Source organism: Jaculus jaculus, chromosome 13 (assembly GCF_020740685.1).
Source record: "Jaculus jaculus isolate mJacJac1 chromosome 13, mJacJac1.mat.Y.cur, whole genome shotgun sequence".
Taxonomy (NCBI): domain Eukaryota; kingdom Metazoa; phylum Chordata; class Mammalia; order Rodentia; family Dipodidae; genus Jaculus; species Jaculus jaculus.
In genome coordinates, this window is record NC_059114.1 from 67,058,123 (window position 1) to 67,130,211 (window position 72,089).

Genomic DNA, 72,089 nt, shown 5'->3' on the forward strand with positions numbered 1-72,089 from the left:
ACTTAATTCAAAGTAAGCATGAAGATGGGCATGGTGACGTATGCCTCTAATCCCAGCACTTGGTAGGCAGAAGTAGGATGGCTATGAGTTTGAGGCCAGCCTGATGCTATAGAGCTAGAGTGACACCTTACCTTGAAAAATAAAGCAAAACAAAACAAAAATCAAAGGAAGCATGTGATTAAATATCAAATGCATGGATTCTTTTCTAATATTTTCTTTTTCTTAATATGTGGATATTTTGTTGAAAATGAATAATATATGCAGGGCAACATATGTTCACAATGTTTAACAGGTCTTCTGACTTAGAATAGGAATAAACTATAATCTTTGGAAGGACGGTATGTGAAACAAGTTATGATACTCTCTTCCTGCCTCATCAACTTTTTCTTTTTTTTTTTTTTTTTTTTGATGTAGGGTCTCACTGTAGCTCAGATTGACCTGGAATTCACTATCAGGGTGGAACTTCCTTAAATGAATATATTTCGAATGTAGTAACACACGTTCTCTTTATTTTTTTTTTTTTGGTTTTTCAAGGTAGGGTCTCTTTCTAGCCCAGGCTGACCTGGAATTTGCTATGTAGTCCTAGGCTGGCCTCAAACTCACAGTGATCCTCCTACCTTTGCCTCCCAAGTGCTGGGATTAAAGGCATGTGTCACCATGCCTGGCTAACATACATTCACTTTAAATTACAGTTTGAAAAATGTCGACAGTTGTGTGAATGTCTGCTTAACTGCCACTACCTTTAGGATGTAGTCCTATGTCAACGACCCAAGAGGTCTCTAAAGCTCTTGCACTGTAATATCCAGCCCTAGCAACATGCTTTCTGTGAGTATAAATTAGATTTGACTTCTCTAGCATTTCAAATAAATAGATCCTACATGTATGTTTGTGTCTGACAGATTTTGCTTAGCACATTGCATTTGAAATGCATATCGAGATTCATCCATTTTACTATGTATATCAGTAATCCGTTCCTATTTATTGCTTACTGTTCTGTTGCGAAAATGTACTGCAGTTGCTCAGCTATTCCTAAATGATAAACATTGAGGTTACGTTTTTGTTCTGTTGTTAATAAAGCTGCTATGCACAAAGCCGGCGTTCTGTGTTTGGACATGTTTTCAGTTGTCTTGGGTATATGATAAGCATATGTGAAACTTAAAGCAGTCTTCCAGATTTTTTTCCTAGGGTATTAAAACATTTTTTGGCATTCATCAGCAATGGGTTAACGAAGTTTCAGACTTTCCATTACAATGGCAGAATAGGAGCCTTGCCAAAGAAACCTGGGGATAAGAGGCAAAACAACACACAGTACCTTCTTCTAAGAAGTGAAGGGGTGTAAGGAATTACTAACCCAGGTGAGACCTCTGCAGAGAAGCAGGAGGAGCTTCCAGCAATCACATAATTAGTAAAGGACTAGAGTCTAGTCAGTGGCCATAGGGAAGACCTTCTACTTACTAGGTCCTGCCTGAACCAGGAAGAGCAGAACTACTAGGGAGGGATTCTCTAGTCACACTGGCCCTGCAAAATCAAAAATCTGAAGAAGACAACAGTGACCAGCTAAGCAGCTCCAGAACAATTTCAGTTGTCCACACCCTCCCCTCTCCTATCCACCAGCAACCCACTAGATAGCTCAGGTCTCCAAGGGATCAGAGCCACTCCTTCCCCACATAGCATCCATCACAGCTGATCTGAAGTAGACCAACATAAACTGCTGAGCCAAGCCCACAGTGTATGAAAGACAGTGTCAGTTCACATAATGGAGGGAGGGGAGATAGAAAGTCACCCTAAAAGATAACTGGGCTGTGTTACACTGGGGCAATATATATCCTCAAAGCAGGCATATAGGCTTGCACTAGAAGTGCTTACTGCACCTTTCGTATGATGGCGGGTTGCTAAAGAAAGGAATCCTAGGGATGGAAAGAGCTTGAAACATCCCACAAGGAAAAAGGTGCTGATTAGTTGGATCTGATGTGCATTTGGTCTACGTTGCAGTTCTGAAATGAGCAGCTCTCTCTCCATGAGCTCTGCCAGAATGGTTCTTACTCAGGAAAAGAATTAGCCAAGAGACAGTCTACAAGGTCGTAGAGAAATGTAATTGGCTTTAATCAACAGGATTCAAAGATGCAGTAAAGGCAGAAACAGCAGATTTTCTTTAAAGCAGGAAAGCATCCATTAACATGGATGGGGAACCTGAACCGGGAACTTAACTGAGGGCTGAACTTGGGTGTTAAATATGTTTGGGCCATTTCTATTTATAATTAAAGGTGCTCTAGATTGATTTTTTTATTGAAAAGTTTAGCAATGTTGAAATGGAAGAACAAGGTGAGCTGCTCAGGAGGGACACAATCATTCAAAACTGCCTTCAGCCAACTGGAGGGTTTCTTGATAAACTCCCAGAACCCCAACCCATCAACTGTGCAGCTTCTCAGTTGCTAAGTTAACCATGTAATTCCCAGAAGTGGGGGATTTCTTCCTCATTCTTGAATGGATTGTGTGCTAGGGTGGGTTTTGTCACTTTAATGCTTCTTGGCTTATAGTGTTGTTTTTCTTTGTTCTTTTTCTCCTTCATCGAGGGTTGTGTTGACTCAGGATGGCTTAGAACTCACTGCAGCCCAGGAATTGCAGCTTCCCAATTGACTAGATTAAGGGTATGAGTCACCACTTCTGCCTGCTTTAGGACCTTTGATTTTATTAGTTTGTATGTTTTAATTCCCACTCATGCAAAATGTTCTATGCTAGTTTTTTTTTTTTTTTTAATGTGTGTGTGTTTGTGTGTATGTTTCTATATTGCTCAGTTGGATTCTAGGCATGTTCTATTTTTTTCTCCAGCCTACTACTGGAATTTCTCTACTACTTTTTCCACATACAACTTGTTTACTTTTCCTCCCTTTCCAATTAGTCTTCCATATTTTCTTTTCTTTTTTTTTTTTCTATAGTCTTCCATATTTTCTTGTTATCCCTCCTCTTTCTTCTCCGTAACTACAATTTTCCATAGGTCTACAATCTCTAAAATCTGTTGAAACTAACAGTACCCCACATTCCCTCTCCCATATGTTTGGGCCACCTCCATCTTTTTCAAAGTTAATACTAATACTCATATTAACTACATTGCTCCCATTTCTAAGTAACTATACCATAGCCTACTTAATGCCACCCTTATTCATTTGCCCGCTAGCAATTATTGAAATTAAAATATTGTTATTAATTCCCTACTATGTCATTTGCATATCTACCAGCTTGAGGTACTCCTGCCATCACTCTGGGAGTAAGACATTGGCCACATTAGGCACCTTGAGATCCTACTTGAAGATCTACACTTCTGATCTACACTTCTAAGAATGTAGCAGATAACTAGAAAACCCAATCATTGAAATCAAAAATTTCTGAAATAATACAGGAACCAAGAAAGCAACACAAGTTCTCCAAAAATTATAAATAAAAAATAATGATATTCATCAAGATTGAATTAGATGAAACATTATAGAGATAATTCAAAAGAATGATTGTAAATACAAAGAAATTAAAGGAGGAAAACAAAGGACTAAAACAAACTGAATGAGAAACAGGAAATCAGCTTAATGAAATAAGATTGATATAAGATATCAGTAAGGCAATAGAACTACTGAATCTGAATAGAATTTCAGAATCTGAAATTCTGAAAATTAAAAACACAGTAAGTACAATATTCTGTAGAAACTGTACACATGCGGAAGAACAGACGAAGCTCACAGAGAACACTGATCAAGAAACCCTTCAGCATATTGGCATAGGCAATGACTTTCTGAATATAACCCCAGTTGCTCAGGAAATAAAACCACTAATCAACCACTGGGATCTCATGAAGTTACAAAACTTTTGTACAGCAAAGGACACTGTGAATAGGGGAAAGAGACAATGTACAGAATGGGAGAAAATCTTTGCCAGTTACACAGCTGGCAGAGGATTAATATCCAGAATATACAAAGAATTCACAAAATAAGATAATAAGAAATCAAACAACCCAATTAAAAAATGGGCTATGCAATTAACTTTTATTTTATTTTTTCCGAGGTAGAGTCTCACTCTGGCCTAGACTGACCAGGAATTAACTGTGTAGTCTCAGGTTGGTTTCTAACTCATGGCAATCCTCCTACCTCTGCCTCCCGAGTGCTGGGATTAAAGGCATGCGCCACCATGCCCAGCTGGACTATGGAATTAAATAAAGGGTTCTCAAAGGAATAAAAAGATGGCATATAACCAACTAAAAAAGTGTTCTACATCATTATCCATCATGGAAATGCAAATTAAAAGTACTTTGAGATTTCATCTCACTCCTGTCAGAATGGCTACCATCAAGAAAACAAATGACAATAAATGTTGGTGAGGATTCAGGAAAAGGGGAACCTTTCTACACTGTTGGCAGGAATGTAATCAGGTACAGCCATTGTGGAAATCAGTGTGGAGTTTCTTGAGACAGCTAAAAATAGATTTACCATATGATCCATCTATAGTACTCCTAGACATATATCCTTATGACTCTTCTCACTACCTTAGAAATACTTGCACAACCATGTTTATTGCTACTCTATTCACAATAGCTAAGAAGTAGAACCAGCCTAAGATGTCCCTCAGTAGATGAATAGGTAATTAAGATGTGGTACATTTACACAATGGAGTTCTATTCAGCAGTAAGAAAAATGAAATTATGAAATCTTCAAGGAAATGGATGGCTCTGGAAAGGATTATACTAAGTGAGGTAAACCAGGCCCAGAAAGCCAAACGTTGCATGTTCTCTCTCATATGTGGTTCCTAGGCTACAAATATTTAGACTTGTGTGTGAGCTGGAGCCAAATATCAGTAGCAGAGGCCCGTAAGCTAGAAAAAGGCTATAAGGGGTGGAGGAGAAGGATGGACTTTAGGGGATGGTATCGTGTATATATAAATAGAACATATTACAGGGAGTGGAATGACCTAAGTGAGGCCACAGGAAGAGATTGAGTAAGAGAAGGGTGGGGGAAGGTCAATAAAAATTCAAGATATCCTGAACAAGACATATGAAAGCCTATTTCTTTGGACAAAGGCACATCCAGAAGCCATAGACTGCTACGAGAAAATTTTCAGTGCCAAGGATGGGATACCCTTCAGTGAGCTGTTGGCTTGGGAGATTCCTGTTGCTTCCAAAACATTACAGGCTATTGCCAAGGCCCTTGGTTTCCCATGAGTAAGACTCTATTGCTGAATACTTCACATGCATGGGCAGCAAGGTCACTGAAAATCAGCTGGTTCTGAGCAGAAAGCCTTCTCCCTGTAGACCAGCCAACTGAAATCTGGAAAAAGCTGTACTGCATACAGCCCTATGTGAGACAGAAGTCATCAGCAGTGAAAACAGTGGGGGCTGGAAGCCTCAAGTTTGGCCAGACAGGCCAAATGACTGAACAAGTGCAATAGTGGCATATCTGCTCTGGGGGAAACCAGCTGCTCCCTATTTTGACTTTAGGCCTGGTCTATGTGAGGAAATACATGCATGGTACTGAAAACCTAATCAAAATCCCATGGCAGGGGAGGTCATGAGCCTTAGTGGTATAAAGCCTTCTCTTGTCTAACTAAACACATATATTATTCTCACCAAACTGTCCTGAAAGCACTACACTTAATGTTCATATTCATATATTTATGCTACTCTCACTTTTGGTTAGAGAAGCTTCTCTTTTCAGTTGGTGGTGACCACTCAGATGACCCAAAACGCAACATGGTGCTGAGAAGAAGTGACAGAGGAGTGATGAGCACTGAGACATCTCTATCACACCGTCCAAGGCTCAGGGTTCACTGCAGAAGAGGTGGCAGAAAGAATGTAGGAGCCAAAGGAAGAGTACCACTGCTTACAATGCAACCGTCCATATAGAAATTGGCTTTGATATCCATGACCTCACAGTGCCCAGCAATAACTTCACAAGACCCTCATAATAGGAGAAAAAGACAATGACATCAAAATAGAAGAGAGACTAATGGGGGGGGGATATGATGGAAAGTGGAGTTGTGAAAGGGAAAGTGGGGGAGGGGAGGGAAATATCATGGTTTACTGTCTTTAAGTATGGAAATTGTCAATAAAATAAATAAATGAATAACTCTCCTCCTCAAATATATATATATTGAAATCAGTAAGAGACAAGTATCAAGCCACATACAAAAGCATGCCCATTAGTATAATAGGAGATAATACAACATAAACTTTCCAATGGACTTCAAACCAACATTAGTTAGGGAAGATAAAGAAGGTCACTTCATATTGATTACAGGAACAACTCAACAGGAGGACATTATAATTCTAAACATATATGCACCTTACATGGGGGCTCCTAATTTCATCAGACAAACACTATTAGAACTAAGGTCACAGATAACACCAAACACAGTTGTAATGGGTGACTTCAACACCCCACTCTCATCAATTGACAGGTCATCCCACCAAAAAAATAAACACTGAAGCATCTGGATTAAACAATGTCATAACACAAATGGACCTAACAGATTTTGACTGAACATTCCACCCAAATGCTGCAGAATACACGTTCTTTTTAGGAGCACATGTAACACAGAGCATATATACCCAAGCATGGTTGTGCATGCTTGGTTTGATTCAGGTGTCCCCCATAAACCTAGGTGCTCTGAATGCTAGGTTCCCAGCTGATGGAGATTTGGGAATTAATGCCTCCTGGAGGGAGTGGATTGGTGGGGGCGGGCTTAGGGGAGTTATAGCCAGGCTCCCCTTGCCAGTGTTTGGCACACTCTCCTGTTGCTATTGTCCATTTTATGTTGGCCAGGGGATGATGTCCACCCTATGCTCACACCATCATTTTCCCTGTCATCATGGAGCTTCCCCCTCAAGCCTGTAAGCCAAAATAAACCTTATTTTTCCCACAAGCTGCTCTTGGTTGGGTGACTTCTATCAGCAATGCCATCCTGACTGCAACACATGCCTTTAATTCCAGCACTCAAGGCAGAGGTAGGAGGATTGCCATGAATTCGTGGCCAGCCTGAGACTACATAGTGAATTCTAACACAGCCTGGGCCAGATAGAGACCCTACCTTGAAAAACAAACCACCAAACCAAACAAAAAGAGATCATATATTAGGACACAAAGCAAATCTTAACAAACACAGGAAAATTGAAATAATTTCTTAAACTGTAGAGCATACACAAACTCATGGAGACTAAACAGTATGCTACTGAATGATAAATGAGTCATTGAAGAAATCAAAAAAAGAAATAAAAAATTCATAGAGTCAAATGATAATGAGAACACAACATACCAAAACCTTTGGGACGTATTGGTGCCTATATTAGGAAATTAAATGCCTATATTAAGAAATTAGAAAGGTCACAAGTAAACAACCTAACGCTGCACCATAAGACCTTGGAAAAAGAAGTACAAGGCAAACCCAAAATCAGTAGATGGGAAGAAATATTAAAGATTAGGGCAGAAATTAATAAAATAAAGGCAAAACCAATCCAAAGAATCAATGAAACAAAGAGTTGATAAACCCTTAGCAAATCTGACCAAACAAAAGAGAGAGTAGGCACAAATTAATAAAATTAGAAATGAAAAGGCACCATTACAACAGATACTAATGAAATTCATAAAATCATAAGGACATAGTTTTATTTTTATTTTATTTGTTTGATTTTTTTTTCATTAATTTTTTAGTTAGCATACAAAAATAATGGGTTACACAATACTATTTTCATCATGTGCATCACTGTATTTTGCTCATATTTATTCCCCTACTATGGAACTTCTTTGTTCTGTGTCTGTGATTATTCAAAAGGTAATTCCTGCACTGGGATGGCTGAGGTAGGAGGATCACTGTGAGTTCAAGGCCACCCTGGGCTTCACAGTAAATTCCAGGTCCATCTGAGCAAAAGTGGGACCCTGCTTCAAGTTTCTTTTTTAACTTTGAAGTAAGCATCATCTGAAACAACCACATGCCTAGGAGCTCCACAGCAAGGTGTCTCTAGGGCTGATCAATCCAGGGTGTTGGCACGATCACTGCTGTTCTGCTCCAGGTTCTTAGCAGACTGGTCTTTGTCCTGTGGCTTGTTCCCATGTGGTCCTCAAGCTGACTGCAGCAGTTTGTAGTGTTCCCCTGGCCCGCACACTCTGGCATCTGGGGGCTGGCAGAGGATACCTGCCTTCTGACACCTCTGTCAAAGCGCAATCATCCTGCAGGCATCCTGCAGGCTTCGGATATTACCTAACTGGTAGCAACTGTGTCCTGTGCCTTGCAGATTCTGGAGTTTGTCCCTGGTCATGGGGTACACCAGCTGCCCAGTGCCCAGGGTAGTGGAGAATGTCTTACTCCTCCAGGTGGACCAGAGCCTGAGGCCTTCCTGATTCTTTCAGCTGTGGTGCACTGTCAGCCTGGCAGACTTAGAATCACCCGAATCATCACCAGCACTGCTGGGTGCAGATGAAATGTCCCAGAGAGGTGCTGGACTATGTGGCCATGCCATTTCTAGAACCTTAGCAACGAGTATCCCGGGCCCCAAGTCGTGGGGCTGGGGCATGGGGGGGGGGGCAAAGTTGCAGCGCTGTGCAGCTGGTGCTGACGCAGCAGCGTGTCACTGGGAGGAGCTGCAACTGTCTCCGGACCCCGAGGTTCCCAAGCAGAAGGCCAAGTGCTGCCGGTCCAGTTCCTCGTCCAGCAGTATGAACTTGTTCTATGCAGCTGCACAAAACCAACTTCACTCTGCCCACCAAGGCTACCAAAGCAGCCTGAATAGGCAACACCTGAACAGCACGAACAGGTGGCAAACAGCCATCACTAGAAAGGGTGAAGTCTTTCTCCTCCACTGCCTGATCCTGTGTGATCTCTGCTTCCAAGAAGCTGACTTGAAGAAGCAACAGAGAACGGGGCTTTTGGTTGGTCAGCATCCGATTTGGGAACAGAAAGGGAAGGGGACAGCCAGGGAGTATCCTTCAGCAGGTCCTCAAGGTCACTGTGGTAATGTCTTCACCGCACTGAGGAGATCTGTAGCCCCAAGTTCGGGAGGCCACTAGACAGCCACTCAGACCGGGAACTCCAAGCCACATCCGCTTAGGATCCTGGGCTTATGACCTTAATTAAGCTGCTGGAGACCCACGGCCGGACCCGGCAAGGCCCAACCCCAGAAAGTCTGCTGCTTCCCATCCCAGGACAACACGGCTACCCCGGGCACCACGTGGGCCCCAACTCTTCCCACCGAGGTAGCCACAGATTTGCAAGGCGCGGGAGAAACCGAGCTGGGAGCGGCGACCCATGCTGGGATACGTAGTCCAGGAAGCTTCTTGAACCAAGACGCCTTTCAGGATCCGGTAGAGGCCCGAGAACAAAGTCCCGCCAGTGTTCGGGACTGCCTCTTTGCTGGGGCGGCGGTGCACTCATGCCGGCCGGGGCAGAAGTGTTTGATTTTTTGAGGAAGGGTCTCACTGTAGCCCAGGATGACCTGGAATTCACTATGTAGTCTCAGGGTGGCCTTGAACTCACCGCGATCTTCCTACCTCTGCCCTCTAAGTGCAAGGATTTAAGGCGTGCGCCACCACGCCCAGCAGGACATACGTTTAGAATATTAAGTTTGATAATATGAGATAGCTGGATGATTTCCTAGATTAACATGACCTGCCAGAGTTAAATCAAGATGAGATAAACCATTTAAACGGACCTTTGATCATTATGGAGCTCCAAGCAGTTATAAAAAAAAAAAAAAAAAATCTCCCCACTAAAATATGTCCAGGCCCGGATGGATTCACTGGTGGATTTTACCAGTCCCTTCATGGAAGACCTAACACCAATGTTTCTCAAACTTTTCCATAAAATAGAAAAGGAAGGAATACTACCAAACTCCTTCTACGAAGCCAATATCACCCTGACCAAAATCAGACAAAGATAGAACAACAAAGGAAAATTTCAGACCAATCTCCCTCATGAATATAGATGCAATAATTCTCAAAAAATATTAGCAAACAGAATACAGGAACACATCAAAAAGATTATTCACACTGATCTAGTGGCTTTTATCTGAGAGGTGCAGGGATGGTTCAACACATGCACATCGATAAATGTAATACATATGTAAATGGACTGAAGGACAAAAATCACATAATCATCTCAATAGATGCTGAAAAGGCATTTTAACAAAATCCTACATACATCCCTTTGTGATATAAGAAAGTTGATGCATTTCCACTAACATCAGGAAGAAGACAAGGGTGTCCACTTTCTCCATAAGATCCTGGCTTGGTTCCCAGCACCAGACGTGAATTCCTTCCCATTGAGTGGGCCTCTTATCCAATCAGAGAGCCACAGGTTACCTGCCTAGGCCAGAATTCTAGCAGGATTCCTTGCTTCTCCTCAACAGTGGAGGCCATTTCTCCCAGTAGCTTATGTAGCACTTTCCAGCACTATGCGGGCTAGCCATCAGGAAGCTGTGTTTCTTCCAAATTCCAGCATGATCTCTTGATGTTCTGTGTCAGCAGCTTGTGATGTCTTCAGCAATAGGGTCTTACGTTTTTAGCTCAGATGGGTAATGAAGTTCACTGATAGAAGTCTGCCTTGTTCTGGGGACTTCATAGGTCTCTCTGATTAAGAGTGCAGCTATTTTTTTTAAAGAATTTTTTAACTTTATTTTTATTTATGAGAGAGAGAGACGCAGAGAGGGAGAGAGAATGGGCATGCCAGGGTCTCCAGCCTTTGTAAATGAACACCAGACGCATGTGCCCTCTTGTGCATCTGGCTTACATGGGTCCTGGGGAATCGATCTGAGGTCCTTTGGCTTTCCAGGCAAACGCCTTAACCACTAAGCCATCTCTCCAGCCTGCAGCTGTTTTTATTTCTACGGCTTTATAGAATGTCTTCAAATCAGGTATGGTGATGCCACCAGAGGTATTCCTGTTGCTGAAGATATTCTTGGCTATCTGAGGCCTTTTTGCTTCCATATGAAGTTTGAGACTATTTTGTTTTCTGTTGTAAATAATGCTGCTGGAATTTTGATTGGAGTTGCATTGAATCAGTATTATGCTTTAGGTAGGATGGCCATTTTTCACAATATTAATTCTTCTGATCCATGAACATAGGAGGTCTTTCCATGTTTTCATGTCTTTTATTTCTTTCTTCAAAGTTTTTGTGTTTTCACTGTATTAGTCTTTTACTTCCTTTGTTAGGGAAATTCCAAGATATTTAATTGTTTTGGTGGCTACTGTAAACAGGACTGCTTTTCTGATTTCTTTGTCTAGGCATTTGACGTTGGTATATACAAAGGCTACTGGCTTTTTGAGTTCATTTTTTATTGTGCCCCTTTGCTGAGTTTATCACTTCCAGAACTTTTTTAGTGGAGTTTTTATGATCACTTAAGTAAAAAAATCTTGTCTGTAAAAAGGGCTTGTTTGACTTCTTCCTTTACCTTTCATCTCTTTTTCTTAACTTATTACTTGAGCCAAGATTTAAAGTACTAGGTTTGAAAGTGGTAAAAGTGGTGAGAGTGGGCACCCCTGTCTTGTTCATGACCTTAGCAAGAAAGCTTTGAGTCTTTCCTCATTTAGAATAACATGGGCCTTGGGTCTGGTTTATATGGTGCTTATTCTGTTGAGACATGGACCCTCCATTCCTAGTCTTTCAAGTGTTTTAACCATGAAGGGATATTATATTTTGTCAAGGGCCTTTACATCAATTGATATGATTGTGTGACTCCTGTCATTAAGTCTGGTTATGTGACATATTACATTTATAGATTTCCATATTTTGAACCATCCCTGCATCCCTGCCATGAAATCTACTTGATTAAGGTGAATGATATTTTTGATGTGTTCTTGTATTTAGTTTCCAAGAATTTTATTGACAATCTTTGCATCTTAGTTCATCAGGGATATGAATGTATAATTTTCTTTTGTTGTTTGGTCTCTGTCTGATTTAGGTATTAGTGTGATCCTGGCTTCATAGATGGAATCATGGGGTTCCTTCTTTTCAACTGTGTGGAATAATTTGACACAGTGGTTTCAGATCTTCAATGAAGGTTTTCATTGAATTCAGTAGTGAAGCCATCTGGGCCTGGACTTGGTTTGTTGGGAGGTTTTTAATTACATTTTCAATCTCGTTTGATGTTATAGGTTTATTAAAGTGGTTGATCTCTTTTTGGTTTAATTTTACTAGGTGGTAAGAGTCAAGAAAATGATCTATTTCTTCTAGATTTTCTAGTTTTGTGGAAGATAGACTTTTCAAATGTGTCCCCTAATTATACTCCTAACTTTATTGGTATCCATTATAACATTTTCATTTCTTTTTTTTACATTTTATTTTTATTTATTTATTCCAGAGGGAGAAAGAGAGAGAGCGAGAGAGAGAGAGAGAGAGAGAGAGAGAAAGAGATAGAGAGAGAGAATGGTATGCCAGGGCTTCCAGCTGCTGCAAATGAATTCCATATGCATGCATCACCTTGTATATCTTGCTTACATGGATCTTGGGGAATCAAACCTGAGTCCTTTGGCTTTGTAGGCAACTGCCTTAACAGCTAAGCCATCTTTCCAGCCCTCTATTTTCATTTTTAATCTTGATTTTTTTTCTTTTCATCAGTTTGACAAGGGGTTTGTCAATCTTGTGTTTGTTTTGTTTTGTTTTTGAAGAACCAGCTCTTCATTTCATCAATTTTAAAAATTGTTTTCTTAATTTCTAATTCACTGACTTCTGCTTTGATTTTGATTATTTATTTACATCTGGTGTGTTTGGATTTGGATTGTTCTTGTTTTTTTCCATTGCCTTCAGGTGGATAGTTAGGTCCTTAACTTGAGCTCTCACTGACTTTGTAACATAGGCATTGAGTGGTTTATACTTCCCTCTCAGGGCTGCCTTCATTGTGTCCCATAAGTCTTGGTGTATTGTGTTTTCATTGTCTTTAAGTTCTAGAAATTTATGGATTATTCTTTTAATATCTGTGGTGATCCATTCATTGGTTAGTAGTAGTGTTCAGAATTTGGTGTACTTTTTGTTGTTTCTCTGGTTGATTTCTAATTTTATTGCATTGTGGTAAGATATAATGCAAGGAGTAGTGACAATTTTCCTAAATTTGTAGAGACATACTTTATGTTCTAATATGTGATTTATTTTAGAGAAGATTCCATAAGCTGCTGAGAAAAATGTGTATTTTGTGGAGTTAGGGTGGAATGTTCTGTAGATGTTTGTTATGTTCAATTGATCTATGGTAGTGTTTAGCTTTGATACTTCTCTGTTAATATTCTGCTTATATTGTATGTCCATTGATGATAGTGAGGTATGAAAGTCTCCTACTATTATTGTGTAAGGACTTATTTCTGGTTATTTTTCAATAGATTTTGTTTATTCAAAGTCATGATTGTGAGGTTCAAGTCAATGCCTGCCATGTTGGAAGTTTTGTGGAGTTTGCTGTTTTCATGAGCTTTGTATGATTTCATGTCTATTTTAGATTTGGTTGTTGCTTTATCCCCCTCCTGGCCTTGTGAGTGTGTTTGCTTGGAGCATTACCTTCCAACACATGACCATGGGAGGTCTTTCCATCTTCTTATGTTTTCCTCAATTTCTTTTTACAGTGGTGTTTTTTTTTTTTTTTTTTGTCTAGGTCTTTAATTTCCTTAGTGATGTTTCAAAATACTTAGTTTGGGGCTATTGAAAATGCAACAGCTTCATTAATCTCTTTCTCTATATATTTGTTTTTGACTGTTTTTTCTTTATTATTTCTATTTCCTTATTTATGTCTTGTATTGCCTTCTTTATTTCATTAAATTGGTGTCCTGCATCTTCTTTGACTCCTTTGATTTGACTCTAAGTTCCTCTTTGACTCCTTTGATTTGTTCTCTGACTTCTTTGAACATATTTACAATCATTCTTTTGAAATCTTTCTCAGGCATTTCCTCTAACTCGTTCTCACTGGAGGTCATTTCTGATGCATTAATACTTTTAGGTGCATTTATATCGTCTTGCTTTTTAGTGTTTCTTGTGTTATAATGTATATATTTTTACATCTTGGATTAAGTTAATACTTGAATTTTCTAGCTATCTGGGTATTCTTAGCTGTATCAATTGATTTGATGTTATATATTTTCAGGGTAGGAGCTGAAGGTGTTAGGTGTGGCTCTTAAGACTCTCAGAGTATCTACAAAGGTGCTCCTAGGGGTTGAGTTTCCCTGCTATGGGAGTATTCAAGTAGGCTGAGTGGAATAAAATACAGGTAGATTCTAAAAGTTAACTAAGCACTGTACCCATTCAATCAAAAACAGCCCCAAGTATGTATGCCAGAGTAGTTATTATAACAACCAGATCCTCTATCAACAAAGAGGTTAAGATTTATGGTCTGTTGAGGGATCCAAGTCAGTTTGTGACCAAGTGAGACCCTTCCCTGGTGCAATCCCAGTTACCTTGGATGATTTTGGTCTCAGTCAAGTTGCTGCCTGGGTCGTCGGGCTGCTGTTCTGATTTCTGGAGCTGGGCACTTGCTTTTCCTGTGGGGCAAACCGAACCTGGCAAGTGTGGCCCTGCAGATCAGCACCCCCGCTTTTGGAACTGCTGCTGCTAAAGCTGCCTCTGCTGGGTCTCTCAGCAGCTGAAGCTGTTGCTGCTGGACCCACTGCTGCTGCTGCCTCTGCTGCTGCTGCTGGACCCACTGCTGCTGCTGCCTCTGCTGCTGCTGCTGCTGTAGCTGCCACTTCTGGAGGGACTGCTGCTGCAGAAGCTGCTACTGCTGGGTCCACTGCCACTGCTGCCACTGAAGCTGCTGCTGCTGGGTCTGCCGCTGCTGCCGCTACTGGGTCTGCTACTGCTGGGCTGCTGTTACCAGTGCCGGAGCCGCTGATGTTGCTGCCGAACTCTGCTCCTGCTTGGGTCCTGCTGTCGGCCCAAGTTGGCGTGGCCGGGTCCCAGGACCACTGCTCTGTTCGCTGGAGGTGGGCTCAGATGGTGGGGGAGAGGAGGGAGCCACAGCTGCTCTGGTTTTCTTGCTGCTCCACGTGTTCTTCTACCTCATGGTCTGCTCCTCCGTTGCTCACTGCCGCTCTCTCTTCACATTTCCTGAGTTGCGGAGAGCGCGGTGTGAGGGAAAGCTCCCGCACCTGGCTTTTCCTGTGGCTGGAGCCGAGTCTGGCGGCTTTCTGGTGTGCCGCCGCAGCCGCGGTTGGCCGAGCTGCCGGGGCCGCTTTTGCCGGCCTGTATGGGCTCTGGATGCTCTGGATCTCTCCTACTTCTCTGCTGCTGCTTCAATTTCCTATACACCTCACTTTTTAGTAAAAGTGTGTATTTTGCTGAGTTTTTTTGGTCTTCTTTCCCCCCAGGCTGCTTTGGCGTGGTACCTACGCTGCCATCTTCTTGTTTTTGATATATACAAATGCTACTGATTTTTGTGTTGATTTTGCATTCTGTCACTTTGCTGAAAGAATTTATCACCTTTAGAAGTTTTTTTGTTTTTTTGGGGGGTAGTCTTTTGTGTCACTTTTCTTGTCATCTGTGAATGGGGCTAGTTTGACTAGTTTCCTTTCCAAGTTGTATCCCTTTTAGTTTTATTTGTTTTTATCTTTTCTTATTGCTTAGGTTAGGACTTACAGTACTATGTTTGAGAACAGTGGTGATAGTGGGCAGTCCCATCTTGTTCTTGATCTTGATGGAAACACTTCTAGTTTTTCCCTATTTAGTATGATTTTAGCCTTAGGTGCTTTATATATAGCCTTAATTATGTTGAGATATGGTCCTTCCATTCCTAGCGTCCCCAGTATTTTGATCAGGAAGTGATGCTGTATTTTGTTGAAAGCTTTCTCTGCATTATGTGGTTCTTGTATTTAAGTTTATTCTTATGATTACATTTATCAATTTCCATATGTTGAATCATCACTGAATCTGTGAGAGGAAGCATACTTGATTGAAGTGACTAATGCTTTTGATGTGTTTTTGAATTCTGTTTGTGAAAATTTTAATGAGAATTTTTGTGTCTCAGTTCATCAGGGATATTAGTCTATGATTTTCTTTTCTTGCTTTGTCTCTATCTGGTTTTGGTGTTAGTGTAATGCTGGCTTTGTAGAAGGAGTTCACAAGTATTACCTCTTTTTTAAAAAAAATATTTTATTTTTATTTATTTATTTGATAGCAACAGACAGAGAGAGAAAGAGGCAGAGAGAGAGAGAGAGAGAGAGAGAGAGAGAGAGAGAGAGAGAGAGGGAGAGAGAGAGAGGGAGGGAGAGGGAGAGGGAGAATGGGCACACCTGGGCTTCCAGCCACTGCAAACGAACTCCAGACACGTGCACCCCCTTGTGCATCTGGCTAACGTGGGTCCTGGGGAATCAAGCCTCGAACTGGGGTCCTTAGGCTTCCCAGGCAAGCGCTTAATTGCTAAGCCATCTCTCCAGTCCCATTACCTCTTTTCTAATTGTGTGAAGTAACTAGGACTCTAACTCCTGAGTTATCATCTACCCAAGAGCTCAGATTTCCATCACTCTGAAAGACACTTCAATTCCTTTATCACCTTGGTCATGAGTTTATTCTGAAACAGGCTCAACTAGTTTAGGAAAAGCAATCTTATTTTGTTTAATATAGATTTTTCTACCTTTATGTTTGAGGAGAATAGCCATAACTAAGAGTAAGTATTTCCATGCCTGGATTTTTCCATGGCTCTTTCTATTTATGGGCCCTCAAGAAACTTGGCGAGAGGGATAGCTGTCATTTGGGGAAAAAAAAACAAGTGATTAAATGTCACCTGGTCAAGTTTTACTTCAGTGACATTAGCAACTTTGATGCCCTCTCTCCCTGGACTGTACCACCATTGACTATATTGCCAGGGCTTTGGGCAGAAGATATTGGGAGCTGACTGTAAATTGACCCATTATTTCTTTCTAGAGTGATAAAAACATTCTGGAATTAGTAGTGATTGTTGCATACAGTTGAACATACTGTGATGGTCTGAATGTATGGCCCCATAGACTCTGGCTGGCAACTTGGGTCTATGATGGGTGAAGCCCTACTGGGGAAGAGGTAGGTCAGTGGGGGAAGGTCTTTTTGTTTGAGGTAGGACGTTATTCTAGAACAGGCTGCCTGGAACTCACTAATTCACTATGTGTTATCAGGGTAGCCTTGAACTCACAGTGACCCTCCTACCTCTGCCATCCAAGTGCTGGGATTAAAGGCGTGTACCACCACACCTGGAAAAATACAATTTATTTGAGAAGGGTAATGCCAACCAAGAATATAACATTCAAATGTAATACATCATCTTTCCTGGCATGGAAAGAGAGATTAACATTTCCAGGGTATGCCTATGTATCTGGCTTTGTATAATAAGTAGGCCCTGTTACCTTTTGGGATGGCTTCCAGTCTCATCAGTGCTCAGTGACCACCGTGATCTCTTTCTTTTGGTGCTGGGGGGCTGTGGGTGAATGAGTTCTCTGGACATTCACGGCCCTGACAGTTGGGGGATGGGAGACTATGCAGGGTGCCTGGGATTGCACCAGAGCTGCTCAGTTGGTCCTTTTGTGTTCTTCTTCAGCAGATGCTCAGCTGGCCTCTGCTTTCTTCCCCTTCAGGTTTCTTGACTTTTCAAGGAGGCTGACGTGGAAATCCCCTTCACCTTGTTTCTGCTCCTGCCGCTCTGACCTACCAACTGGGTGGGCAGTCTCGCTGGTGCCTTGGCAGGATTCTGGCTGTTTTCCTCCTTTCTGGAAGATCTTGGTCTCTCCTGCTTTTCTGCCGTGGTTGATAATAACTTACATACCTTCACTTTTCAGTAGAAGAGTGTGTTTTGCTGTGTTTCGGATTATTTCCCTCCCTAGGCTGCTTTGGTGTGGCTAGTATGCCGCCATCTTGCTGGGAAGTCCCTGGGGGAAGATCTTAAGGGCAGCTCTAAGGTATGTAGAGAGCAGTTGGCACTCTGGCTGTTTTGTGGTACTGGCTGTTGGTGGCGTCTCTCTGCTTGGATTTATGGAAGTAAGCCAGTTTCTCCCACCATTGAGGGTATTTTCCTGGAATTTGTAAGCCTGAAATAAACAATTTCCTCCTATAAGCTGCCTTTGGTCAGGTGGTCAGGTATTTTTCCCAGCAAGGAGAAGCTAACTGCAACATACACTAAAGCATTTGATTTAATTAATTTATTTTAAAACATATTTTATTTTTGCTTATTTATTTGAGAGAGAGAGCGCGCACATGAGAGAGAGAAAGGTATAGATATAGGAAGAGAGACTGAGACGCTAGGGTCTCTAGCCACTGCAAACAGCTCCAGATGCATGCACCACCTTATGCATCTGGCTTTCTCTTCTATGTGGAGCATTACCTTCCAAAACATGACCATGGGAGGTCTTTCCATCTTCTTATGGCCCAATACTGGCAGCATCAGCATTACCCAGACTTACTGAATCAGAAACTGCCTTGCCTGGCATAGTGCCTAATTTCTGTAGTCACAGCAGTCCTTGGAGGCTGAGGCTGGAGGATTACAAATTAGTATAGGTTACAACAAAGTCCTGTCTCAAAGATAAACAAGGACGAAACAAGGGCTGGAGAGATGGCTTCATGGTTAGACATTTGCCTACAAAGCCTAAGGATGTGGGTTTGATTCCCCAGTGCTCATGTAAGCCAGATGCACAGGGTGGCACATGCACCTGGAGTTCATTTGCAGTGGCTAGAGGCCCTGGTACGTTCATTTCTCTCAATCTTCTTTCTCTCTCTCTCAAATAAATAAATAAATAAATAAAATAAAACATTTAAAACAAAACAGGGGTTTGGGTGATAGATCACAGTTAAAAGTGCTTGCTTGCAATCTCCCTGACCTGAGTTCAAATCCTCCTCACTGCCCGTGTAAAAGCCTGATGCAAAGTGACATAGGCACCTGTAATCCCATGGCATTTACACAATGGTAGGTGGAGCCAGGAGAATGAACAAGTTTACAAACAGCAGTGGCAAGTGAGACACTGTCTTACAAGAAGGAGGAGGAAGAAAAACACTCCATGATTGTCCTCTGACTCCACATGCATGCAATGGCATGCATGTGCCCATAGACACACATGCCCATACACATACACACAAATAAATAATAAAGACAGAAAAGAACAATCAGAAGAGGAAGGGAGGAGAAAAAGAAACCATGTACATTCTGTAGATGATGGAAGCAGGCTAGTGTCATAAACACTGATAGAGAAATTGCAAATAGAAGGGATTGAAAGTTCATGCTAATTGTGATAATTATTTTTGATAATATACATACAACTGGTTTAAAATAACACTAATTGAGATCAGCTTTGTAAGCTGGTGACATTGAGTATACCTACATTTCAGTCATGGTTTCTAAGTAGCATTTTCCACTAAGTAGATCCAAGGTTTCATATTATTCTTAAAACATTTCTTTAATAAAATTATTTAAATAGGAGACTGTAAGAAGTTCATTGTGAATTCAAGAACAGCCAGGGCTAGAGTGAGACTCTGACTCAAAAAATAAATAAAAGGGCTGAAGAGATGGCTTAGCAGTTCAGGTGTTTGCCTGCAAAGCTGATTCAATTCTCCAGTACCCATGTAAGCCAGATATACAAGGTGGCACATGCGTCTGGAGTTTGTTTGCAGTGGCTGGAGGTCCTGGCATGCCCATTATCTCTCCATCTCTCTGTCTGCCTCTTTCCCTCTCTTGCTCTCTCAAATAAATAAATAAATAAAATTAAAAATAAATAAATGGATGAATGACAAAAATGTTGTAGACAAATTTAAAAGCTCAGTTTGAAAACATCTATATGATGACCAGAAACAAACAAAATCCACACAAGTTTCCCCAAATTGAGGATATGGAACTCAGATTGTATGCATTTATTTTATTATAGTCTCCAAAATAATTTCAGTGGGTACCACTACTTCTTAAGACCACATTAATATCGGGCTCAGAATTTAATCACAACCAAGCAGTTCACAACAACACTTCAAGCAACAAAACATGCTTAAAATTTCTTGGAGAAAGCCCCTCAGATATATATCATGGAGCGACACAGGGCACCGCTGGAACCTGACTTTAGGGGCACTGGTTGCGCTCCCTGGCATCGTAAACTCTTCTGACTGAACTTTTCCACCGCATCTGAGATCTCCCCACATTTCAAAACAAAGGTGTCTGTGGAGCTGGTTGCTGCCTCTTCAGCCATAGAGGGTGCTCGGTGACATCCTGGAGGCAAGGAAAACTACACACGTTTTCAGGGGGAAAACAAGTTGCTCAGACTTTTTACATTATATAATTCAATTATGGGTAACTAGAGACATTAACATCACATTAAAAAAATACTAATTAGTGGGGAACAAAGGTAAAAATAATTTACCAGTATGTTTGGTTCTCCTAAAGTCACAGTTTTCTGATAAATAAATGTAATGTCAACATTTTTTGCAATTATTATACATTGTTTGGAAAAACTATATTTTAGAGTGTAATTTTCACATTAAATAATATTTCTTTTTTTCCCTTTAACAATACTAAACTCTTTTTAAAAAATATTTCATAGATATTAGTTTTATTGTGCGTTTTGAACATCAGGTCTGAACTTGCTTATGGAAAAAAAAAAACCCTAACATTTGCAACCTCAGCTGATTATACTGGCAGGAGAGGGCTTATACTTTTATTATACCTTGTATTAACAACAAACCTTCTCACGGAGAAGAACATATTTTAAATACCTTAAATTACATTTACAACAATAAAAATTCACATTTCATGCTTTAGTGAGACACTGAAATCAGCCATCAGGTAGTCCTTCAAAGTTCACGGGAATACAGCACTTCCAGTATCTGCGCCCCTGGTGTGTGTTTGTGTGTCAAATATAAAGTTATTGATAACTACGAAAATAGCTTCTGCCATCTTCCAGTCCAGTAGAAAAACAGGGGGGTAGCTCCTCCCAGGCATCCAGGTGTGACTGCGCTCCTCAGTCCCAGCAACCGGCGGGCAGTCCGTGTGCTTCAGGCCGGGAAGGGGGGTGTGGGGGCTCCTGGAAATCATCTCACAAGCCGGGATTTCTCCGATGAGCCGCAGGACCAAGCCAGCCCTTCTGAGCCCAGAAGAACCCCACTGTGTGTCTATTGCACAGGATTTCATAAGGTTCCCAAGACAGCTGCGTTTTTGTTTTTCTCTTTCCTAAAGTACTATATACATTTTTCAGACAAGTTCAGGGTTTCGCTAGGAAAGGTGACTTGCAGGGAACTCCCCTTGGGGGCAGGCCCATTCCTGCTCGGCCCAGCAGCCTCGTCCCCCAACAAGACACTCTCCTGGCCCTGGGAGGAGTCCGAGGTCTCGGATTCTCTCAAAGTTCTCAGCGAGGTGGTGTCTGTTTGGGTCACGCCCATGCCAGGCACGCCTGGAAGCAAACGCCTGCCCCCAAGGCTGCTTTCACTCAGGTCGGGTAGGTAAAGGAGGGTCTGAGAAGTGCTGCTGACCTCCTTCAGCTCCCGGGAGAGGAAGGAGCGGGAGTGGCTGGACATGGCCGAGGATGTCCTCCGGCTCTCCGAGCAGTGCTGGGCAGAGCGCTCTCGGCCCGACCCGCCGATGCGGCAGAAGAGGCATTTGATCTTCTCTATGGCTTTACTGAGCACCGTCTTCCGCAGAAGGATGTATATCCAGGGGTCCAGGATGGGGTTCACCGAAGCGATGCGGATGGCCTGCAGATCCGGGTTTCTGCTGATATCTTTCACCACACTTGGCTGATACAACTGGTTGATGAATACTCGGACCTGCATAAAAAAAGACAGCCCCATGTTGAGGTTTTATAATAAAGCAGTTTGGAAAAACACTTAGGATGCTGCAATTACCTTAGCAACATGATGTAGCTGATCTTTTCTGGTAATAAGTCCCAAGCAAAGAGCACCTTATACAATTAGCTACTTTATATGTTTTATTTATTTATTGGACAGACAGAGAGAAGGAGGGGGGGAGAGAGGGAGGGGGGATGGGTGTAGGGTCTCCAGTCACTGCAAACCAACTCCAGACACATGTACCACCTTGTGCATCTGGCTTACATGGGCACTGGGAAATTGAACCTGAGCCCTTAGGCTTCGCAGGCAAGCACCTTAACTGCTAAACCATCTCTCCAGCCCTAGTTTTTATATATTTTATTTTCATCTTTTTTTTTTTTTTTTTTGATTTTGGAGGAAGAGCCTCACTCCAGCTCAGGCTGACCTGGAATTCACTATGTAGTCTCAGGGTGGTCTTGAACTCACAGCGATCCTCCTACCTCTCCTTCCTGAGTGCTGGGATTAAAGGCGTGCGCCACCATGTCCAGCTCCTAGTTTATATGTTTTTTTTTTCATCTTGTTTGCCTTTTTTTTTTTAAATTTTTATTAACATTTTCCATGATTATAAAATATATCCCATGGTAATTCCCTCCCTCCCCACCCCCACACTTTCCCATTTGTAATTCCATTCTCCATCATATTACCTCCCCATTACAATCATTGTAATTACATATATACAATATCAACCTATTCAGTATCCTCCTCCCTTCCTTTCTCCACCCTTTATGTCTCCTTTTCAACTTACTGGCTAGTTTATATGTTTTAAATGACAATCATTTTGTAAGTCAACAGACCTTAAGGCTGAGAAGCCTTTGTATTAGAGAGAATATGCTTTGTCTTTTTAATCCAGCATCACTATCTCCTGCCACCCATAATGACCAGGGAATGAATATATGTATATTCACAGCTGTAAAAATGATCTAGCATCATGAGCCCATTACTGAACTTACACTCTTCTTCCACTGGATCCTCACTGGAGAGAGTGTCACAGCAGCCACTGAACTATCATTCCCACACAGATTATTTCCAAGTAAACATCAGATCATGCTGCTCAGTTGGTAAAACCTCCCATAGTTCCTTGCAAACTATAGCCCCGTGCATCTTCAAGGTCATTCAGTGAACACACTCTGAGACTCATCAGGACCAGAGCCTCCTTCTTTAGGTCTGCAGCCAGCCTGTAGCCAAGAGCTCTGAGACCAGTGCAAGAATTTAGCAGGTGGATGGCAGTTCATTCCAGTGCAGCTTGAGGCAAGAGCCATGTCTGCTGGCCCACCACCATGTGCCAGGGGCGGCATGAATGAAGTAAATGCAAGAAGACCCTAGCCACATGCATGACAATGGCTCTCATCACAGTCACTCAACGTTCTACCATAGTTTCCTGCATGTCATCTTTCAGTCAAGATGCTTTAGGCATTACGAGTTTCTGGGAACAAACACCTGTACTAGATGACATAGACAAACACCTCAAAGACGTGCAGAGGGCAAGAATCAGATCTACTGCTACCACAGAGCGATTCAAAGGGGCGAGGTGCATGGTCACAGCACATCCAGGACGGCGGGCACGGGAGCCCCTTTCTGGAGAAGCAGCAGTACTGCATTTCAGAGGACGAGTGGGAGGTCACGGATTACGAGGAGGAAAGTGACATTTCACTATCACCTCCATGTTTGAAGTCGGGGAAGAATGAGCCTCTGTGTGGGCTTGGCCCCCAGGACAGTCAAGTGAGTGAGCATGGGCTAGCGTATGCTCCGTAGAGGAGAAAGCTCCTGCTAGTCAATTACTTTAAATTTTCTTTGTTTTTTTCCTGATTTATTTTTTACTTTTAAAATTTATCAGAGACAGAGGAGAGAGAGAGAAAGAGGGGGGGGGGAGAAAAAAATATATGGGTGCACCAGGGCCTCTAGCCACTGTAAATGAACTTCAGATGCATGCGCTCCTTGTGCATCTGGCTTACATGGGTCCTGCAGAATCAAACCTGGGTCCTTAGGCTTCACAGGCAAATGCCTTAACTGCTAAGCCATCTCTCCAGCCCTAAATTTTCTTCTTTTTAACAAATACTATTTATTTGAGAGAGACACACAGAGAGGCAGACAGAGGAGAGAGAGAGAGAGAGAGAGAGAGAAAGAGAGAGAGAGAGAGAGGGAGGGAGAGAGAGAGGGAGGGAGAGAGAGAGGGAGGAAGAGAGATTATGGGCAAGCCAGATTTCCTGCCACTGCAAATGAACTCCAGATGGATGCACCACCTTGTGCATCTGGCTTATGTGGAATTGAGCCTTGGACTAGGGTCCTTAGGCTTCACAGGCAATCACTTAACCGCTAAGTCATCTCCCCAGCCCCAAATAACTAATTTTTATCCATCTTCAGAATTTAACTTTCTCCTATATGATGCTTAACCCATGACATTATCGCATTTCTGGTTCTTCACTGACTGGAATTTAGATCTTAGTTAGCTGGGCCTCCATCAAGAAATTTTTGGTTTTCATTTGTTAGTTCAGCCTTCTTCATTTGCTTTGGGAATGTTTTTGGTTTTAAAACCTGACCTGAACTAAATCTGAACAGACTATGATGCTATTTGGTTTAAGCAATTCCATCTTTAAGTGAATATTCCCATTTTGCTCTGTGGGTACTGTCCTAGTTTGGGTGGGAATATTGATATATTTTATGGTATATTAATAATTACTTTTCTAAAAGCCTAAAAATTTGGAATTCTAAATATTTTAGATAGGGATTATGGATTTATAAGTCTCACAGTATAAATGTGAGACTTATAAATGGCCTTAACTAAAATGTGACTAGAATCTTGATCTCAGGAAGACAGAGAAGTAAAAGTGAACTGGAGGCCTGGGTGATTATGGGTTTGATTCTCCAGTACCCATGTAAAGACAGATGCATAAAATTGTGCATATGCCTGGAGTGCTGGCACTCTTAAACTCTCTCTCCTTGCAAATAAATAAAAAATTCCTTTTGAAGCCGGGTATGGTGGTGCACGCCTCTAATCCCAGCACCCGGGAGTCAGAGGTAGGAGGATCGCAGTGAGTTCGAGGCCACCCTGAGACTCCACAGTGAATTCCAGGTCAGCCTGGGCTAGAGTGAGACCCAACTTGAAAAACAAAAACAACAACAACAACAACAACAACAAAGTTAGAAACTCTACTGGAATAACTGCTATGATGTTTTATTAGAAAATATTTCCATGCCTGGCGGTGCTCACCTTTAGTCCCAGCCCTTGGAGGCTGAGTTCGTAGGTTAGCTGTGAGTTTGAGCCAACCTGGGGTACAGAGAGGGTTCCAGGTCAGCCTGGGGTAGAGTGAGAGCCTGTCTTAACCCTTCACCACAACCCCTGACAAAAAACCAGTAAAATAAAATATGGGGCTGATGATTTTGCTTCTTAGTCAAGCAGGCATACGGTCCTGGGTTTGGTCCCCGGGGTCACAAATCAAGCATACAAATGACTAGTAAGAACAAGGCAGCGTGGTGTCTTCCTTCCCCACAGTTACTGGGGTCTTCGTGCTATCGAGGAGCTGGGCAAGTTCCCTGTCTGTTCTCAGACAAGGGACTTGTTTGCCAGACCTGGTTTTATTTATTTATTTTTTCATCCCAAGCCAAACTCTATCCAGCTTTATTAAAGATATTTTTCATAAACAATCATGGTATTTCAGGCAGGACATGGGCAGGCACTCAGAAACAGTATACAAGAACTTTCAAACTCCCTTCTTGTATGGGCTACCAAAATCAGAAAGCCACGATAAAGTCCATGAAGCCTTCAGGTGATGCTCGTTTAGAGTGAGGCTTGACATTTCACGTTGAGCATGTTGTTTAACATCTTTTCACCAGTCGACCCTGACCTTCAGGAAATGAGATGAAAATTGAAGAGTTATTAATCTGAAACATCCAAAATCTTGGGGCTGGAGAGATGGCTTAGCAGTTAAGGCACTTGCCTGTGAAGCCAAAGGACCTCGGTTAGATTCCTCAGTACCCTCATAAGCCAGATGCACAAGGTGGTGCATGCATCTGGAGTTCGTTCGCAGTGACTGGAAGCCCTGGTGTGTCCATTCCCTGTCCCCCCCCCCGCCTCTTTCCCTTCTCAAATAAATAAATAAAAATAAAATATTAAAAAAATACCCACAATCTTTTAGAAAAGGTGCCACAGCTCTTGCGAGGAATGCTATCTTCTCAGTGCTGCCACTGCAAAGTCCAGGTCACCTGACACACTGGCAGAGCCAATGTGAAGGGGTCAGTTCCCAATGGGCCTCTGGTTTTAAGGGAGTTAAAAGTCTGTGCTGATGGTGGAGGGAGAGAGCATAAAAATGAACTTTGAGTTTTCTCATGCCACAGGGCATTTGTGCCAAGGTTGACTACTGTGTCAACATCAGGGAGTCCCTTCTCCCAGGAGCCAAGAAGAATCTTTCAAAACTAGCCGGGAGGGCTGGAGAGATGGCTTAGTGGTTAAGGTGCACGCCTGTGAAGCCTAAGGACTCAGGTTCCATTCTCCAGATCACACAAGCCAGATGCACATGGTGGCGCACACATTTGGAGTTCGTTTGCAGTGGCTACAGGCCTTGGCGTGCCCATTCTCACGCTCTCTCTTTCTGTCTCTAGTAAATAAAAATAAAATCTAAAACAAAACAAAACAAAACAAAAACTAGCAGGGAAAGGTATTTTCCCATCACTACAGCTTGGAAGACCTTCTTTTAGGGACACTTGTTCCTCCTGGTCAAAACAATGTTCTGTGTGCTAACAACATAGCTTAAAAAGAAAAAAAAAATGGCCAAACAAAATTCTGCATTTTTTTTTTTTTTTGTTTGTTTGTTTTTCGAGGTAAGGTCTCACTCTAGTCCAGGCTGACCTGGAATTAACTCTGTCATCTCAGGGTAGCCTCGAACTCATGGCGATCCTCCTACCTCTGCCTCCCGAGTGCTGGGATTAAAGGTGTGCGCCACCACGCCCGGCTTAAAATTCTGCATTTTTAAAAGATGTTTAAAAATTTTTTTTGTTCATTTTTATTTATTTATTTGAGAATGACAGAGACAGAAAGAGGGAGAGAGAGAGAATGAATGGGCGCGCCAGGGCTTCCAGCCACTGCAAACAACTCCAGTCGCGTGCGCCCGCCTGTGCATCTGGCTAACGTGGGTCCTGGAGAATCGCGCCTCGAACCGAGGTCCTTAGGCTTCACAGGCAAGCGCTTAACTGCTAAGCTATCTCTCCAGCCCAAATTCTGCATTTTTATAAAACTTGATAAAAATAGTATTTCAAACTGTACAGTCACCAGAAGCAGAGAGTTATCAAAAATGCACACACTTCCCTTGGCATCTCCGGCTTTCTGTGCCTGGTCTGTTTGGGCATCTCTGTTTTCTGCAGGCAATTGCCCTCCTTGCCAGCGTCAGCTTTTCCCTTTTTCCCTTTGGTTACCTTCCCTCCCTTCTCTGCAGGGGTCTTTCTAGGCTTGGGCTCTGGCTTTGGAGGAGCGGGTTGAGCAGACAACCTTGCGGATCTTCTCCGGGGTTGGTCCTTCGCCTTGGCTTTATCTCCTTCAGCCTGTCTTTGGGGCCGGGCGGTGGGCGGGGGGCGGCGATGCAGGCGCTGGACGCCGGGATGCGGCGGCCTGTGGCTTTGGTCGGTCCGGGGCCGTCCTCGCTGCTGCTTCTTCACACTGCTCGGGCTCCGGGGGGCGGTGTGTGTGTATGTGGGTGTTTGTAACGTTTTTATCTGGAGTTTGTTTGAAACAGGGTCTTACTCTGTAGTCCAGGCTGGCCTCAAGCTCTCAGCCACCTCCTTGGCACAGCCGCCAAAGTGCTGGGATTAAAGCGCGGGCCATCACTCCTGAAAGTCTGGCACTTTGCAAGGTCTCCCATCCTGTGCATAAGGAAGTCTTCTGTGGGCTTTAGCTTTTTGTGTTGGCCAGACCAGATTGACATGTAAGATTTACTTCTCAATAATGAAATTATTAGCAAAAAGCACGATGTCTCTATCTTAACAGGCTACATTCCTAAAGGTAAAAGAACTGGATGCAAGCCTCCTGTTTGTGGCTGAGTTTGGGCGAACCTGCGACTCGCAGCCTGTAGGTGGCAGTATTGCTCTACTTGGGTCTCTGGTAACCAGCACCACCCAGGACGCATTTTGCAGCCTGTTGCAGACTCGCTTGGTTAAATTTGAACTGTATTTCCGAGAGGTTTTTTTTTTTTTTTTTTTTTTTTAACATTGACACATTTTGCTGTTGGTTCATTCCATCACAGCTTCAAAAGAAACATGGTTACTAGTGAAAGAAGAAAACTGTTTTTGAACCATTAAAATGAAATGCAATTTGTAGCTATTTTAAGGAAGTTTAAAAAAAAGTTAAGGAAGAGTTAGCATTTTATTTTTAAATTTCTGTGACCTTTTAGAAAAGTCAGGAGAAATACTTAACAAAAGGTTTTTATAATCTAAGGTGACAAGAGGTAAGGAAGAAACCATCTCTGTGTGTACTTTACCATAACCGTAATTAATTTTGACTACTACAGAAGGATAAATGCAAGGAATAACAAATGCTCTACTTAACTGGGCGCGGCGGCACATGTCTTTTAATCCCAGCCCTAGGGAGGCAGAAGGTAGGAGGATCATCGTGAGTTCGAGGCCACCCTGAGACTACAGAGTGAATTGCAGGTCTGCCTGGGCCATGCCTGGGCCAGAGTGAGACACTACCTCGGAAAACCAAGGGGGAAAAAAAAAAAAAAAGCTCTATTTTAAAGTTCCATGGAGTTCCATGGGGTGGAGGAGGAGCTTACAATTAGCATGAGCCACTGAACACCACTACTTGAATGTTATTTTTTAGTAAAGGGGGGTTCAGAGGGTAGCACAGAGATGAGTATAAAACACAAAATTCTGGGCTCTACCACTAGTATGCTCAGTGGAAGAGCCCCTGCCTACAGTGCCCCAAGGCTCAATCAAGGTGAAGAAAGTTAAAACACGCATACAGCAGATTCTAAATTCAGACAAAACAATTCTTGAAAGTCTGTCCCATTATTTGAAAAGAATCGGTATGAATGCGTTTTCTTGTGTATCTTATTCCCAGTGGGGGTTCACCTCAAGTAAACTAAGGAAAAAGGAACAAAACCCCAAAACTCGAGTGTTTGTACTGCTGTAGTAAACCCAGCACCTGCAAGGCTACGTTCTTCCCTCTCCGGGGAGGGGGAGCTGAGAGTAAGACGGAATACCCACAGGAGTAATTCAAGGGCATGCAGGGAGGTGAGAACCTTTCTGGAACTCTCCTCCAGCAGGCCATATAAATCACACACATAAACAAGTTCAGGCAGTTTGCAGTTTTGCAAATGTGTGCTGCTGATAAAGTAGAACCTTTGAGTCAGAGGGGAAATAAATTCTAAAACAGTTCACTGAATGCAAACAAATCTTCCCCATTTTTGAAAGTGAGCCTCTTTGATAGGACAGGAAGAGTTTGTGCATGTGACTTATTGCTCATATCTGCATATGTGACATTATTCTCCACTTCTTGAGACTGACTAGGGTTAGGGTGCAGGAATACTAGACTAGATTGAGGAGAAGAGTAAATCCATTCACTAGAAGTCATAGTGACCGGAAATTACAAGGGAGGAGATGTGTGGTAGTTGATACCCAAGCCTTGTTACCAGTCTGGCTGTGCTCTGTACCATTTATGCCTAAGGCCTTCAAGAACTTGGTACAGTGCCCGGGATGTAGCATATATTCTAGCTCTCATTCTTTACTTTCTAAATTTTAATGTTTTTCCCAAGGTAGGATCTCACTGTAGCCCAGACTTGCCTGGAACTCACACTGTGGTCCCAGGCTGGACTTGAACTCACAGCAAACCTCCTTCCTCTGCCTCCTGAGTATTGGGATTAATGGCATGTGCTATTATACCTGACTCATTCTTTGCTTTCTTTCTTTTTTTTTTTTTTGAGGAGTGTGTTTGAAGTAGGATCTTACTGTTGCCTAGGCTGACCTGGAATTTACTCTGAGGGTGGCCTTGGACTCATGAGCATCCTTTTACCTCTGTCTCCTAAGTGCTGGGATTAATAAAGGCAGGTGTCATCAAGTTTGGCTTTCTTCTTTCCTTTTAACCCATATGTGGAAATTTGCTCACTGTGGAATATACTGGTAACTACAGATTAAAAAAAAAAAAAGCTTTGGTCCAGGTGTGGTGGCACACGCCTTTAGTCCCAGCACTAGGGAGGTAGAGGCAGGAGGATCACTATGAGTTCAAAGCCATCATGAGACTACATAGTGAATTCCAGGTCAGCCTGGCCTAGAGTGAGACCCTACCCCAAAAAAATAGCTTTGGGATATGGCTAATGATATGGCATTAAAAACATGTTCTCTGTCCATAGGAACTCTTGATTAGACACACTTAATAGTCTGTCAAGGGACTAGCTGGAAAGAAGAAGAGATGCAGTGAAGAGGAATGGGGGGGGGTACAAAAGAGGATGGTATGAGGGGATTATGATCATGTTATATTATCTATATATGGAGGTTGTCAATAAAAAGTAAAAATAAATAAATAAAACTTATGACTGTCAAAATTGAAATGCTTCCAATAAATGACAAGCTCTGTACTGGAGTTGTTCATGCATGCATGCTTCTTGTTCTGTTCCAAGTACAAGAAAAGAATTACCTGTGTGTGCTCAGGTATCTCACTGCCTTGTGAAGAGTCCAAAATTGGTACAGCTGTTACTAAAAGTTCTTCTTCCTTCCTTCCTTTCTTTTATCATTTTTTTTTTTTTCCTAGATAGGGTCTCACTCTAGCTCAGTCTGACCTGGAATTCACTCTGTGGTCTCAGGGTGGCCAAGGCGATCCTCCTACCTCTGCCTCCCAAGTGCTGGGATTAAAGGCGTGAGTCACCATGCCCGGCTTCTTTCTTTCTTTCAAATAAAGGATCAGTGAAGGCTCTTGACTAAGTGGTAGAATATGAGAACACCTTTACTTCTGGGTCACTAACTGGCCACTACTGTATATAACTTACTTAATCCCTATTGGTTAATCTCTGCATTGAAAATTTACTTCTCAAGTCTTGTTTTGTTTTAATTCTCAGTTTTAACAACTTAATATGAACCTATGAGAATCATTTCAAGATTATGTTGACAAAAAGGTCTTGCCAGTAAGTGTTCAGTAAGACCAAGGTGGGAGAGACAGCCATGCGCAGTGAGAAGGGCAGTGGGCCATCCAGTGAGTTGCGCCGAATAAATTCTTTACCTGCAGCTGGGGAAACTGAGGTGCTGAGAAAGTGAAAACACAGGAGTGCTCTACTTTTTCCCTAGAGCTTCTTCAAGATTCAAATGAGACGCTAGGTATGGTAAAGCCTTCTTTTTATGGGCTGCTCTGAAGGAAGTCACTAAAGTACTTCATGTTATGACTCAAAACTTGCTTCTAGGAATTGCTATATGCTTAACTTAGCTGCTTGTAATTAGAAAAGCAATCAAGTGTCTTTGGATCTGCTGTAGTAGTATCTAAATTTACCGTTTTACTCACAGATGCAGTTTTTACTCACCTAGTTGTCTAATGACCACACTTCTGCTTGGCCTTCAACAAAAACTGTCTCCATGGGCAGTTTCACCTGCATTGATAAGCTCGTGCTGACTGAATCTGGTGATGCCATCACAACTGGCACACAGTAAGCAGGCAACTCAGCACAGGAAGCTGTATTCCTTCAGATTCAAATTTATCTGACTAGGGTAGACCTGAAACAAACTGGTCATGCTATTCCTAATAGATATACACATGATCAGTTCAGGGTAAGCAGAAAGCAAAAAGAAACAAATCTGCAATAAACATGGCCTAGACTTGCCTGTGCATGGAGGAAAACACCTTTGTGACTCCTAGAGCATACTTATTTATTTATCCCTGAAGGAGAAGATCTGATGGTAGCAGCTATCTTGACATGAGTACTGTAGCTGCAGAATTAGGCCCTTGAAACTGATGTAGCGGCAGCATTTAGAACTGGCGCCTTAGGAGCTTGTCTTGCTTACATACTTCTAAAGAATGCAAAATGTTTATCTTAAGCATGCTCTTTCATTTCTTTTGCTTCTCCTGTACTAAAGAAAACAACAGACACCAGTTATAAATAGACAGAAGACTAGACAAAATGAAAAGAACTACCTTCCTAATCAATTCCGGCATGTGATATCACCCTGTAGAGTGTACTTATTTTCTGTTTACTGATATGACTCACTTTAGAGTTTTGCACAGTTAGCACATTCTTTATATCCATAACTAATTTCCCAACCCTTCTCAAATGACAAATTAAATTTACTTTTCATACTGAATTAATTATCAACTGTCTTGGAAGAGGCAACACAGCCTAGCCTTCCCTGGTGTCCAATGGACACTCACTGCCTATCTTTCTTCTGCATTGTGGCAGGCTTCCTGCGGTTCCCGAAAAGCTGCATTTGCTCTGACAGGTAGCCTTTCTCAAACATCTAAGAGATTCAAAGGCATGATTTCCCTTGAGTGGGATTAGCAATCATTTTTTATTTGATAACATTAAAACAGATGCATCATCAGTTTCCTTTGAACTGAAAGAGGCCCAGGTGCTTTAACTACCATAGTTCAGGAGCTTTAATCACCACTCACACTATGAGTATGAGAAACATGGGAAGAAAGCTGTGAAAGGAAGCCATGAATGACTCTAACAGTAAGCAGGTTTCCATTTTGGTTCTTTCAGTAGTTGCTGAATAGTAGGTGGGTAGCAGTACTATAATACCCTATTCCTTATCACTAATTTATATTTAAAGTGGGTCTGAAAGTAAATTTGAGTAACCCAAACTAAAGGGTAAAAACTGAAGCCACTACTCTATTTGATTCCTTATTCATCACAAGAGCGTATAGGTTCTTGACTAACATCACTTCTGGTTTTTTAAAAAAGTATTGTATTGTATTTATTTGTTTATTTGGGAGAGAGAGAGAGAGAGAAAGATGCGGGGGGGGAGGGGAGATGGAGAGGGAGAGGGGGAGGGAGGGAGGGAGGGGACAGACAATAGGCATGCTAGGGTCTCCAGCCACTGTAAATGAACTCCAGATGCATGCACCATCTTATGCATATGGCTTACCTGGGTCCTGGAGAATAGAATCTGGGTCCTTAGGCTTTGAAGGCAAGTGCCTTAACCACTAAGCCATCCCTACAGCCCCTAACATCACTTCTTCACTGAGTCAGTTTCAAATTTCAGATAGTGATTATTAAATATCTACTACTATTACTGACTTCAGAACGGACAGTATTTTATTAGCTGAAATATGATTAATTCGTGAATGACAAATACAACAATTTATTGACTCTAGGTCCCCACATACCTTCAAAAGCTTTGTCATAAATGGCCATGCACCTCAGGGCCAGGTTTTCTCACTTCAGGCCACAGTATGACTTAATTTTGCGTGCCTCCCCAGGTGGCAGAGGAAAACTCTGTTTGCATGGGAATCATTAGCACACAAGCTCACCTCCAACCAAAACATTTAGAAAGTCTATGCATGCTGCTAGCTTCCCAGTTCCATCAAGTGGCTGTTCCATAAATAACAACCACTCACTTTGTCATTTACTGTTCTGCAAAGCATGTAGCAGGAGCACTTCTCTCTCCCCAGCTCTCACTGCATTCTGGGTCTCCCGTTCAGACAGGAAAATATATTCTGTCGCTAGAGTGCGACTTAACTCTGTAAATTGTGTTAGATCCTAGGATGGCTTAAGGGCTTTTCTGGCCAATTATATTTACTTCTGTTTATACAAATTGGCAAGAAGCTACTGTATACTGGCTCCCAGCCACCACTAAGTTTCTTCCATTTACAGTCATTTTTTATCAGGGATTTTGCTTTTACATCAGAGGTCCCTGGATAGTATTAATAAGGGAGATAAAAGAATAATAGTCCATTACATTTACTTTCTCTTGATCCCAACACATGTAGAAAGAACAGTTATCTTTTGGAATTGGTAGTTTCTAGTTTCCGGGACTGCAGTCTTTTGAGAGATGGAAGAGCTCAGAACTGGCTGCTTTCAAGACGAACTCTGGGTCATTCTGTCAGTGGCAGGCAAAATAGAAAACGTGGACACCATTTGAACCATTCTGCCCATAGTATTTAAAAAGTTATCCCAAAGACAGAGCATGTTGCCCCAGTGATGAAGTCTGCCCAAACACTGACACTTTACAGCAGTCGAAATGAGAGATATTTTAGGAAAGAGATGATGCACTACAGGAGTAAGAATTAGTCTGATGGCATAAGGGGTGCCCAATTTGTCGGACTCTGGCTTGGCAATAAATAAAAAGCTTCTTCACAAAGTTACTGTACCTCTCCTGGTGGTTAATAAGTCAAATTCAGGGCTGGAGAGATAGCCTAATGGTTAAGGCACTTGCCTGAGGAGCCTAAGGACTCAGGTTCAACTCTCCAGAACCCACTTAAGCCAGACTCGCAAGGTGGTGCATGCGTCTGGAGTTTAATTGCAGTGGCTAGAGGCCCTGGCATGCTAATTCATTCTCTCTCATAAATAAATAAATAAATCCCCCAAAAGCCAGGCGCGGTGGCACATGGCGTTAACCCCAGCACTTCGGAAGCAGAGGTAGGAGGATCACCATGAGTCCCAGGCCACTCTGAGACACTATAGTGAATTCCAGGTCAGCTTGGGCTACAACAAAACCCTACCTTGAAAACACAAAAACAAACATACAAACAAACAAAAAACTCAGATCTAATATCCAGGTACATCAGCCTATTACTGGCTCCCTCAGAAAGTGGCTTTCCAAGCAACTTGAATTTAGGCCATACCCCCATACCCAGTTATAATTCTCAAGCATTAAGATGCCCTCAAAGGCATGGCAGGCTAAGAGCAGGGAACTAGCTTGGCAGCGTGGGTTCTGCTGGACTCTTCCAAGCAAGTCATGCCTTTCCTCCGAGGAGTGAAGGAGCTTTGATAACCTGAAAAGCCCTTGATCTGCTACTGAGCTCTAGAATGCTAAATAACGAGGCTGACCTAGAGAAATCAAAACGCCCCAACACGCACTCTGTTAAGAAACGGTTTCAAGCCTTCACGCCCACCCTGCCCCCCCCCGCTGACGCTTGCAGGCTATGGGGTCCATAGTGTGGAAGAGTGGGCTTTGCAAGCCTACAGTGGGTCCTCCTCCACATCACACGGAGCCAGCGGTGGGCGGATGTTCCCGGAAAGTTCCTGGCAAATGTCCACCAGGCAGTGAGGGGAACCCAGGGGCTGTCCCGGGCAGCCCAGCTCTAGGGAAAACACACACACACACACACACACACACACACACACACACACAAAACAAAACCAAAAAACAAAACCTCGGGGGTGGGGAGATAAGAAAGGGGAGAAAGTACTTGCTGAGGGTCTGGACTCAGAAGGTGCCCGTCAGGTTTGCTCCGAGAAGCCGACCGGGACGGAGGAGAGTCAGAAAGCGAGGAGGAAGCGGGAAGAGGGTGGATGCCCGGGGCAGGGCTCGCGTGCCACTCACCACGAGCGGGATGGAGCAGATGAGCACCACCAGCGAGGTGGCAATGAGTAAGATGACCATCTGGATCTCGGCTCCGGCGATGCGGCGGAAGCTCCGGCGCCTCCGGAGGTCGCCGAGGCGCGGCAGGGCCGGGCCGGAGGCCGCGTGAACCCGGCACGTCCCCGAGGCCAGGGCGGCGGCCGCGTGGTGCTGCTCGGTGCCCAGCGACGTGCGGCGCACGAACTGGCGGTGCATGCGGAGCAGCGCGCCGCACACCAGCACGTTGCACAGCACGGTGGCGAGGATGAGGAAGGAGCTGAAGCCGGCGTACATGTAGGAGAAGGCGGCATAGGCCGTCACGTTGGTGGTCCAGTCGATGAAACACCAGGTGCCGGGGTACTGGCGCTCGGAGCGGCCGAGGCCCATGTTGGGCAGCGCGCAGAAGAGCACGTTGGACGCGTAGACGGCGACGAGCGTGAGGCCGGCCAGCCGCTTGTCCACGTAGTGGCTGTAGAAATAGGCGTGGTTGATGGCCAGGTAGCGCTCGATGCTCATGGCGCAGATGATGCTGAGGCCCGACAGGCCGAAGAACAGCAGGATGAAGGTGCTGTAGTCGCACAGCGCCTGGTCCCCGGGCCACTGGCCCTTCATGTACGTGGCGATGGTCACCGGGCTCACCAGCAACGTGCCCAGCAGGTCGGTGACGGCCAGCCCGCACACCAGCGTGTAGAAGGTGGTCTCCTTCTGCTCCTTGCGAGACTTGCACAGCACAACGATGGCCACCAGGTTGCCCACCACCCCGAAGATGAACATCACCGCGGGGATGGTCACCGGGCTGTTCAGCCGGTCCGGAGCCGAGGAGGCGGAGGCATTGACCTCGGGGCTGGACATGATGGTGGCCAGTGACGCGCGCCGGCTTTGGCGTGCTGGGTGGGTCTGGGATGGCAGAAGAGAGGAAGGCGCAGTGAGCAGAAATGATCACTTGCAAGGCGATGGGCCCGTGGTCTAGAAATGGTATGTTGAGACCAGGGGGAACGTCCGGGTCTTAAGTTTCTGAACAGTACTCAAGCCCCTCACGCACCGCGGCTGCGGAAATCCCGGGGTCTGCTGCACCCTGCCTAGGGCACCCCTCCACCAACATCAGTATTTACTAGCTGCTAAGTGCCCTTCCCGTCTCTTACCCCCCAAACCCCCGTTACCCAGCTCATTGCGCTGACAGGATGGGCAAGAAGCCCCATCCCGAGGGAAAAGTGACCTCGCTAGGTGGCATTCCCAACAGCGCCTGGATCACCATTCGGAAGAGCGCACCGCCGCGCCGCGCCGCGCGCGCACTCCCCGCGGCCGCGTCTCACCTGCGGGGCGGGTGGGCAGCCTAGGGCACGGTCCTCAGACCCGGACCCGCCTGCAGCCCGCCATCAGCTCGTCCCCACCTCGGTCCGGAGCTGTCCCAGGTTCCGCGGTGCCTTCTCGGAGCCGGGTGTCGGCGGCTGACAAGTTTTCCTGAACCAGGGTCAGCGTGTCCAGCTTTCGAGCCAGAGGGTACGCGGGACGACTCAGAGGAGACGGCTCCGGCAACTCTTCTTGGATCTGGCCCCCGCCTGCACTTTCCCAAAGGCGAGCGCGAAATCGGGGCGCGCAGGTGGAGCGGGGCGGAGCGAGCTCCCGGCCGCGCCGAACGGGGGTGACCGACCGGCTACCGGAGCTGGCGGCTGGCGCTGCGGCCGCGCCCGGTGCCGTGCGGGTGGCTCGGGGTCCGCTCGGCCGGGGGATGTCTCCTGGAACCGGTCATCTTTCCTGACCGCGACGGAACGGGATGGTGGGTGCGTGTGTGGTGGGTGGGCTTCGAGCTCGGCGGCGGCGCTTCCAGCCTCTGGACAAACTTTTGTCCGGCTTCAAGTTTCCCTGGCGGGGGCGGGGCCGGCGGCGCGGCCCGGGCGCCCATTGGCTGAGCGCGGAGGGGGCGGGGCGTGCCGGGGGCGGGGCGGGGGAGGGAGGGACCTGCGCTGCCACCTTCGCGTCGCGGGCGCGGCCCTCGGGCACCCACGGAGGCCGGGAGTCCCGGAGCGTCCAGGCTTTATCTCCGCACACTCCCAGCCGCTCCCGGGCTCGCAGCCAGTGGGGATCGTGCTGGGACCAGCGTCCGGTGCCCCTGCGTGCCAGTTCGCGGGGTGGGTGGGTGGCAGCACCTCCCACCGCAGATGCAGCGCGTGGGTCTTGGGCACTCGGGGCGCTGGCTTTGGGACTGTGCTTTGAGCAGCCGAGTGACAGCTGACGTGGGGTGTGCGGGCCCGGGTGGGGGCCGGAGGCCGAGTGGGTGGGTACCTGGGCGGGGATACAAGAAGCACCCATCCTCTCACCATAAAAGGAGTGACTTGGCAGTGCCAGGCTGCGCGCTGAGGGCACCTAGGCGAAGGGACTGGGAGGGACGGGGAGCGAGCCCGGACAGAACTGAGACCTGGAGCCCAGCCGCCGGCACACCGGTGTGCGCGGGCGCTGGGGGAACTGCAGCGACCTGGGGCCCGTCGGGTTGGTGCTGACGCCGCCTCCGCGAGCCCTTGGAAAGGAGAACTGGAGCCTTAGAAGGGGGGTTGAAGGGATTCTCCAGCCAGGGCCGCATGGCTAACTCCGAAAAGCAGTTTGGCCTTCCTTATTCATTTGTAGTTTGACTTCTTTTACAGAGGGTATATTATTGACTTCATTTTACTCTGTTAAAAACCAGAATGACAAGTAAAACAAAAGATTATAAAACACCGTGGAGCAATTAAAACTGCTGTGCAGCGAGACTGAAGGGACTTCTGTGCAATTTAAATTCCTAGACAAACCTCTTTCAATTTGTAGCACACGTGTTAGCCTGTCACGCACCAGGTAGCTCCGTTCCTGTATATAATAAGCAGGCACTGCTTTATTAGATGCTATTTCATGAATAAATAAACCTGCGGAGAGTTTATACCATTCTTCTGATAGTCTCAGTAACAAGTGAGCAATAAGAGATCTGAAGAAGGAGGCGTTCTAGATTGCTCCTAATATCAGGTTTTACGTACCCAGAATCACGTTCCCTTGCATAAGACACCAGAAGAACATATTAATATGTCATCATTCGTGAGCCGAGAAGGCGTCAAAACAGTTAATGGGGCTAGTTTACCAAGCTTACCTGGTCAGGGCTCACTTTCCCCTTACCTATGTAAAGCCAGACACACAAAGTGGTGCATGCATCTGGAGTTGGTGACAAGAGATCCTGGCACGCCCATACTCATTTTTCTCTCCCTCCCTCCCTCCCCCCTCGTTCTTTCTCTGATAAATGAATAATAACTAGCATTATTCGGTTATGTGCAGTTTTCATCATGAATATCAGAAGAGAAAAAACATTTGAATTAGTGGTGGTTGATCATTTTCCCAGCCTTACCATTATAATCATTTCTGTAGTCTATGTTACTTCCTTTGAGAAGTCATCTCCAGGATGGTGTGGGCAGGGCAGAAACCAACAACAGAAACAAAGGAACTGCATGTTCTGTCCCCATTTCTCACCAGGTAGTTTTGTCGACTGTTTTACTGCCTACCACTCTGGCTGTGGGGAAGCACATAAAGGGCGGGGAGCTTGTTACTTGCTAATAATTTGTTTCCACTTTTCCCCTTTTGAAGCTGCTAAGATGAAAGAGTTGGAGCTGGAGAGAGACCTTAGTGGTTAAGGCACTTGCCTGCAAAGTCCAAGGATCCATCTTCAATTCCCCAGTAACTACGTAAGCCAGATCGCATATACGTCTGGAGTTTGTTAGCAGTAGCTAGAGGCCCTGGTCTGCCCATTCTTTCTCTCTCAATAAATAAATAAAATATTAAAAATAAAAAAGAGTTGGTGTTCATCTTTCGTGGTCAAGAATTTATTAAGCTGGAAGTGGTGGCACACACCTGTAATCCCAAGACTTGGGAGACTGAGTCAGGAGGATTATGGTTCAAGAGCAGCATTGACTACATATGGTGAGACACTGTTTCAAACAATAGCAACCAAAACAAAACACACACACACACACACAAACACACAAACAATATTAGCTCAGGCATGCTGTTGAGAAAATTAGTCACTTTTTACTAGACATGTTATCTGTTGAGCTATTTGTTATTAATTTGTTGAATTTTCTTCCTAATAGATTTAAGAAGATAGAAAACAAGTAAGAATCCAGTATATGAAACTAAATAGGAAATATAATGAAGTTTGTCTATTTCTTCTTTTGGTAAACCATTATTTTTATTTTTTGGTTCAGGCTGACCTGGAATTCACTATGTAGTCTCAGGATGGCCTTGAACTCATGGTGATCCTCCTACTTCTGCCTCCCGAGTGCTGGGATTAAAGGCATGTGCCACCACACCCGGCTTGGTAAACCATTCTTAAAACTTAATTGAGTTCAGTGTAGAAGCTGACAGTCTGGTCAAAAGATGTAACAAACCAGACATGCCTACTCTCATCTGCTCTCATCTGCTCTTGGAAGCTAAGCAGAGTCTGGCCTGGTTAGGCCTGGGAGAAGTTGAACATTTGGGAAACAATTGCTTTATTTCCTTAGTTTGAGAAACTGGGACAGTGGAGTTCAGTTTCTCTCACTTCCTGCCAGGAATCCACATTGCAAAAGGAAAGCATTACCATGATTATGTGGACCATTCTCCTTATTTTTTTTCATATTTCACTGAAAAGATTTTTATTTTCATCATTGTGTTCTCCACATAGAAGGCTCAGTTTCTTTAGAACTGTCAGAAAATCTTCTCTGGAGGTTTGATTTAGGCCAAGAACTAGTAACTGATAGATTACCCTGCTCTAACTAACTTATGTGTTTTTTTGTTTGTTTGGTTTTGGTTTTTCAAGGTAGGGTCTCGCTTTAGCCCAGGCTGACCTGGAATTCACTATGTAGTCTCAGGCTGGCCTCGAACTCACAGCCTCCTATCTCTGTCTCTCGAGTGCTGGGATTAAAGGTGTGCACTAGCACAGCTGGCTAACTAAATGATGACTCTTTTGAGCAAACACTAAGGTGAGAACACATTTAAAACACTTGCGGGCTGCCAACCACATTCACTTCCAGCAGCTTTCAGCTGAGCAGATTGAGTCTTCCTTTCACTAAAGGAAATACGGGATAGGGCAGAAGGCAGCGAGATGGATAGGTTTGCCCTCAGCCCCTTAATGAACCGTAAGTGGCAGGATCTTAGCACCTCACTGAAGCACTCATAGTCTGTAGCACAGCCTGTGCATATTATGTTTACTCTTGTCCTTGATGGCAGGCCATGCAGAGACTTAAATGTGTCAACAGCATCTGTCTGCTACAACAATAGTGTCCTTGGACACATCCGCCTTCCAGTTGGTTTACTTGATTACTAACATGCCAGTCACTCCATTTTATGTGTGGAAAGAGGCCCAAAACTGTGGTTGTGCCCTTAATGGTTGCCCTCCCTTTTTAGTGGTGCATTTCAAATATGTGTGCTAATTATTTCCCTTTTCTAGGCATGAATTTCATGCTGAGACTAATGGCCAGAGTTGTTATACATGTCAGTACTATTAACTCCTCAACATCTTCATGGGGCCATAAATTACTGTGCGGAGGCTGGTCATCACAAGTGATTGCTTCAGGCTGCCTTTGACAGCTGCACGCCTTAAAGTGATGGCTGTCCACTTCTCCATCCTTTCCTTGTTTCTCAGAGCAATCTGTCACACCCCTATCCTGGATTTGGCGAATGGGCAAAGGAGATGGTTTGCTTATCATTGCTTATTTTGGAAGATACTGGTGAAGAGATAAATCCTCTTAGTTCATGATTTTCTTCTAGAGGAAGCTAGACACCCAAAGATGCTGCCTTATAGCCCTGCAAAAGATGCCCACCCACTCCTATGGTGGACTGGCAACTCCAGCTTCATCTGTAGCTCATGCTGCTCCGTCACTTCCCATAGCATTTTTCACACTAGAATTCCCATTCGATTTTATGAGTAAGCCCTGAAGATGTTAGGTAGTGTGATAGAGTCCACCGTGGTTTGCTGGACTCCGTTTCCACTTCCTTCTGCACACGTAGCTGGATTCCTCAGACTGACTTCTGTGGTTAAGTGCAGCCCACAAGATACAACTCTGGCCACTGGAATATAGAGGTCGAAGTGATGTGTGCCACCTCTGGGCTGGGTTATATAAGGCCCTGTTCTTTGTACTCTGTCTTTCCTATTCTGTCAACAAAAGTCAGGTACTACCATATGGTAGAGGCAAAAATAAAAGGTTACCGTGCCCCTGAATAACTACATGAAGTGGGAATTTCATTCTTTTTGTTTGTTTTGTTTTTTTTCAAGCTAGGATCTCACTGTAGCCCAGGTTGACCTGGAATTTTCTTTGTAATCTCAGGGTGTCCTCGAACTCATGGTGATCCTCCTACCTCTGCCTCAGGAGTGCTGGGTTAAAGGTGTGCACCCCCACACCTGGTGGGAATTTCATTCTAATCCCAACAGACCTTATTGGATGACAATAAAGAACCCACTGAAATCCAGGAGTTTAGTTTATGATGGTCCCCCTTCTCTCTCCCTCTTCTCTTCATTTTTCATTCTCTGTCTCCTCTCATTATTGCTGTGTTCTGAGAACTCAACTGAAGACCTTGTGTATATTAGGCAAACATTATTCCACTAAACTGCACTCCAGCCCCTCCTCTCTCTTTTAATGAAAGACAGTGTGGGCACAAAGAACTGCAAGATCATAGTGCAAAATTAGTAGCCAGTCATGGTGGTAGGAGGATCACCGTGGGTTCAATGCTACCCTGAGACTACACAGTGAATTCCAGGTCAGCCTGAGCTACAGTGAGACCCTACCTTGAGAAACAAAACAGAAAAAAATGAGTAAGAATAGCTAACATCCACCTGGTGCTCAGTCTGTGAGGCACTGTACTAAATGTGTCAAATTCTCCCAACACATGGGTGAGATGGGGACCAAGTGTCAATGCTTTTCGTTTTACAGACATGTTAAGCAATGTGAGCGATGTGACTTGTCCCAGCATCCAAGTGCCTTTTCTACTGGTGGGGAGCTTCTGTTGTGTGATATTTGGAGGCAAGACACAGCCTGCCTTGAGAGAAGTTAAAGGAGAGGAACCTTCGCATCATCTGCCTGGGGTGGAGCACATGACCTATGCCAGGCCAATGAAGCACCTCTGCCTAGCCGTTCAAGCTTGAAGAGGGGAGAGCCCAGACCCATGAGCTGGCAGCACTGAGCCCGAGGGCCTGGCAGAAGGTCCCTGGTAGAGGTTTCTTAACTACTCTGCTACGGTGGTGGTGTGGCCTTAGCTGAATTTCTTGCTCTTTATCTTCCTGTGACTTTGTTGTTTTTTTTTTTTTCCAGTAAAATACTTTGTTATTTAAATTAACCATGTCCATTTTCCTTTGCTTGCAAATAGTGACTTTACTTACTACAGAGAGGTTAAAGAAATTATCCAAGATTATAAAGGCAGAGCAAGAATTTCATTCCCGACCTCTCTGTTTTGCTGGGCTTGGAATTTTATTCTCTGCCTCCGTACTTTGCTGGGTCTAGAATAAGGAAATCTGGGTTAAAGCCACTGTGTTAGCTTACCTATGCCTTAGTAAAAGGCATATCACAAGGTCGGCTCTTTTTAAAGGCAAGTAATGGAATACAAATAAAATATCCAGCATCTATTAAAAACAATACACATTAACCTCTTATTGGAGTCATGATCACCTGTAGTTATCACTCCAAAATTCACTTCCAATGGATATATAATTAATTGCTGTGCATAAAAGGTGTAGTGAATGTCACAAAAGCTTGAGTCTATGTAACTTTGATAGAACTTACAACTGCCCAGGGTCTCATCTCAAATATGCAGAGAATAGTTGTATATATGATTAAAAAGAGAGAACTGGGCTGGAGAGATGGCTTAGCAGTTAAGGTGCTTGCCTGCAAAGCCTAAGGACTCCTGTTTGAATCTCCAGGCCCTGGGTAGCCAGATACACAGTGACACAATTGTGCAATGTCACACATGCGCACAGGGGGTGACCGTGTCTGGAGTTCATTCATAGCGGCTGAAAGGCCCCCACGTGCCCATTCTCTTTCTCTCTCTCTCAAAAAAATAAAAAATAATTTAAAAAAGAGAGACTAAGGTAATCATTTGCATAATTTTGGCAGTTCCCTTTCTTTCTTCTGCATGTGTGCATGTATGTGGTGTGCATGCATATGTGTATGCATATTTGTATGTGTAGGGGCATGTGTGCATGTGGGGGCCAAAGGTTGGCATTGGGTATCTTTTTAAAAAAATATTTTATTTTTATTTATTTATTTGAGAGAGGGAAAGAGGCAGGATGAGAGAGAGGCGTTGTGTGTGTGGGGGAAGAGGGGTACCAGACCTCCAGCCACTGCAAACAAACTCCAGATACATGGGCCACCTTGTGCATCTGGCTTACATGGGCACTGGGGAATTGAGCTAAGGTCCTCTGGCTTTGCAGGCAAGTGCCTTAGCCATTAAGCCATCCCTCCAGCACTGATACTGGGTGTCTTACTCAGTCACTCTGCATCTTCTTACTTGACACAGGGTCTTTCCCTAAACCAGGAGCTCACCAATGTGGCTAGGCTAGCTAGCCACCAAACCCCAGGGATCCTCATGTCTCTTCCTCCCCGGCAGCAGGATTACAGGCGCATGCTGCCAGCCCCAGCATTTGACACGGGCACTGAGGATCTGAGCCCAGGTTCTCATGCTTGCACAGTAAGCACTTTACTTAGGGGGTCGTCTTCCCTGACCCTCTCCCCCACCACCCGCCGCCTTTTTCTTTCAAGGTAAGGTCTCACTCTGACCCATGTTGATCTGAAATTCACTGTGGAGTCTCAGACTGGCCTCGAACTCACGGCGATCCTCCTGCCTCTGCCTCCTGAGTGCTGGGATGAAAGGTGTGTGCCACCATGCCTGGACAGTTTTTGTTCCTTTGATAAGAAGAAAAGAATTGTTTAATTGAGACGGTTTGCAATGCCTCTTTACCTTGCTTACCTTCACGGAGACCATCATTCAGAGATATGCTTAATATTCACACAGTGTGGCTATTGCAGAGGAAAATTAGTGAATTTGGTTTTCTCACATAAAATGTTTCTTTTTGTTTTGTTGTCATCTGTTTGACAGGGTCTCATGCAGCCCAGGCTGTCCTTGAACATGCTATGTAGTCTAGGCTGTCTCTGAGCTCCATATCCTCCTGCCTCTGCCTCCTGAGTGCTGGGATTACAAGCACGTACCACCCACGCCTGTTTAAAGTGTCATTTCTTTTTAAGTTTAGAGAGACTTTATTAGATCAAGAGAAGGGAAGAGGAGATAGTGTGAAATGCTGTTGCCCATTAAGAGGGCAGGAGGGGGTAAAGCCCCCAAAGTGTCAATTTTTATGAACTAAAAACTTTGCAAGTTAAGTGGTGGGACTACTGTGTTTTTGCTTTGGCTTGGGGATTTAGTGACAGACACTGAAGAGAATGGTAGCAGCTGGTTTGGATGCAGAAAACTTCATCTCCATGTTAAATATGGAGGATGGAAATTGGCCATATGCTTTTCTCCGACTTAATCAAAGATTATCTGTAAGGAATAACTTTTCCTGCTTTCTATTTCCAAGAGGTCCACGCCTTTTGTGTTTTTTAAGCCAGAATTCTCAATTGGTGTGTGTGTTTATGTATGTATGTGTGTGTGTGTGTGTGTGTGTGTGTGTGTGTGTGTGTATATATATATATATATATATATATATATATATATATATATATATATGGTATTTTGGTTATGCACCCATTGTCACTAACATTATTACTATTATTTTGGTTTTTTGAGGTAGGGTTTTGCTCTAATCCAGGCTGACCTGGAATTCACTATGTAGTCTCAGGGTGGCCTTGAACTCATGGGAATCCTCTTACCTCTGCCTCCCGAGTGCTGGGATTAAAGGTGTGCACCACCACACCCAGCTATGTCTTTTTTTTCTTTTTAAGATAGGGTTTCACTCTAGCCCAGGCTGACCTGGAATTCACTATATAGTCTTAGGTTTGCCTCAAACTCATGGTGAACCTTCTACCTCTGAGTGCTGGGATTAAAGGCATGCGCCACCATGCACAGCCCCTTTGCTGTTTTTTTTTTTTTTTTTTTTTTTTTTTTTTTATATTTGGCTTCTACTTTATTACCAAATGCTGTCAAATGGCTTTATCTAGCTCACTTAATCTCTCTGTAAATTACCTATTCAAATGACTGAAGTCCAAGCAAGCATGACATATAGTTCATCCAGGTGTCCTAGCTACTAAGGAATAGACACCATGATTTTGGAGCCTAGGCCGCTTAACAAAACAAAACAACAACAAAAGTTTGTTAGATTTTAGTAACTGAAATAACAGTATTCATTTATCAAAACTGTCTTGCTTCCTTAATGATCTGTCTTCACATCTGCTCTTATTTGCCCATCACTGTAAAAATTCACACAGATATGCATGTGGTTCACACAAAACTACACTCTGCTCAGGTTAACTTTGATGGAATTTGATGGAAAAGTACTCTACTCACGGATCAAACACCTTTTTACAGCTAAATAAACCTAAAAGGAAAATGCATTATTTAATTTTTTCTTTTCCCAGCCCGTATTTCATTTTTCTTCACTGCCCAAATTAAGCATTTTAAGAGTAAAAGTAAAAGTACATCTCCCAAAGAATGGAAATGAAACACATTTTTTTTTCCTTGAGGAGGAGATACTGTAGATGAGGTTTTAGATGGGCCCATTTGTTATGGAGATCCAATTTACAGACTCCCGTAGATTTTATACATGTCCCACTCATCTAAATGTTGAAATACAGCTCTCAACAATGCTTCTTCTTTTTCTTTCTTTCCTTCTTCTTTTAAAGAATATGTTAAGCCAGGCGTGATGGTGCACACCTTTAATCCCAGCACTCGGGAGGCAGAGGTAGGAGGATCACTATAAATTTGAGGCCACCCTGAGAGTACATAGTGAATTCCAGGTCAGCCTGGGCTAGACAGATACCCTACCTTGAAAAACCAAAATAAAAATAGAAAAAAAAAGAAAAAGTAAATGTTAAAGAATTTTTGTTATATTTTCCAAATCTAGATTCCATTTATTAGAAGGAAATATGAAATAGTGATTTTTCTTTTCATTCTTCATTATCCTTTCTTTCTTCCTCTTTCTACCAGTCCCCTTTCTCCTCCCAAACAGTTTTCCTTCTACTTTCATGTCCTTTGCAAAACTGGTATCAACCTATATGATTTCTGAGTTTCTGTGATAATTGCATGACCTTTTAAGTGTGGGATAGTACTGTCTCACTTCTCCCTTCCGCCTGTGATAATAATTAATAATAACAAAATCTTTCTGGATATTCAAACTAAGGTTCACCCTGGGGGCTTCCCTGTAATGCCTGCTTGACCCAGAGTAAGGAGTCTGGCGTCCCACCACTCTTCCCTGGAAGATCAGCCATGGGGGGAACCCTGAGGAGACAAGGATACAATTCAGGAATACAGATGACCAGGATTGTAAGACACTGGTCCAAAATCATTTTCAGACCTAAGTAGAACTTCTCATCTTCAACTTTTCTTCCTGTCTTTCCCACTCTTTCCTTCCCACGTTACTGTTAATACACTGTCTCGACACCCATCCTTGTAGAGCAAAGCACCTCATGAGCCAGTCTCTGTGCTTGGCACGTGTGGATCTGAGACAGCTAGGCGCTCTTTCCAAAGCCACAGAGCTCAACAGCTTGTGCCGCTGACCTCGGGATGTACTGCCCCAGTATCTAAACACCTCCCTTAAGTATACAAAAGACCAAAAGACCACCACATTTCACTAAAGTTACTAAAGGCAAAATTTCCCTCAGCAGCAACGCAATTCACTCTATCTGAGCACGACCCCTGACTTCCTCCAGAACCAGGTGCTGGAGACAAGAAGCAGAAAGTTCTTCGTATTCCTGATTAGATCTGATGGCCACTTATTGTAGTTTGCTGTTTTACATGTGGGCAGTTACCACTTCTGCAGCTGCCAAAGGGATCGATAACAATTGTGATGACAATTAAATGACTGAACACTTCCTCGTGAAGCTTGCTTTTCTGTTCGCAAATGCAGAGCCAAAATCAACTTTTCTGCTTAAGCTGAGTCTACACATGGTGATAAAAAGGAGTGTTGTGTCAGTAATGTGGAAAAGTAAACACGTTGAAGTGCGCATTATGTGCTGGGATTGCACTTAGAACTTAATTTTATTTTAGTTAGGCCTACAGTAAGCCTACAAGGGGATTGGTGCAATTGCTGCCTCATAGAAGTATAAACTGAGTGTATCTTCAGCATGTTGATGATAGAGAGAAGGCGAGAGCTCTTCCCTAACCACTCAGGTATAGGGAAGAGGTACAGCAATGTCAGGCCTCACCTCAGCCACCCTCAGCTGTGTGACTTTGGACATCATAGTTAACTCCCTGGAGATGTGTGGAATTCTCTTTAGCTAGGTGATTATGGAGGGGCTGTAAACTCTGGAAAACAAGGTTTGTGTTAAGAGAGTAAGACAGGACAGAGATGAGAGAAAGTATGATCATTAACATGTAACTACTAAAAAGAAACTAACCTAGGGCAGAGAGTCTTAAAAGTCATATTTAAAGATATCCAATCATACTTCACAAGTGGAATGTATCTGACTGCTGTGCCCAGTGCGAAGTAACCACACTTGCCGTCCAGAACTCAGCAAGACCCAAATGGAAGAAGCCAGGAGCCAGGTGCATGTGGGTTAAATTATGACATTTAATTCTGCCTATTTTCAGCCATTATTACCTAAATCTAGATCTCATAAAATTTTGTGATCCAAGGGATTACCAACTCAGAACCTCTTCTGTTTTACAGGAGCTCTGCTTTCTCTCCTTCTCTTAAGCTCTATAACACTAAAATTTTCTGGAAGGAAGAAAGGAAGGAAGGAAGGAAGGAAGGAAGGAAGAAGGGAGGGAGGGAGGGGAGGAGGGAAGGAAGGAAGGAAGGAAGGAAGGAAGGAAGGAAGGAAGGAAGGAAGGAAGGAAGGAAGGAAGGGTTTACTTGGGCTTACAGTTCAAAGGTCAAATTCCACCATGGTAGGAAACATAGGAGGATGAGGCAGCTGGTCACAGTGTGTCCAGTGTCAGGACATATAGAAAGAAGAATCTTATCTTTTATTTTTGATGCATATATATTTTAATAATTATCACATGTAAAGGAGAATGTATATTCGAAATTACATTTAAACAATTGAACTTTCATCACCCATACCAAAAGGGAAAATGTGGTTTGTCTCCTTATTATGAATGAATGCAATGCAGAGAAAGAGCCCTAGAATCAGAGAAAGGAGAAAACCCAAGTTTTAGCCTCAGCTGTTGCCTTGACTATTTCAGGAAACTACTAGGGTTTTTCTGTTGCAGTGTGTTAATGTCAAATGTAAACACAAGTGTGGAATCATTTCTGTAAATGTCATGTTGATTCCCACGGATTGGTAAGGATCCTTAAGAAAACACAACTTTCTGATTAGTAAATATTTGCGAATTAAAGAAGAGAAACAGACTTTAAAAATAAAAATTCACTCTGTAATTTCTATAATAAGACATGGAGGAATAATATAAGGAAACTTTGGTTGTGGAAGAAAAGAGCATTTAAGAGTAACATAGTCAGGATGGTCTTTGGTTCAGTGTATGGCTCAGTGAGGAAATGCTTTGTCTTGATTATGTCAGTGTGCCTCCTTATTAGTATGGCCCTTAATTTCATTAACAAGAATGGTGAATAAAGATGATTGCAGCAGTCTTTGTTTTCAGGTTCACTTGTTATTTTATTTGAAATGCAACAGAAATAAATATTTACATGCTTGGGTTTAAGGCATTACTTTAGTAATTATGGGATGTTTTCCCAGGAACACAGTTAAAGATTAAAAAAAAATTGCAATATCCTTTCAGTTTTGTTTACGTCAAAACATTTAAAGAATGAGAAAGACAGAGGAAAGGAGGAAGAGAAGAAAAAAAGGAGGAGGAAAGAGATGGGGAGAGAGAGAAGAAGAAAAAGAACAGTAGAGAGAGAGAACAAAAGAAAGATAGACAGAAAGAAGGAATGAGAGTGAGAGCAAGGGAGAGAGAGAGACAGAAGAAGAGAGAAATCAGTGGCACATTTTTCTCACAGGCACACCCATAGACCACATGTGAAGTTAAAAGCATGCAACCTTGAAGTTCACAAAGAAGTTCAGATATCTCCAAGGCAATCAAACCAAACATGTGCCTCATTAACTATCAGTAATGTAGGAGAGTTGGAAAACATGTGAATTTATTTTTTTTAACTTTTTATTGACAACCTTCATGCATATAGAAAACACACTATGATTATAATATCCTAACACCACCTTCCATTTCCCCCTTCCTCTATTACCTCTCCATTGAATCCCTTCTGTTTTTCCTACTAGTCCTTCTTCAAGTTCATTGCAAAATTGCATTCAGAACGAGGTGAAGCACCTTTCTGTAGGAAATTCAACTTTTGGAAATGTTTAAAAGAAGTTGTACATACCTTACTATTCCTTTCCCACCCAAATACTGGCATGTGCTAATAGGGATTCAATATAAATTATTTTTTAAAAATTTATTTTACTTTCAAGGAGGGAGAGGAAGAGAGAGAAGGAATGATTGAAAATGGACATGCCAGGGCCTCTTGCTACTGCAAATGAATTCTAAACGCATGCACAACTTTGGACATCTGCCTTTACATGGGTACTGGGAAATTGAACCTGGGCTGGCAGGCTGTGCAAGCAAGTACCTTTAACTGCTAAACCATCTTCTCTGGGCCCTAGTATAAATGATTATATAGTATCTGCTTTTATCATCAGAGGCTCAAGGACAACCTGTAGCCTTTTGAAAACAGATACAGTTTAGAACACATTTTCAATGCAGATGTTGTATAGACTAAGTTTTGGTTTTTTTTTTTTTTTTTTTTCAAGGTAGGGTCTTGTCCTAGCCCAGGCTGACCTGGAATTCACTATGTATTTTCAGGCTGGCCTCGAACTCACAGCGATCCTTCTACCTCTGCCTCTGGAGTGCTCCGATTAAAGGTGTGCACTGCCACACTTGGCCTAGACTAAGTTTTACAATCAGGACAACTGGAGTACCACACTGTATGTCCTGGTAAGAAAATCTCATTGCACATTGGTAGGAAAGGCCCTGAGATTTATAATAATTGCTTAACACCAACACTTCTGACTTTGCTTCAGTTAGCACCTACACTTTCCTCAATAACATCGGTTCACATGATATAAGGTAGAAAAAAATCCCTGGAACATAGAGAGGGAAGCTTTACAACTATGGAGAAGGATGAACCCAAGGAGTGGTTTAGAAACACACTAATTACCATTTTAGTAGACATATTTATTTATTTATTTATTTGAGAGTGACAGACAGAGAAAGAGGGAGAGAGAGAATGGGGGGGAGAATTGTTGAATTGTTGTATCAGGGCCACCTGCCCCTTAAATCAAACTCTAAATGTGCATGCTACCATGTGCTCATGTGTGACCTGTGTGCCTGCATCACCTTGTGCATCTGGCTTATGTGGGACCTGGAGAGTGGCACATGGGTCCTTTGGCTTCGCAGGCAAGCATCTTAACCACTAAGCCATCTCTGCAGCCCAGCACACCCTGCTGTTTTCAAGAGAGAAATATACATGGCTCACTCTGGGGCATCAACTGCCCACCCCTGAGACAAGCTTAGTCCCCTTCACCTGCACCTATCATTCACACTCTCTGAGAACTGCTCTCTAGGCTCTAAAGCATTCCAGAAACACTACATTTAGCTTTCTGTCAATTTTCTCCTTAGGGACTCCAGCACTACACAAATCTTCCTACATCTTCCTTCTGGTGACCTTATCAGACCCCTGTGTCTGTTTGGCCTATCTACCTTCTCTTCCAGATTGTTTTAGCACTTTATGAACTCGATTTATCGTCTTTACCTCATTCTGTCTATCCTCACTGTCTGATGGGTTCCAAGTTTTTGGGTCCTACGAAAGGCTCTGTCTAACTTGTGCTTTGTTCACCTTTTGATCAAGAAGATGATCCAGCACTGGCTATTGCATCTTCTCTTTTATCTAATTTGCCTTCTAAATCAGAGGCGAATGCAGTAGACTTTAGCTGTGTGTCCCTCTCCCTTTGCATTTCATCCTTTACACAACCCAGTTCTCTCTGTGTAGCTGTATGCTTTATACCACAACAATGGCCAGGCTACTTCTCCCACAGCTTGCTGATACCCCAGCCCCTTAGTGCCACATGCAGAGACTTCAACCCATCCTCTAATCCTTTAACAGTTTTAGGGCATCCCCGTAGTCCAGTGGTGGACGTCACTCATCAAGCTTACATGCCACTGTACACCACATACAGGAAGATGGTCTCCTTGGGATTCCTCCCTCAGACATTCTTCCTCTTGATGGCTCAGCTCTAGTTACATGCCTTGCTACACATAGCAAGCAAGACCCATACAACCACCACAACCACCATATAGGGAGGGATGGCCATGCTGGGATCTCACCCCACTGTGGTTGTTATACCCTCACCTTCAGTTTCATACCTTGCTACCCATAGCAAGGACCGTGCCATTTCTCCTATCAAACTCATCTTTGGTTCTGCCAAGCCCTACGCTGGGCGCCGAGAGGCGGAAACCTTTTTGTTGGGATCACACAAACACACATCTGTATTTTCCCCAGATAGGGCACAAGGAACAGACCAGAGGATGATGACCCTGAAACCAGTTTGATGGACGAATGAGTTTATTGGGGTTCCTTACAGAAGCAATAGATGACTCAAATGCAGCCACGTGGAGAAGCTCATCTCATCCCAACCTCTCTAGGTGATGACCTCCCCATAGCTGCTTTGACTCAAAGGCAGGGCCATCACCAGAAAGCTCAGCCCAGCATAGGCGATGATAATCGAGGAAAGTGTGTCTCTGGAGCACACTACATCAACCACTTGCAGGCAGTTCTTCTGGAAAGTGTCTCTTCCCCAAGCAGTTGTTTTGGCTTTATATAGCTGTAGGACAGGGTCCAGCAACTCTTTAGCAGACTTGTCAAGTTCCTGAGTCTCTGGAACGTCCTTCCTGTCCCTCCCCTCAGGAGGAGATGTTTGTTTCCAGCTGGCATAACCTTGGAGAGTGGTTGTGTGACCTCTAAGATTCAGGTCTTCCAGATTTGACTTCCTCTATACTCAAAGCCTCTTTCCTTGCTTCAATTTGGAGGAATCTGCTACACAACAATATCTTTTTGTGTGTAACTCACTGAGTTAAATGAGGATTGCTTACATAAGCATGAGTGGGAGATTATTTGTTGGGATAGGGGCAGTTTACCAGTGGATATTATAGCGTTCGTATTAAGAAAAACTAAGTAAGCATATAATGGCTTTCATTATTTCATTTTTATTCATACGGGTCACCATTCTTTTTTTATTTGTCCTCCTCCTCACTGCACACCCCCATGCTTCCTGTCCCTCCTCTTACTGGGTCCCTGCTCTGTATTTTTCTTTTGTTTTATTACAGAAAATATAAATTACTACTTAGATACACTACAATCACTTAATAGTTCCCCTACTGTGGTTATTTGTGTAGATTCAGATTTTGGTAACGAAAGTATAGCTTTCCTGTGTTAAAGATGATTTCCTTTGGATAGATTCTGAGAAATGGAATTAGCAGATCAACAGGTAGGACTATTTTAAGAGCCTTGGGCAAATATTGATTGTCACACTGCTCTCCAAAAGGCTTGCATCAGTTTATATTTCCAGAAAGCAATGCATACCAGAATACTGATTGACAATAGTTCAGCAGTCACTAACATAGGATGATTGATTTGAATGGCAAGAAGTAACTTAAAAAATATTATAGTGTAGTTGCTAGTAAGGTTGTATTTATTTTTTAAGCTTTAGAAACCTTTGTTTATTCATTTGAGAGAGAGAGAGAGAGAGAGAGAGAGAGAAAATGAGAATGGGCATGCCAGGGCCTCTAGCCATTGCAAATGAATTCTACACACATGTACCACCATGTACAAACTGGCTTATGTGGGTTCTGGGAAGATGAACCTGGGTCATTAGGTTTCACAGGCTAGAGCCTTAACTAACCCATTTTCCCAGTCCTTTTAAAGATTTTTGATTGAAAATTTTCATATATCTACATAATGTATTTTGATCATAGTTCCCTCTCATTACCTTCTTTTGTTCACCCTCCTTCCTAACTCCTTCTTTCCAACTAGTTCATCTTCTCTTTTGATGTCATTTTATAATCTCTTTTTGTTGTTGTTGTTTTGGCCCTCTTCAGTCATTCATGATGAGATCCTGATGGGTCCAGTATTGTGCAAGTCTTGAGCAGCTAATGACACTGTGAGGCCATGAATGCAACAGACACTTCATGTCCAGAGGATGGTCCTAGAAAGCACTCCTCTTCATCCTTTGGCTCTTACATTCCACCACCTCTTTCTTAACGTTCTACGAGCCTTTGAGGGCATGAGAGAAATGTCTTATTCAGCACTGATCATTCAATAGCATGTTTACTAGTTTTGAGTCTCCTCAATAGTCACTGCCATCTACAAAGTGAAACTTCTCAGACCAAAGATGAGACACCCATCTATGGGCATAAAGCGTAAACAAAGAGGGCTATTTGATGAGTACAACATATCCATTTCGTCAAACAACAATAATAGCTTCCCCACTAGGGCCTACGATCTTCCCTGCCATAGGCTTTCCACTAGGTTTTTAGTACCAGGCATGAATTTCCTCCTGTAGAGTGGGCCTTAAATCCAATCAGATAATAGTAGGTTTCCCACATAATAATCTTGCCATTATTGCATCAGTGGACATGTCTTGACTGCCTGGCTGTGTGGCTTGCAGGGCCTATAGTGATTAATATTGCTGATGACTTTTCTCTCCAGTTACCTACATGTCAGGTAGTATTATTTTTTTAGAAGGTTATTATGTATACAAGAATTCTTAGGGCTGGAGAGATGGCTTAACAGTTAAGGAGCTTGCCTGGGAAGCCTAAGAAGTCACGTTCCGAGCTCTAGGTCCCAGGTGAGCCAGATGTACAGGGATGCATGCGTGCAACGTCGCACATGCATACAAGGGGTTGCATGCATCTGGAGTTCGTTTTCAGTGACTGAAGGCCCTGGTGTGCCCATTCTCTCTGTCTTTAAAATAAATAATAATAAAAAAGAATGTTTACACATCATAAGTGTTTTTGCTTGGTAGATTTCTCACACAGAGAATACCACTTCAGAAGTAGCATCCATAAGTAGCATCCAAATTAAGAAACAACATTTCTTTCACCATAGAAACTAACCTTGTTTTGGCTAAACGTAATTTTTATTAGCTGCTAAAACTTTTTAAAAAAAACATTTAAAAAGTTTATTTATTTAGATGAGAAAGAAAAAGGGAGGGAGGGAGGGAGGAAGGGAGAGAGAGAGAGAGAGAGAGAGAGAGAGAGAAAGACAGAGAATGGGCATGCCAGAGCCTGTAGCCACTGCAAACGGACTCCAGATACATGTGCCATCCTGTGCAGCTGACTTATGTGGATACTGGGGAATCAAACCTGGGTCCTTAGACTTCTCAGGCAAGTGCCTTAACCTCTGAGCTATCCCACCCTAAAACTTCTAGAGATAAAAATCTCTGACATTACTTTGATCAACTTAGCTTTAACATCAACAGTAAGTTTTCTGATTATGAAGGCTGGAAGATTTGCAAAGCTTTGTATATATTTTAAGATTGTTCCTTTTGTCATCAAATAGAATAAAAATTTACAATTATGGAAAAAAATCTGTCTTTTGAAGTAGTTTGATGTCATGAACCTACCAAATCAGAAACTTTTCATTCACTCAGAGTTTCGGTGGAAGTCTGATAGAATATGTTGCTAGTGGAGGTATCTAAATTCTCATGTAATGTATAAGTAGATATTACCTTGAGGGTTATTCAAAAGCACAGGTTCAAGGGTTACCACTAAAATGAGCTTATCACTTGTATCTTTACAAATACTTTGGTGATGCTTTTGAGAAATATTGCTCTAAAAAAACAATTGTTCTTGAAGAAAATTGCTCTGAAAATGTTGATAATGGAAGTAGTTACCTATAAAAAATTCTTCTGCATTGCATGACCTCATTATAAAAAATAATTCAATCACACGCACAAATACTTGGTCCTTTATTTTTTTAGGCTTCCCTAATGTGAACCTAGTCACATGGTATTTAACAAAGAGGTGCAATAGTTTGTGTAATAATAACAGGAAACATCAAAACACACCCCTTTATTTCAACATCTCTGAAACTGACCTAGTGTATGATTCTAGCTTTTCAAAGGATTATCCTTAGCTTGACCATCTTTAATTTCCACATAAATAAAATGGGAACAATAACAGAGCCTATCTCAGAGAGTTCTGGTGGGGACTAAAAGGGTTTATATGTGTAATGAACTCAGAAATTCCTGGAACATAGTGAGCACTTAATAGGTAAGAGAAGTTATTCCTATATTCTTAAGAGTTGCATCTTTTCTAACCCACACAAAACATCTATTGTGAGTAGATCATTACACATATTTTTATATTAGTTATCTAAATGCTTACTTTGGACTTTTAAAAATTTATATAGCCACAGGCACTCTTTCCATGAAACTAAATTTGAAGCTGTAAAAAACATTAGCAGCTACAAAATTTGTATGAACTCATTTTTTTTTGAGGCAGGGTTATACTCTAGCCTAGGCTGACTTGGAATTCACTCTGTAGCCCTGGCTGGCTGCACACTCAGGGCGATTCTCCTACCTCAAACTCCAAAGTAGTGCTGGGATTAAAAGTATGAGCTACTATTCCCTTTATGAACACTATCATATATATATTCTTTATTCTTATTTTTATTATTGACAGCTTCCATAATTATAGACAATAAACCATGATAATTCCTTCCCCCCTCACTTTCCCCTTCCCAACACCACTCCCCATCACATCCCCTCCCCCTCTCAATCATTCTGTCTTTTATTTTGATGTCATCATATTTTCCTCCTATTATACTAGTCTGTATAGGTAGTGCCAGGCACTGCAAGGTCATGGATATCCAAGCCATTTTGTATTAACACCATTTTGTATTTCCTCCTTACTATTACCAATAAATAATTAAATAGCTTTATATATTATATACATAACATTTTTGTGAAATATAACACATAAATTCTTTTGGTTCCTAAGAGAATAATCCTTGACCATAACAAGGTGACCAACATGGTAGCTGTTAATTCCTACCTGCTTTCTATGATCTGAGTGTCTGCCACCCTTGAAGAGAGAAGACTGAACTTGACTTCACACTGCTGAGAATCAAGGGTAAAGTTTATTAGCTTTACCTTAGCGAGGCCAGTGCTGCCCAGCCGCGGCTACTATATCCTTGCTCCTTTGTTACTCTTGGCAATACTCCCACTTCTCCTTTGTGATAAATTATCCACCTTTGGCCTTTCATGATCCACCAGGGAAATAGACTATTGCTTTGTGCAGCAGGAGGGGAAGTATATTATTGTTTAATTTTCAACTGTAAGGGTTGGAATATCAGGAACAAATAAATCTCAATGGTTACTTATCTAATGTTTAAGCAATTCTGGGATTCTTTTATGAAGACTTTATGGAAGACTGTCTGCAAAGGCTGACATTCTAACCGGCGGATATCAAGGTTATGAAGGCATGACTGGGTCACTGGTTTCAGAAACAAACAGAGCAGGTGCCTTTCCCCAGGTTGGGAGTTGTTTGCTGGAGCAGTGCTCACAGGGGGAGGAGACGGCGTATAGAGCTTCTTAAAAGAGATTTCTATATTTATTTACTTTAAAAACTATATTATTGTATACTTGGTGTGACTGGCTTACCCCTGTAATCCAAACACTCAGGAGACTGAGGGAGGAGGATTACAAGTTTGGGGTAGCCTGGGCTACATAGTGAAATCTTGCCTTGAGAAAGCTACCAAACAAAAATCCCCGAACTATTTTTATTGGGATAATTACTGGCATATCAAAGAAGTTGTCCGCATGCAGAGTTTGGACATGAGTAGTCACCTGTGCCGCTATCCGCGTGTTCAGAGCTGTAGACGTGCCCATCACCTGCCAACGTTCCTTCCCAGCCTCCCCTCATTGTCACACAAAATACTCCCTCTGGGGAAAACTATTAGCTATGCAGTACTAATAACTATGGCTGTTATGCTATACAGCAAACCCTAGGGATTGCTGACTTTTCATAACTAAAAATTGCTTAAATTGACAATTTACATACTTGAACATAATGCAATTTGATCAAATTCCCCCCAATACCTGTTTTCATCCTCTCCTCATTCTTTCCACCAATCTCTCTCTTTTTTTTTTTTTTTTTTTTAGTTTTTTTCGAGGTAGGGTCTCACTCTGGCTCAGGCTGACCTGGAATTCACTATGTAGTCTCAGGGTGGCCTCGAACTCACGGTGATCCTCCTACCTCTGCCTCCCGAGTGCTGGGATTAAAGGCGTGCGCCACCACGCCCGGCTCCAGTCTCTTTCTGACAAGTCTTTCTTTTTCTTTTTTCTTTCAGTCACCTCCACTTTCCTTGTCAAAATATTTGTGAGCTCAATATTGTGGTGGTCTTGGGAAGGAAATGACAGCCACTGTGGGGCCATGAAGTGTTGGACACAAAATTCCAAGATAATGTCTCAAAGTATTTCTGCCTGTTTTCTGGCTCTTTCTTTTTTTCTGTCCCCTGCTCTGCAATATTTCCGGAGCCTTGAAGGGCATGATAAAGATGTCTCACTTACTACTGAGCACTAACTGTCACTTATACTCATCATTTGGATGATTTTCGAGTCTCCCTTATAACCACCATCATCTGCAAAAAGAAGCTCCTCTGAGCAAAGGTGGCTATAAACATAACATAAAAATTACAGGATGGAGTCAAGCATGGTGGTGCACACCTTTAATCCCAGCACTTGGAAGCAGAGGTAGGAGGATTGCTGTGTGTTCAAGGCCACCCTAAGACTCCATAGTGAATTCCAGGTCAGCCTGGGCTAGAGCGACACCCTACCTCAAAAAAACAAACAAACAAACAAACAAAAATAATAATAATAAAATTAGAGGATGGGCTGGAAAGATGGCTTAGCGGTTAAGGTGCTTGCCTGCAAAGCCTAAGGACCCAGGTTCAATACTTCAGGTCCCACATTGGCCAGATGCAGACCTTGGCACATGTATCTGGAGTTCGTTTTGCAGTGGCTAGAGACCTTGGTGCGCCATTCTCTCAATCTCTCCCTCTCCCTCTGAACCTCTATATCTAATAAATAAATAAAATGAAAAAAATTAGAGCGAAATTTGATGGGTACAACTTATCCTTTTAGCCAACAAACAGCAGGGCCTTCTCCAGTGAGGTCCATGACCTTCCCAGACATAGGTTTTAGCTTAGGTACAATTGAAAAATTTCCTCTCCTCTCCTCTCCTCTCCTCTCCTCTCCTCTCCTCTCCTCTCCTCTCCTCTCCTCTCCTCTCCTCTCCTCTCCTCTCCTCTCCTCTCCTCTCCTCTCCTCTCCTCTCCTCTCCTCTCCTCTCCTCCCCTCCCTTCCCCCCTCTTCATCCCCTCCCTCCCTCCCTCCCTCCCTCCCTCCCTCCCTCCCTCCCTCCCTCCCTCCCTCCCTCCCTCCCTCCCTCCCTCCCTCCCTCCCTCCCTCCCTCCTTTCTTTCTTTCTTTCTTTCTTTCTTTCTTTCTTTCTAGAGAGCCAGAGCAAGAGAAACGGGGAAAGAGAGAGAGAGAGAGAGAGACAGAGAGAGAGAGAGAGAGAGAGGGCATGACAGGGCTTCCAGCCACTGTAAAGGAACTCCAGATGCATGAGCCACCTTGTGCATCTAGCTTTACATGGGTATAGGGAATCAAACCTGGGTCCTTAGACTTTGCAAACAAGTGCCTTAACTGCTAAAATATCTCTCCAGCCCTTCTTGTCTTATATTTATTGAAAAATTCTATCTGTTGACTAACAACTTCCTAATTCCTTTCCTTCAAGATTTTTCCACTTAATGCAGCAGTTTTGCATAGCAACTTGTTAGTAGTGGAGTTTCATAAAGAGGAGTTGGTGGGTGGTCAGTAAGTAAATGTACTTTACAACTTCAAATATATATGTATATGTGTACATACATTTGTATATATTTATACATATTTATATAAATCAAATGTGTTGCAAAAATGGTCAAGACAAAAAATAATGACTTTCAGGTTGGAGGGATGGCTTAGCAGTTAAGGTGTTTGTCTGCAAAGCCAAAGGACCCAGGTTTGATTCCCCAGGACACAAGGGCGGGGCACATGTGTCTGGAGTTTGTCGTGGCTGGAGCCCTGGCATGCCCATTCTCTCTCTCTCTCTCTCTCTCTGTCAAATAAATAAATAAATAAAAAATAAAAAGTAATGACTTCCAAATATTTTAAATTTTGGAGGGATACTCTGAAGCTGAGATAATGTCTTTACTAAAAATTATTATCAGAAGCTGGGAGTGGTGGCACACGCCTTTAATCCCAGCACTCAGGAGGCAGAGGTAGGAGGATCGCCATGAGTTCAAGGCCACCCTGAGACTACATAGTGAATTCCAGGTCAGCCTGAGCTACAGTGAAACCCTACTTCAATAAACTATTTGCATTGAGTATGATTGACTGGAAAAGAAAAGAAATAGGACATGAAGGATAAGGCATAAAATGAGATGAAAGAAACAAGCCTAAATGCTTAAAGCTGTGTCTCCAAAGAACTGGCTCTGTGGAGATGAAAGAAAACTCCAAGTTGGCTTGGGCTTCCAGACACACTGCCACACACTGGTGTCTGAAGCAATAGAAACATACTTTTGGATACTTCTAGAGGCATAAGTCCAAAATGAAGGTACTGGTTTCTAGTGAGACCTCTCTCCTTGGCTTGTCAACCTCTTGCTGCCTTGTCACATGGTCCTGTTCTCCTGGAATTTCTGTGTATAAGATAAAATTTCTTTTATCTTACAAATATATCAGTGAGAATGGACCAGCACATCCATCCTACCACATATTAACCGTTAAAGAACCTCATCTGTACATGCAGGTGCATTCTGCGATAGGACAGCAGGGCATGAATTTGATTTCTTTTTAAGAAATATTTATTTATTTATTGGACAGACAGGGGAGACAGAGAGAGAGAGAGAGAGAGAGAGAGAGAGAGAGAGAGAGAGAGAGAGAGAGAGAGAGAGAGGGAGGGAGGGAGGGAGGGAGAAAGGAAGTGAAGTGAACAGGTATGCCAGGACGTCTTATCTCTCTGCAAATGAACTTTGAGCTCCAGACACTTTTCCCACTGCCTGTTTTGTCTTTATGTGGATTATAAGGGATTGAACCAAGGTCGGAGGGCTCTGCAAGCAAGCACCTTTAACCACTGAGCCATCTCCCCGGTCCAGGACATGAATTTTAAAGAGTGAGGACCACAGTCCAGTCCACAAAAAAGAGTCAATTCTTTCGAAGCTTACTATTCTTAAAGAGTTTTGTAAGATTGAGCTGGGAATGAAAATGACTCCAAACATACAGAGTGAACATAATTGGTGATAGAAAAAATCCTTACTAGCACTATGCATAGTTAAAAAAAATAAGAAAAGAAAGTTAAAATGACAACTTGAAGTGTAAGCAATTTCATGCTGCACATTAAATGCATGATGAGTAATCAGAAAAAAAGTTGAACATTTAAGTGGAGGGGAATTAACTTGTTAAGAGTGTCTGCATTCCTGATGTTTGTGTGGCTTGTTTTGAAATCTTTCTACAATTTATAGCCAAAGGGATTTATGGTACTTCCTTTATTATTATTTTTTTGGAAGAAAAACAGACATGGAAAGAAAGTATAAACATTAAACAAACTGAAACTCTAATAGAAGTTGTTATTTGGTAACAAAGGAAATATTTATCTCGTATCCAATTCACAAGCCTTTATAAAAATATAATGAAAATATTGGAATTAGTGCAGAAATCTAGTGAAATGTTTATTTGATTATATCAAGATTTGAAAAGCAATATTGTCACTACAATAAAAATATTGAAACCCTTGTAACAATCTACTTTTTAATAATTTTAATCTGTTTTAATACTTTTAATACTTGGAATGCTGGATGTTAAAATTATTTCCAGAATAATTTAAAAACAACATATACTGTCACACAAAAAATTTAAAAACTCAAACACAAAACTTGCCTATCTGAATGTGCCATGAATTGTCTGTGTTGATAATTTATTTAAAGTTATTTATTCATTTATTAGACAGAGAGGTGTGGCAGGGGAGAATGGGCACACCAGTGCCTCTAGCCACTGCAAAAGAACTCTAGATGCATAAGCCACCACCTTGTGCTTCTGGCTTATTTGGGTTCTGGGGAATTGAACTTGGACCCTTAGGATTTGCAGGCAAGCACCTTAACTGCTAAGGCGTCTCTCCAGCCCTAATTTTTCTTTTCTATGCTCAAATTTTGTTTCCTACAACATAGCAGAGTAACCATATCTAATTCATGATATTTTTCTAGGGTTCAGCTCATGGTAGGTAGTGAATTGTTTTATCATTAAAGTTATGTGGCATAGCAAAGTTTTCATACATTTGACTTAATCTTATAAAACTTTGTGATGCTCTGAGTTGAACTATGAAAATTGTCCTATTGTTTAACTCAGTCTTCAGATGTTCAGTTTGTTGTTCAGATAATTTGTCAGAACTCAAAATATTTTAGCCTGAAATATTCAGAAAATGGAGGCTAAATTATCCTTTTTTAAAAAATTAGTTTTTAGGGCTGGAGAGATGGCTTAGTGGTTAAGCGCTTGCCTGTGAAGCCTAAGGACCCTGGTTCGAGGCTTGGTTCCCCAGGTCCCACGTTAGCCAGATGCACAAGGGGGCGCACGCGTCTGGAGTTTGTTTGCAGAGGCTGGAAGCCCTGGCGCGCCCATTCTCTCTGTCCCTCTATCTGTCTTTCTCTCTGTGTCTGTCGCTCTCAAATAAATAAATAAATAAAAATTAAAAAAAAATTTTAAAAAATTAGTTTTTAAATTTCTTATTTTCAAATTATTCTTGTTAGGTGTAATACATTGATCCCTAGGTCAATAATCCTGTGCTCTCACCATTTAATGTGTTTGTGCCTCAGTTTCTCATCTATGAAATGGGATGAAACTAATGGCTACTTCTTCATATTTTCTTCAACATTACATGGGATAGTTGGTCGCAGTGCTTAGCAGAACATCTGGCACATCATTAATGGCTTTTACAAATGTTCTTATCAGCTAGCTGAAATAGGCATAGATACCCCTTCTTCTCTATTTGTATTGTTAATTCGTTAAGAAAAAACAAAACAGAATGATTTCCTTAATAAATAGTACTCCATAAGTGAAAGAAGTTTTTAACCTGAGAAATTTAGGCATGTTCTCTAATCTAAATTTGAGAGAGCTCTTCAGCTTGAGCAACAACAAGTACTTTGGAAATCCTTCTGCCTCATATCTTACAGGGAGCATTATGTGTGATAAATGCTCAAGCAACTAGCTGATTGAAGGAAAAGCCTGACAGGGTTGATTGTCGTTCCCTAGAAAGGAGTCAGTTTAGAAATCTGGGCAGTGGGCTGGAGAGATGGCTCAGCGGTAAAGGCTACTGCCGACAAAGCCAAAGTACCCAGGTTTGAACTCCCAGTACCATGTAGGCCAGATGCACAAGGTGGCCCATGCATCTGGAGTTGTTTGCAGTGGCTAGAGGTCCTGGCATGCCCGTTCTCTCCCTCTATCTGCTTCTTTCTGTTTCCTAAATAAATAATAAGTAACAACAACAAAAAGGAAATCTGAGTAGTTTAGAAAGACCTTTCCCTAGGACTCCATGGGTATGGCTTCAATGAATTGAATTGAACTTGGACTCAGCAGGCCACTTGCAGCACTAATCCAGCTGTCTTTCCAGATTTCACACGGTATTTTGCAGCAAATAAAATTACATTCCCATAAGTAGGTCTGCGGAATCCCAAGGGAGCCATACTTGTGCCCCGGTCCTGATCAATAGCAAGTGCAGCCTGGGGAGGTTGCCTTCCAGACACTAGGATAGAGAACTCTGGTTTTTTTTTTTTTTTTTTTTTTTTTTCCTTTCCTACTCTAGCCCAAGCTGACCTGGAATTCACTAATGCAGGCCTCTAACTCATGGTGTTCCTCTCACCTCTGCCTCTGGGGAGTGTTGGGATTAAAGGCATGCGCAACCACAGCTGGCAGATTGGATGTTATAGCTGTCAGGATTTCATTATAGATCTCCTGTCTGTGCGGCTTCAGGAATACATGCTTATTGTTCAGTTTCTTTAGATCTCAGTTTGCTCATGTACAAATGAATGGGAAAGCCAGAGTATTTTTAAAATCTTTTCCAAATCCAGTATTCTATGATTTTGTTATGGGAATGAAAGAATTGTCAATACAAATGAAGTCACCCTTGTCTCATTTTCCTCTCCTCTGCTCTTTATTTATTTGAGAGGTGGGGGGAGGGAGAGAATGGTTATGCCAGGGACTCCAGCCACTGCAAATGAACTCCAGACGCGTGTGCCCCCTTGTGCATCTGGCTTACGTGGGTCCTGGGTAGTAGAACCTGGGTCCCTTGGCTTTGCAGGCAAGCGCCTAACTGCTAAACCATCTCTCCAGGCGTCCCCTACTCTCCTCATTTCTTTTTACTTTCTCTTTGCCTCCTTCACCCTATCTCAATGTCTCTCTCTTTATCTCACTTAGTTGCTTGTGTTGGAGATTGAACCTATGGTCTTGCACATGCTAGACAAGTGTTCTATCACTGAGCCACATCTTCAACCTTTGATTTTTAGAAACAGGCTCTCAGTTTATAGTCCAAGCTAGCCTTGAGTTTGCAATCTTCTTGCCTCCACCTCTCAAGTTCTGGGATTATGGGCATGTGCTATCACATTCAACACTAGAAAGCCTTTTGATCATAGCTACAAATCAAATGAGTTTCCTATAAAACTTTAATGAGGAAATTCAATTTACCAGAACAGACTATGATGAGCTGAATTTTTTTGTACTTTCCTAATAATTTGGGCAAGTCATTTCATTTCTATAGTCATCAATTTCCTCAGACAAACTCAGGGTAAGAGAAAGGCACTATCAATGCTTTTTAAAAAAATATCTGTGACATTCTGTTTGAAGAAAAGTTTTCTACTTCTTTTTCCTATTAAAAAATCTTTTTAAGGTAGGTGTGGTGGCACACGCCTTTAATCCCAGCACTTGGGAGGCAGAGGTAGGAGGATCGCCGTGAGTTCGAGGCCACCCTGAGACACCATAGGGAATTCTAGGTCAGCCTGGGCTAGAGTGAGACCCTACCTTGAAAAAGCAAAAAAAAAAAAAAAAAAAAAAAAAAGATCTTTTTAATAAAATTTATTTGGCAGAGAAAGAGGGAGAGAGAGAGAATGGGTGCTCCAGGGCCCCCAGCCACTGCAAACTTGCCGGGCTCCCTGGCCGGTAGTGCTGAGGAAGGACCAGGCCCGCTGGTTCCTCTGAAGGGGGTTGAGGAGGCTATGAGTGTCCACGACTCAGAACCTCTCCTAGTCACCGGAGGAAAACACACTGAGTCTGGAGTCTTGTTGAAGCAGGACCTCACTTTATTGTTACAGGTGGTGGCCTATATAGTGTGGAGAATGAGGGTGAGGATTCTAGGAATGGGGGGAGAGGTAAGGGCCAGTAGCATACCCTGACTTTTGAGATGATTGGTTCTAAGCACGGAGGGGTGGGAACTCTAACTTTCCTATGCGGAAGTAGCAGGCCAGAGGCCTTTTGGCGCCCTGCTGAGTCATAGCTGGCCGGAGGCAGGAGGCAGTTGCCAAACTTTAGCTAGGCTCAGGAAGTTCCACTAAGCCATGCCTCCTGGCCTTTAAAGGCCTAACACAAATGAACTACAGACACATGTGCCCCCTTGTTTATCTGGCTAATGTGGGTCCTGGGGAATTGAACCTGGGTCCTTTGGCTTTGCAGAAATACACCTTAACCGCTAAGCCATCCTTCCAGCCCCTAAAAGATCTTTTGGTTACTTGTTAAAAAAATATTTTTATTTATTTATTTATTTTAAGAGAGAAAGAGAGGACGAGAGAAAGACAGAATGGGTGTGCCAGGGCCTCCAGCCACTGCAAACAAACTCCAGATGTGTGCACCCCCTTGTGCATCTGGCTTATGTGGGTTAACTGCTAAGCCATTTTTCCATCCCCCTCTTGGTTACTTTTATTTTCATTATTCCCCAAATCACTCATGGGCCCACTACAGCCTTCATATTATCTAAGGATACTGCTGGAGAAAACACATTACCTGCTTTTTTCTCAAAGTGCTTGCAAAGACCTATAACTAGTGGTTTCATCACCCACATAAGCCCTGGCAAGAAGACATACACAGAGATTAACAGATATGATGTGCAGATGACTGAAACTGAGTTAGTTGCCTCACACCTGGATGAAATGTATAAATTCAATGGCTCAGATACCTGGAAAGCACCAGACAGGCACGATGCTTGGTTAAGGGATGCATGTTCTAAACAAAGGAAATTAATGCTGATGGACCGGAAATATTCATAGCAGGATTCTTAATTCCAAACTATGTAGAAGAGAGGGAGAGGAGAGTAATTGTGTCATAAATATACTGAAGGGAGAGGTGTGAATTTGAGGAATCAGCAAAGTTTGATGGAGAATATCTGATTTGCAGTGCAACCTTATGGAAGAATAATATTTATGATTCTTAGATGCATTGATCTATTCATCACATATTTTGCTGGCTATGATATATTGAGCTTTTCTAAATTCTAGGGATCTGGCTGTGGATTAAATGTGAAAAATATCTGTCCATACTGAACTTAAATCCTAGTAGACAGAGGTAAGGAAAACATTGACATGTAGAATATACTACACCAAATAATGATAAGCACGATGGTGTTAAAATACTATTTAGATAAAACAGCTATAGAAAATGCTCTAAGAGGTAATGTGATCAGTTTCCAGATAAATCTTTTTCTGAGTTTATAACTCAGAAGAAGCCTAGACTTAGCTCGGCATGCCACGCAGTTACAGAGGGGGCAGTAGTACAAGTGGGAAAAGCTTGTGTGGGGCCAAATGAGATGTATACTTTGTTTTGCAGAGAAGTGGACAGTATTGTTAAGTGGGTTAAGATACTGCTCCATGTCAAAAGCCATGAAGAGAAGTTCATACTTGATGTGGTCATCTCAAAGATATGGAGAGACAAATTGGAAGTTAATTGCCCATTAGTTCATCAGTTCAAAAGAATGCACCCATTGTGTTATGCCCTCCATTGCCCGTCCTTCCCCTCACCTACAGCACCCCAGGGAATCATCCCTTTGGCGAATGCCATTCGGTGTCAGGTAGATCAGTACCATTGCTGGAGAATATCAAAGATGCCATGCTATGATTAGTCTTGGAACTAGACATAAGGCAGTTGGGATAGCCATAAATATTTTATTACAGCTACAAATTTAGGGATTAAAATGTTGGTGACATGGGTGTTGAGTGAGAACTTAATGCAGGTGTAAGACTTGGTTCCAGTGAACAAGTTGAATCAGATATAAATGAGAGATGCCACTACATATGCTTCTCTCACAAATTAGGAGTTAAGTACTTAAGCTTCTTCAGGCCTAATACATAAATTATAAATTATAAACTAGATCACAAATTGTCTTGAGTACATTAGTCCTTATTGTTGATTCACTTTCAAGTTTTTAGAGAGAGATGTGGGATGGTGGTCTATTAGTCAGGGTTCTCTAGGGAAACAGAGCTGACAGAATGAATATACATTGTGAAAAGAGATTTATTAGACTGGCTTGTATGACAATGGCTGAGAACACAGTAGCTACTCAGCCCACAGAGCTGGATGACTCAGCAGTCCTGAAGACTTGGAGGATTCCTGAGCAATCACTAGTCTTAGTTTATACTAGAAGGCTGAAGAAGGTGTTTTTAAAAATAATATTATTTATTTATTTACAAGCAGAGAGAGATAGAAGAGAGACAGAAAAACATAGGCATGCCAGGGACCCCAGCTGCTGCAAACAGACTCCAGATGCATGTGCCACTTTGTGGATCTGGATGATAATTGAGAATCAAACTCAGTTCATTATGCTCTGTAGGCAAATGCCTTAACCATCCAGCCATCTCTCCAGCCCAAAAAGGTGGGTTTTGATGTCAGTGAAGGATGACAGCAGCAGTGGCATCAACAATGGGATAGATGCACTCACCAGACAGAGGCAAGAGAAGGCATGCAAACAACACTGCTTTTCTCTTGGACCTCTTTGTATCTGGAAGGTGCCACCACTCTGTGAGGAGAGTCATCTCTCCACAGTTAATCCTTCCTGGAAATGTGAGTTTTTACTTGATTTCAGATCCACATCCAACCAAGTTGACCCTGAAGATTAACCATCAGAGAAAGAGAGAGAGAGAGGAAGAAGGAGGAGGAGGAGGAGGAGGGGAGAGAAAGAAAGAACAAACAAAAATGTACTTGCAGATAGAAAGATACCAAGGAGATGGAGATAGGCACAGAGAAGACTCACGACTCATCACTGCAGAAAACCAGAGGCTTCTGGGAAGCTCAACACTAAAGGAAACTTCTAATACCCCTCCCTCCAGGCCTCAGAGAGTATTGGAGAAGAGGGAGCAGAAAGATTGTAAGAGCCATTTAGGAAGGATGGTGTACTCTGAGGTATTGCTCCCCCTACAGAGACTGACTGGTGCATTCATGACCCCACAGTGAATACCAATAACTCCACCGAGCCCCACTGGGCTGTCAGGGGAATGGGAGTAGCAAAGAGAGAACATAAAAGTATAACCCAAGGGAATATGACCAACATATTCACACAATAAAATTCTCAATAAAATAAGAAAGATATCATGGAATGATCTAACAAAGAAACAGCTTTGAATTATTATTATTATTATTTATAATTTATTTTGAGAAAGAAAGATAGCACAAATGGGAAGAAAATATATTCACTTACAAGTTCATCTTCAGAAAGCTATCAACTAGGGCAAATAAATATTGTTATGGCTAAAAGCATGCTGGATGACGGGGCTGACTTTGGTATTAATGGAAACATGTCTTGGGATGGGATGAGCACTTTGAAAGAGTTCCAAAGGGGCTTTGGTGTAAGGGTGTAACTTGGACATGGTGAGTCTTTGTCATCTGGGGGTCATCTGGTTCATGAAAGAAATTCAATGGTGCATCTGTGCATTTAGGGCCCTGAAGACCCAAATTTAATACTATTAGTAGTTAATACTATAAGTCCACTGGTCTGTACCTTGCAGGCAGATATCCCATGCAATATAAAAGCTCTGTGTACTTTTGTCTGATAGGTGGGGTGAGTGAGGGAATGAGATCTTACTTGTTCTTCCTGTTGGCAGTTCTTCCTGCTGGAGATCATCAAATATTGCAATTTTCCTACCAATGATCGAATTCACTTCCATAATCAATACAAATAAAACTTCGTTGTTCAACAAGAAGAATCCTCCACAAAGTGGCTCACAGTAGTCTTTTTACTTCATCGTATCCCCAGGGTCCTGAAATATAGAATTTCTACTTAATCTTCTTACTGCCAAAACAAGAGATTCAAGTGGATATTACTCTAAAGCTATTGAGAAAGGTGGAATTTGAACGACCAGGAGACTCGGAATTGCTGAATGTATAGGACAGAGAAGATAGGAGGGGCAAAGGAAGGACAGCAGGGAGAAGGCATCCAGTCATGGCTCCAACCTTGATAGAACATTTACATCATCTGGTGTGGTTAGACAAATTAGACTGCAGTCTTCTTTGGACCTTTAAACTCTTGACCCTCTTAGTCTTAGTTAAAGAGAGTGTAAAAAAAAAAAAAAGCAACTAGGAAGGGACTGAAATGTATATTATGGGTAAATGAAGTGTTTTATGGAGCCTCAAGTTGCTCTGATTATACCACAACCATCCTTTGTTGTCGCAACAGCAGGCCCTCCCCTTTGATGTCTGTGCTGCAGCCTCCCCTCACCTTGGTCCCAGTGCTCTCCAGGATGGCTGGGGAAAGGGAATGGTGATGGTTTTGCTTTATGAAAAACAATCGACTTTTCTCTTATAAGGTGGGGTGGTTTTATCTACGTAAATCCCTGTCCTCTCCAAATTGTCCTACAAGTTTTGTCTGTGAGGAAACTAAAGGTTAAATGATTTGTTGCTTTGGGGCAAGAAAGCAAGATAATAAAGAAATATGAAGGAAAGATGAAGAAAGATATCGATTTGTTAACTAGCATTGTGCTGGGGATGTGCATCCTGCATTATTATGTAAGTCAAGGGGGTGAAAACCATGTCCTTGACAGCACCTAGAGTAGGTTCCTAGCTTCAGAGGTGCTGGTTAAACGTATCTCTCCAGATCTGATTTTTAACTAATTCAGGACTTCTAGGATTCGGCAGGAAGTATCCTCACCATGGGCAGGGGAGAGGCAGTATTTCCTTTCCTGGGACATTCTCTGAGGGCATCCAGAATGTGTTGATGCTGCTGTATACTTCTAATCCCTCTGCCAGTCAGAACACAGGAGGGTTAGAAGTCAGAGGCCCATGGCTCAGCATTTTGACCTGCACTTTATTTATACAAATACAAATAATGTGGTCTACTTTTACTTGATTTCTTTCAAGGTTATTCTCAGTTAAAAAAAACCCAAAAAACAGGCCATCTCAAACCAGCATTTCCCTAATTCCTATTGCTGCATTCCACCATCTTCATGAAGCCTCATACCTCTCCATTTTTGCAGGGTCACTGGGATAACATGTGTGGGTAAAGGCCACTGGGTGCCACCAGATTATTGTGATGTGTGTTTAATGGAAGAAGCCTAGATGAAGATAATTTCCCTAAAATTATAACTGTTGAAAAGTGTTCTACCTTCTGGCCTTTGCAACACTCCTCTAACAATGTCAGGAATGTCTCTGGCATCCGTTTTTATAGAACTCAAAGTCATTAACAGATGTGATCCAATTATCTTCCTGAATCTTTGCATGCAGCTGTCTGATGTATTTATCCGCCCAATAGATGTTTAGGGTCACCAGGATTTCCATGAAAGATTCTAAATCATATTGTTATATGTGGGGGGAAGCAGAAACTTCTTGCTTTTCAGTTAAGTTTCCTGGTAGCTGTCTTCACAGGACAAAATGTACGTGGGGTTTAATTTAGTCTTTTAAAGACATTATTTTTCCCTAAGGGGTTGCCATTCTCCAACTAGCATGAAACAGAAATACATTTCTCAGGGTCTATACCTATTCTACCTATTCATAGAGTAAGATAAAATCAGAGAACTAAGTCATAATGTTCTAGAATTCCTCACCTGAAATGTAGTATGATCGAGACTGTAGCTTATTAGTCAGGCAAGTGTAAGATTTCTTCCAAACTGAGACCTAAAGGGAGATGGTCCTGAATACGCTGGTTACCACTGGAGGTGGCAATGGAGTGTTACCTCCCAGAGTTGAGTACCTGGCTCATTTTAGTCATTAAGCACATTCATAAAGTTCTTTTACACCTGGTGTAAAAGAACCAGACATATGATAGTTCTGTCTCTCACCCTCAGAAAGTTTACAGTGGTAGTCAAGAATTAGATTAATGCTTAATGTTATGTTCTCAGTATGTTCAGCCTCTCCTGTCATATTTGTTGTATTATATATTGTTATCACTTCCTCATCTGAAAGGAAGTGTTGTAATATTTCAGGTAGCCTTTTTTAATTTAGGCAACTTTTTTTTTTGTTAGATATGGACATATTTAGTATGTAAACATCACATGTTGGTCCCATCCTTTCCCTCTTCCCTGCCCCTTTTCTGAAGAGGCCCTCCTTCTTCTGGATGCAGGTCAACCCCATGGGGATTGTGGGTCATGCATTGTGGGGCCAGTAGTCAGTTATGGGGGAGAGTCAATGTCTCTGTGCAAAATGTCCCAACTTGTGGCTCTAACAATCTTTCTGTCCCTTCTTCCTCAAAATTCCCTGAGCCATGCTGGGAGCATTTTAAGTCTACTTCAGTGAACAACACTTAGGAGCCTCTGGATCTTTGGTTTGGGAGGTGTTGAGTGTCCTCAGTATCTAACCCCAGTAAGGATAGAAAACATTAAAAAATCAAATGAAAACAAATGTTGGTGAGAATGTGGAGAAATAGGAACACTCATTTACTGTTGGTGGGAATGTAAGCTGGTCCAACGGCTTTGGAAATCTATATGGAGGCTCCTGAAAAGGTTGAATATAGAGTTACCAACAGACCCTGTTATTCGCTTACTGAGCATTTACCCCAAAAGCTCCACATCTCAGTTCAGAGATAATTGCTAAACCATGTTTATAGTGGCTCAATTTATAATAGCTAAAAACTGGAATCAACCCAGGTGTCCATCATTGGATGAATGGGTAACAAAGATGTGGTATATCTACACAATAGAATCCTGTTCAGTAGTAAGAAAAAATGATGCATTGAGGGCTGGAGGGATGGCTTAGGGGTTAACACATTTGCCTGCAAAGCCAAAGAATCCTCATTTGGTTCTCCAGGACCCACATAAACCAGATGCACAAGGGGACACATGCATCTGGAGTTTGTTTGCAGAGACTGGAGGCCCTGGCATGCCCATTCTCTCCTTTTTCTCTATGTCTGTTTCTCTCAAATAAATAAATAATATATATTAAAAAATGATGCATTGAAATTTGTAGAAAACTGGTCAAACTTGGAACAGATCATTCTAAGTGAACTCACACAATCACAGAAAGACAGCTGCTGCACGATCTCACTCATTTGCCATTTCTAACCTGGATCAGCTCAATTGCTGACATAACTGAATAGCATCTTGAGGCTTAGACAATAGGAAGGGTAGGGCTTAGGAGAAGGGAAATGGTGTGTGTGTGTGGGGAGCACAAAACTGAACCCAAATTGAACTGGTACCATAGTGAGGTCTATTTTACAGAAATTGAGCTCTTTTGA

The 72,089-nt window shown here is 42.7% G+C and overlaps 1 protein-coding gene across 2 annotated transcripts; it reads right to left on the reverse strand.

Moving 5' to 3' along the window:
• Positions 1–20,533: 20,533 nt before the first annotated feature.
• Ptger4 (prostaglandin E receptor 4) lies at positions 20,534–36,744 on the reverse strand. 2 transcript variants are annotated; one of them, XM_045132671.1, is made up of 3 exons: positions 36,615–36,744; positions 35,206–36,120; positions 20,534–21,696 (listed from the first exon to the last, which is right to left on the reverse strand). In XM_045132671.1, exons 2-3 carry the CDS (start codon positions 36,073–36,075, stop codon positions 21,112–21,114), a joined length of 1,455 nt encoding a protein of 484 aa, XP_044988606.1. In that variant the 5' UTR covers positions 36,076–36,120; positions 36,615–36,744; the 3' UTR covers positions 20,534–21,111. The 2 variants fall into 2 exon arrangements, with proteins under 2 accessions (XP_044988606.1, XP_004652557.2); XM_004652500.2 differs by having other exon boundaries at positions 36,537–36,632.
• Between the last annotated feature and the right edge of the window lie 35,345 nt (positions 36,745–72,089).

What these genes read in the sequence shown, in the direction of transcription:
- Ptger4 (XM_045132671.1), bottom strand. Translation starts at nt 36,075, where the DNA reads ATGTCCAGCCCCGAGGTCAATGCCTCCGCCTCCTCGGCTCCGGACCGG. An exon ending in TCTGCTCCATCCCGCTCGTG is followed by an intron (nt 21,697 to 35,205) that starts GTGAGTGGCACG and finishes TTTTTTATGCAG; the next exon opens with GTCCGAGTATTCATCAACCA.